General features: G+C 45.7%; 2 protein-coding genes across 3 annotated transcripts in view; one reads left to right on the top strand and one right to left on the bottom strand.

Moving 5' to 3' along the window:
- NUDT17 (nudix hydrolase 17) overlaps positions 1–12,712 on the bottom strand; it is a 36,320-nt gene extending 23,608 nt beyond the window's left edge. The window contains exons 1-3 of the mRNA XM_085847949.1: positions 12,668–12,712; positions 6,300–6,319; positions 2,106–2,226 (exon numbers count right to left, since the gene is read on the bottom strand). Of these exons, the coding sequence (XP_085704075.1) occupies positions 2,106–2,226; positions 6,300–6,319; positions 12,668–12,712 (186 nt within the window). The remainder of the gene's footprint in view (positions 1–2,105; positions 2,227–6,299; positions 6,320–12,667) is intronic.
- Positions 12,713–18,547: 5,835 nt separating this feature from the next.
- Positions 18,548–69,204, top strand: ARL15 (ARF like GTPase 15). 2 transcript variants are annotated; one of them, XM_085845601.1, is made up of 5 exons: positions 18,548–18,748; positions 20,677–20,821; positions 24,099–24,158; positions 24,514–24,722; positions 67,752–69,204. In XM_085845601.1, exons 1-5 carry the CDS (start codon positions 18,695–18,697, stop codon positions 67,941–67,943), a joined length of 660 nt encoding a protein of 219 aa, XP_085701727.1. In that variant the 5' UTR covers positions 18,548–18,694; the 3' UTR covers positions 67,944–69,204. The 2 variants fall into 2 exon arrangements, with proteins under 2 accessions (XP_085701727.1, XP_085701726.1); XM_085845600.1 differs by lacking the exon at positions 18,548–18,748 and adding an exon at positions 19,095–19,362.
- Positions 69,205–72,089: the final 2,885 nt, after the last annotated feature.

Raw genomic sequence — 72,089 nt, 5'->3', positions numbered from 1 at the left:
CTCATTTCTGTTGTTCGTGCTTTGCCTCACCGTGCACCCACCCGCAAACAGGCTCGAATACCAATCGATGTCACGTCGTCATTCCCAGGAACCAGGAACGCCAAGAACCAGTCGGACCGAGCAGGAACAGTCCAACTGTCACGAACCGTCATCAGGGCAGTCCTTGCCGTCCTTTTATAGGTGACCAGTGTGGGCGGAGCCTCAAGCACGACGTCAGCCAAAACCAGCTTGCTTATTGGCGCATTCCTGCACGAGACCTCCAACCGTATATTCTCGCGCTCATTCTCTCCCGACTATCGAACGAGATACAGCTCCCAATTAACACAGGTCTGGCTTACGACTCCATATTCGGGGTGCTGGACGAATGCCAGAAAGTGGCCATTTTCCGGAACAAACGAGCGGAAACACGAATCGCCCACAGAACGTCAACGGGCAATCATATCCTCCCTGTTCAGCCAAACACGAAGAAGAGCCGGTTTACATCCATTGAGTTGCTGAACATGGTGTCGAATGTCAATGGAAAAAGGTGGGTGCCTGAAGTAAATGATCCGAGAGCACAGTCATGTTTGATCGGCAGAACGAATTGTTCGGGAAAAGCTTGCAATGTTATTAATGACTCAAATGTCCTGAAAGTCCAATGTGAAAATGACAACCAAAATAAAATGTGTGAATAAATCATGTATTTCCAAGCCAATGTGTCTTGATGGAAAGGGAATAGAACGAGTATCCGTTGGGCTAACGGCTGTCTTATCGCGTGCATGAACGGTGAATATCACTCATGCAGAAATTAAAACTGACATCAAATCATACGTCATGAACGCGCCAAAAAGAGGAAAAGGTTATCCCCTACGAAAGGAAGGGAATCTGTTCTCTTCCCTTCTCCAAAGCATCAAAGAGTTAGAATCCCACCAGACAAGGGGATGGGTCTATTCTAAACATGCATTTATGGAAATAACTGTCTGAGGACCTGGATGTTGTGTGCATTACTCGGATCCGATTCTGAAATGCATAACGTATACACACACACACACACACACACACACACACACACACACACACACACACACACACACACACACACACACACACACACACACACACACACACACACACACACACACACACACACACACACACACACACACACACACATATATTGTTGCGGTGACGGATACCAAGACACCAGCTTGTCACTTAGGGGGATTAATCCCCTGTTGTCCTCGGTAGAGAAGCCTGGTGTTGGCTTAGTGGTTAGGGTGGCGGCTTGGGATCCCAGGGTCCTGAGTTCAAGCCCCGTTGGCTGCTGAATTAACACCAGGGGGTTGACTCAGCCTGTCATCCATCTGAGGTCGGCGAAGTGAGTACCAGTGTACTGGTCCCGGTGTATGCCCCGGTTAGAATAGGTATACCATATCCCTGTGTGTCGTAAGAGGCGACCAGGGTTGGCGTCAGGAAGGGCATCCGGCCATAAAACATTGCCTCAAGAAAAAGCCTAACCCCTGCCCAGCAGGGAAAAATGGCTGTAAAAACGGTCATTTTTTATTTTTTTGTCCTCGGTAGAGCCGGACCTGGAGCCACCGCTCACAATTAACGTTGTGGTACGGTGGGTTGTTTTAATACCAAGAACGTCACCCAGTCAACCACAAGTTCCAGTGTCCACCGTCTAATTATTCCGTTTAACTAGAGGTCACGTGGTTACCTGAGCGGGGAGCACGCCCTCGGCAAAGCACCAATATTATCTGATTAGATTTTAATGAGGGTGGCCGAGCGTTTTAACCGCTGGTGCGTGCCGACAATTTTTTTGGTTAAATCTGTGGTAATCACCTCCCAGTCTATCTCGGTTCGAACAATGCGAGACCAATAGAAGGAAAGGACAAACACGGACAGGTTGGAAATCGACAAATAATTTATTAATAAATAAAAAAATAAATAAAAAGAACCTTTTATTTGCTGAGGTAAATAAATAATTTCAAAGCAAAATCAATCAAAATGCCAGGAAAGAGACAAAGAACAGATGCTTATCAGGGGTTTACTTACAGCTAAACACAGACAAGGGTACCCAGCAGATCATTTAGGCGGAGGGGAGGGGGGAAAGTCTCGCTCACCAGAAATTCGTCCGTGAAGCGAAAACGTCCTGAAAATGCGTCCGTGCGTGTCACGTCTGTCGCCAGCACCCAGCTTTGCCGTGCACCCTCTCGCGGGGCAGCCTTGAACGCCAGTTGATGTCTGGAGGGCACCAAGAAAGTCCGTCACTGGTTTAGACCCTGGCGCCGCCGGTGATCGACCCATGCCTTACTTGTTGGCGGCACCGCTCACACCCACACACACCACACACACCACACGCTCGCTTGCTGAAGCACTCGGAAGGGCGAATTGTCTCGTCGGCGCTGGTCAGACACCCGCTTCTTGGTCGCTTCTCTAGCCCTTTGCTTTTTCCTCTCTCCTTTCGCTTTTCCTCTCACTTTTTCTCCTCAGAACGTCTCTCTCCTCTCAGAACGTCCCTCTTTCGCTGTTTCCTCACTTTTTTTTTTATCTCAGAACGTCTCTCCTCACAGAACGTCCCTCTCCCCTCAGAATGTCTCTCCTCACAGAACGCCTCTCTTCACAGAACGTCTCCTAATAAAACGCTTCTCCTCACAGAACATGCTTCACGCTTTCTCTCGCTCGTTTTTATATCCCCGGGCTATCTCCACAGAGTGCCGTCCACCCCAAGCTCACCCCGCCCCACTGGGGCACGGTTACCATGACGACCCATGCGCTCTCAAAAAAGGCGGGCGTCGGAACTCACGAAAGAATGCTGCTGAGGAAAAATGAGGGTGGGCTTTAGAGCTCGTGAAAGAAATGTGTGTGAACGTGTCTGTCATAAAGAAAAAAAGCTTCCCATGAGAGAGGGGATCTATCCTTTACCCTTCTCAATGCATCACATTTAAGATCCCATTAGACATGGGGATGGAGCTAATCTGAACATGCATTTAAGGAAATAACTGTCTGAGGACCTGGATGTGTGAATGCATTCATCAGACCGGATTCTGAAATCTGTAACAATATGCACGCACGCACGCACGCACACACACACACACACGTGGGGTATGTTTACATGTAAGCAATAACGAACTGTGCTTCCCTATTGTCTCAGGTTGTTCAGCTGCATTTGTTTTTCTTTCATTTATTTACATTTTCATATACGGATGCATTCCGGTGGTTCTGTGATTTTTCCCAGTGAATCGGCCTCAATGTCCGTTGGCATGAAAAATTTCAGCTTTCTACGTCACTGATATCTTTAATGTCAGTCAGTGGTTAGAATAAGCTTTATATTTGGACGAGCGGGGTATGCTCACACATTGTAAGCAATAACGAACCGTGCGTGCTTCCCTGTTGTCTCGGGTTGCTCACCTGCATGTTTTTTTTCTCATTTGTTTTCATTTATTACTTGGCAAAATTGGTTTTTTTTTTTTGGTAAGTATGTTGATCGCCTCCGTTTGTTTGTGTGTTTGTTTGTCTGTCCGCTCGCCTCCAGCCCAAACCGCTCAACCGATAGTCCTAAAAATTTTAGACATTAATGTCATCAACCCTGCGACGGTTACGCATTGAAGTTTCTTAAAATTCGGTCGAATGAAAAGGTCTACATCGGCTAATAGGCCATGTTGAGCCAAATTTTGTAAAATCCTCAAATTTCATCTGATTGACTTGAAATTTGAAGAGCATTTGCATATCAGTTCACCAAATTCAACCACCTATTAAATTTGAGGTAAACATGGGCCAAAAGGTCAACATAGGCCAAATTTCTAAAATCCTTAATTTTAATCCAACTAACTTGAAATTTGAAGAGCATTTTCATATCAGGTCAATGAATTCAACCACCTATTAATTTTGAGGTAAACATAGGCCAAAAGGTCAACATAGGCCAAATTTCTAAAATCTTCAATTTTAATCCAACTAACTTGAAATTTGAACATGATTTGCGTCTCAGGTCAATGAATTCAACCACCTATTAATTTTGAGGTAAACATCGGCCAAAATGTCGACATGGCCAATTTGGGCCAATTTTGTAAAATCCTTAATTTTCATCCGATTTGACTTGAAATTTGAAGAGCACTTGCATATCGGGTCAGCAAATTCAACCATCTATTAAATTTGAGCTAAGCATAGGTCAAGAGGTCGACAGGCCAAATTTTCTAAATCCTCCCTTTTCATCCGATTTGAGATGAAATTTGAAAAGGATTTACATATCAGGTCCCTGAATTCAACCACCTATTATCTTTGTGGTCACCATTGGTGAAAAGATAAACATAGACCAAAAGGTCAACACAGGCCAAATTTCTAAAATCCTCAATTTTAATCCAATTAACTTGAAATTTGAAGAGCATTTGCATATCAGGTAACCAAATTCAACCACATTAATTTTGAGGTAAACATAGGCCAAAAGGTCAAAATAGGCCACGAGGCCAATTTGGGCCAAATTTTCTAAAATCCTCAATTTTCATCCAATTTACGTGAAACTTGAAGAGCATTTTCATGTCAGGTCGCTGAATTCAACTACCAATTAATTTTAAGGTCAAAAGGTCAACACAGGCCTAAATTCTCAAATTGATAGATCGGGCCAAAAACTAAATATATCACTACATCTCAAAAAGTTGTGGACGAGTTTAATAGGTGATAAAAGAACAAGCGGATTGGATTTTGGTTTGGATCCAGTCCATCAGTGGGATACAAAACGTGAACTGTTCCACCTGGTAGAGGTATGCGCTCTACAGAGTGCCTTTCTATTTTGTGCTGTTTTGCCAAGTTGTCACTCCGAGTGATTTTTTTTTTCATTTATATTTTCATTTATGAATACTTTCTGACGGTTCTATGAGCACGTAAAATTTCAGTTTTCCACATCACCCGGAAGGTACCGTTCTTTAATATTAGTCAGTGAGTCAGTGAATCAGTAAATGAGTTAGTGGTTAGAATGAGCTTTATATATTAGGTGTGTGTGTGTGTGTGTGTGTGTGTGTGTGCACATTAACCTCTCTGGGCTCTACATTGTTAAATGCTCAATTTTATTTTTGCAACAAGGGAAGTTGATCAATGTCATGCTCTACAGTCTACACAAACGTTGGCATTCTTTTTATGTGAAGGCATATTAAACCATCACAACAGCACCTTCACTCAACTTGAGAGTTCGGAGTACACCTTACTCTATGCAGTGTGCAGTCTTGAGAAAAAAAAGACATGGGAAGGGTGTTTTCAACTGGTGCTTTGCGTTTTGCACTAAACAAACAGGTGCCATCATATGTGTCCGAATGCTGAATCTCACAGTTACTCTGCCATCAGGGCATGAGGCATTGTAAATATGTTTCCATGTACCTCTTATGCTCAAGAGTAAAGCTTGACTCAATTTGTCTTGGTGGAACAGACTCCAAAAAAACCCAAAATACCTATCTTGTCTTTTTCACACATTAATCTGGTGATTGGGTGTAGTGGTATCTTACTGGAGCCTCATCTTGAAGCTTGGCAACTGCAACTCCAAACAAGCATTCAGTATTCAACTTTTTCTAAAACTGATGTGTATCACTTGGACCAGGATGCATTGTAAATTCGGTCACTGGTTGTATCATTACAAAGTTGCAGCTGTGTTGCTGATGCAGAGCCCCTGCATATTCAGCCAGAGATCAAAGGTACTGACAAACAATGGTCCACCACTACTTCTTCTTGCGTATGGCAGCTTGGCTGCCGCGTAGTTACCATTCTGTTGGGGCGTGACGATGCCGCTGATGCTGTGCCCCTATACTAGGACACTGGTGCTCATTTCGCCGACCTTCAGAAGGTTGACAGGCCGAGTCAACCCCACCTGGTGTTAATTCAGCAGACAATGTGGCTCAAACTCAGGACCCGAAGATCCCAAACCAGCCACCCTAACTGTTAAGCCAACACCAGGCATATAATGGTCCATATAATGAAAGATACCATGGAATCTTTAATATCCACCAGCCAATGCAAGCAGATGAGTTCCCAGCTTCACGTCCAGCTGAGGGATGTTACATGATTGAAACAACACCCTCTTTGTGAAACACCGATCGGACAGTTTTAGTTTGGTCAGCAGAAATCGGACCCAAACTAGACAGCTCAAAGGCATATCCACTACCTCTGCAGTCTACAATATCCTGTCTTGTAAAATTAAATGGTCTCATTAGATACATGTATGCATAATGTGTTAAAATGTCGAGCAATATAATATCCACACCATTTACAATTACTATTGACACAACACATTGTAAAGTTATCATGATGTCATGGAGCTGGAAAACAATGCTTACCTGAGTGAACTTTGCACACACTGTTGGTGAAAGCTTTCTCACCAAGAACACTGACACTCTTTCCATGGTTAGTCACAATGACCTTACTTTTCTGCCATCAATCATTTTCTGTACAATACCCTGAAATTGCAAATGGGGATATCAATTAGAAAATTGGTAAGGGTATGGATTCATAAAGCACTTCAGAGACCAAACAGAAATCTATGACAAATAATACAAAAGCTTGGCCTGTTGAGCATTCTCGAGTTTGCCTGTTTGACATTGTAATCTGATCCGATGACTCATTCTGAGAACAGAGGTTCAAATCCCAAATGCTATATGTATGTGTCCTTTTTTTTTTTTTTTTCTCTCTCTCTCTCTCTCTCTCTCTCTCTCTCTCTCTCTCTCTCTCTCTCTCTCTCTCTCTCTCTCTCTCTCTCTCTCTCTCTCTCTCTCTCTCTCTCTCTCTCTCTCTCTCTCTCTCTCTCTCTCTCTCTCTCTCTCTCTCTCTCTCTCTCTCTCTCTCTCTCTCTCTCTATACAAGAGTGAGGCTCATGGAAGAGCAAGGTTAAATTGACAGTGGAGTAGCAGGGCAACAACTGGACAAGATCAACATGAGAATAAACGAACAGGAAAGGAAGAGAGAGTGAAGGGGAGAAAATACTAACTGACCAAGTTGGTTATGTTGGGAAGAGATAATGGGAGTAATAAATATCATGGGTCAGGATGGGGGATGACATGAGGTGTTGGTGCACTGCCTGCTTGAAGCCCAGGAGGAAAGCGTGGGAAAGAAGGGCCTATGGAAGGCGGTTCCATAGACGAGAGAAGCGAAGAACAAAGTAGTTGAGGTGTGCAGTCTACTACTACTAATAATGAGTTCCTTACAAGGAACTTTTTTTTTGTTGTATCCATTGTCAAGGCTCGTAGGAGAGCTAACACACAACGCACAGCAAGGGGGGCATGAGACAAGAGGGGCATGGGAAGGACAAAACAGTGAGGAACAGAGACATTAGGAGATCTTTTGATGGGAGAGGGATGGGGTAGGGAACACGGGGTATACAAGATGGACATTACAGGGACTTTCAGGAAGGAAAGCAGGGAATTTTAAGAAGGTGGGTTTGGGGTGGATTAACGGGAGTAGAAAAGATTGAGGATTTAGATGGGGGACGATAAGAGGTGGTGGTGAACAGCTGTTTTGAAGGCCTGGAGGGAAGAATGGAATTGAACAGAGTGAGGGAGTTTATTCCAAAGGCGGGAAAAAAGAGGAATGAAAGAGTGAAGGTGAGCAGTGATTCGTGATTTTGGTAGTTTTACCAGAAGGGGGATGTTGGCAGATCTTGAGCACCCTGCGGAAATATGGTGGGGACAAATTGCAGACAGAGCAGGGGGGACGAGACCGGAGAGGAGACGGGAGAGGACAGAAAGACCACCGATCTGCCTGCGATGAGAGAGTGAGAGGCCCAAAGACTCAGCTTCATTGTGGGAGATACCAATGATCCAAAATGCCTCGGTTTTCACAGCGTGAAGCCGAGAAAGGTGAGAGGCAGGAGCACCAGCCCAGAGGGGAGAGCAGTACTCCATCAGGCTGTGGACGAAAGCTTTGTAAGTGGTCAGGAGCTCAGGTGGGCCGAGGAAGGACTGCGCATGATGGAGGATTCCCGGTCGTCGACTGGCTTTGGAGGCCAGGTTGGAAATGTAGCTTTCCTAGGAATGATCATGGCAGATAGTGAGACCCAGAAGGTTGAAATAAAGGACTTCTTCCAGAGGATTGTTGAGAAAGTAGATGGGGGTGGGGGGGGGGGTTCCAAACGGTCCTTTCGGAGAGACAGTGAGAGTGTGAGATTTGTCAGGATTGAAAGACATGTTCCACGTGTTGGACCAGTTTGTGATTTTACCCAGATCTGCAGAGAGTTCATGAGGCAGTTTGGGTCATAAGGTCATTTGCATGACCTGATGACCTGAACTGCCTAACTTTGATGCAGGTTATTAGGCAGTTTGGCCCATCAAAGCCTGCATCAACCTATGGTTGTGTAATGTCCCTGGTACAAAGTCTCCATATCACTATCTGCCTTGAAGTCCATCAACAAGGTTTATCCATGCCCTATCCTTTTTCAAATGCTGAGCATCAAGCAAGGAAGCAGCACATAACATTTTTACCTCTGCCAAGGAAGGTGGACGGAGGTTATCTTTTCACCCCCTGCTTGTCTGTCTGTAAGCAGGATATCTCAAAAAGTTATGAACGGATTCAGACGAAACGTGGTGGACAGATTGAGTGTGTGAGAAGAACAAATTAATTCCATTTTGGTGAAGATCCAGATCTGGAAATAAGAATCTTTTAGATTTTTTTTAAAAGTGATTCTTCACCATTGAGAGATAAGGCCAAAAACGATATGGAGCACGATATCTCAAAGTTTTGGACGGGTTATGACAAAACTTGGTGGATGAGTTGGGTAGGTGTCAAGAACAAGCTCATTGGATTTTGGTTCAGGTCGAGATGAAGATCCGGCCTATCAGTGGGAGACAAAACGTAAACTGTTCAACCTGGCGGTGGAATGTGCTCTGCCGAGTGCCGGTCGAGTTAGTCTTTGGGATGACTCGGCCAGGGTTCGAACCTCTGATCTCCCAGACTCAGAGTGGACGCTCGAACCATTATGCCACCAAGTCTTGTTGAATCATGCAAAATTACATTGATGTCTCCTAATGTCTTTGCCTTGCTTGTGATTTATGTGGTGTACTTGTGAGCAGTCGTATTCATCCAGATAAATGACAGACTCGTCATTATGAAATGGGTGTTCATGGAGTGTGCAAACACACACACACACACACACACACACACACACACACACACACACACACACACACACACACACACACACACACACACACACACACACACACACACACACACATCAGGTTACTGTCTCTCAATTTTTGTCTGGGAGAGAGGGGAAAGAAACGTCCCCAACATATGGAACAATAACAAAATCAATACTGTAACGTTAGTTAGCGACACAAGTACAATATCTGCGCTCCTCTCAGTCTATCTTGCTGAGCTATTTTGCACTGTGCAGCACCGCTTGGGGGAGTTTCGTTTCATCCATGGGACAGGTGCTCTGGTTTTTCAAATCACAACATCCCACCATGTGCAAGGGTTAGTCCATTTAATAATGAGGGGGTGTTTTGTGATCGTACAATAAATGATAGTGTGGATTTGCTAAACAATATCGATATGTATTAACATTAGGAATTATACATATTTTTCTTGTGATTATTGTTGCGTTTGTATACATTAAAGTATTAAACGTAGTTATTATTCCACTTAACCGGCCTTCTCTACTAACCTCACCCCATAATTTTATAATAGTCCTGTCGAGTTAAACATCAGGGGGAATATATATATATATATATATATATATATATATATATATATATATATATATATATATATATATATATATATATATATATATATGTTAATGGATTCAATATGTCAGTGTTTTGTTTCCTTGAGATAGAGCATTCTCTTTGCACTGTGTTTATCCCACTCACAAGTTGATATTTTTGTCTGCAAAGTGAGACCCACCTTTGGGAGCCCCCTCTTGAAAAATTGTGGACCATGATCGGTCGTGTGGGGGCCCTCCATTGTCTGGGGGACCCGTGCAATTTAATGAGTTGCATGGCCCTAATACCGCCTCTGTACGCGCTCTACCATGTGCCGTTCTTGTCACATATTTAATAACATGTCACCACAATCATCGAGTTTGAAGTTATCTTACTTGGAACGTCCTTATCATTAGTTGTTAATGCATAACTATATACATGATTGCATATGTGATTGACTACCCATGGAAAATAAAATTTGATAACGGTGGTGGCAGCCATATTGAATTGAAGCGAAAAAGTTTTTAAAATCTTCTCTGAAACAGATGAACCACCTCGAGGTGGAGTGGCTCCTTCCACCACCACCCATTACTGCTCTAACTTCACTTCATGTTGGTGACTTCAACAGCAATCACACCTCACAGGGATATACTTCATATGACGAGACAGGTGAACCACTAGTGGCTTGGGCCTTTGCTGATGATCACTATCTCCTTCACGATGCCAAGGAATCAGGCACTTTACATTCACATATATGGAGGAAGGACTACAATCTACAATCTGACCTCTGTTTGGTTTCCAGGGATGGTAATGGACACCCTCTTCACACATCTCGAAAGATCCTTCCATACATTCGACACAGCCAACACGACCAGTATTTATCCACATTGGAATAGAGGTTCCCTTGATAACATCAATTCTAACTAATCTATTTACACTAACCATGGCACAGGACCTGTGATCTGTGGAAGGAAAAAAGTCATTGGTGCAAAACACACAGAGATTGGCACACAAGATGCGCAATTGCAGTCCCCATGGTGTGGCTGCCTGCAGGGCAGTCCTTGCAAACACCTGAAGATGGATGGTCCTGGCACACATGGTTGAGATGGTGACACAGGGGCAATACAAACAAGGGCGAGCAGGCATGGGGTCAAGACAAAGGCAGGCAAATGAAGGCAAGGAAAATGCGGACCAGCAAATACAGCACAAACAGGCCGGCAGATGAAGCTGGCTGGCCTCTGGTCTGGTCCGTGAGGTTCTGGAGGGAGTGCAGTGGTGCCGGCCACTCCGAAAACGGGCTCGGACCTACCCCACTTTTTCCCCCAACCTATCGCCTTTGCCTGTCTCTGTCCATACCCACTCCCTTAGTTTGCAACAACAAAATTTAGACTTCCCCCTTTTTATTTATTTCTATTTTATTATTATTATTATTATAAAAATGTTTTTTTATATTTTCCTTTATAATTGCTTGTCCCAAATCCCCTCACTGTCTTTGGTGGCGGCTAACCTATCCTGTCCATCTACTCCCAACCCCTAAAATCCTTTTTGGAGGGGAATAAGGGAGAGACTAGTGTACTTCCTCAAGGCCCAACAAAGCCTCAGAACAGCCTCCTCATAATTCAGCAATTTTTCCCAAGGTGGGTCCAGCGGCCTACGGAGAGCGAAGGGATGGATGGTGCGAAGAGGTACACTTTTTTTTCTATCCTATTCTTATTAAACTTTAAAATATCCCCAAGGCTTTTCAAAACGCCTGTCACTTTAAACTATCGGTTCAAACAACCACGATTCCCGTCGCCTGTGTTGGTGTTCCCTATAAATTTGGGCCTGGCCTGCAAATTTTCTCTTGTGCCCTTGCGCAATTTCACGGCTGGGCGGCGTGGCTCAACTGGCAGGGACTTCCGTCTGCCGAACTCTAACTACGGCACCCCCGGGCCCTAAGGCTGTCTCCGAGCCTACCTGCTCCCTATGAATGCGGGGGGGGGGGGTGTTCTTCCTGGCATTGCCCTCCTTCCATGCCCACGTGGCATTTTGGTGCTACGGGTCCCTTTCCGAGAGTTGCCCGTGCCCACTGCACTATCCCGGTCCCTTGGACCCTTGGCCTACTCTGGCCGACTAGTCCGGCGCACGGGGTGCCATCTACTCAGTACTCACCTTTCCACAGCCACGCTGCCAGCCGGTCCATGGACTCCTGCACCCTTCAAAAAGGTTTCGAGCCTTCTTCCCACACCAACAACAAAACGACCTCCTTTTGGTAAATTTGACTAACCCACGAACTAACATTACACCGACCCCTTGGGTCCCTTGGGTGAGATTCACTCCTCCCCCCAAATCATTCATCCGCACCATGCATTCCTCATTCACTCCACTCACACACTTGGGCCCGCTGTCCCACATTCACTCATTTTTTTGTTCTCCTCATCTCTTTTTTTTTCAACTCACTTACATCACTCAACACCGCCATTCTGCTAACTAAATTCCCCTAACAAACTCGTGCTCCCCGTCATCCCTCACACTAATGCACGTTCTTTTTAACTCTATGTAGCTAATCTACGTCCCCACTACACATTCCATGTCTGTCCATGTCTCCCAAATCCATTTCTAAATCTAAACTAAATTCCCACTAACTTGTTCCACAGGCCCCATGGAGTATGGCTCATGCCCCCATGAGGCCGGTCTATCGATCGCTAAACCCTTCCCACGAACTAGTGCTCCTTTGCCCGGACAGGATGCTTACCACATCCCGGCCGGGGCCGTGTTCTTGGAGCGAGGCCCTTTTTTTTTCTTGCGCCGCCAGGGCGGCGGTCTGTGACTCGCTCGTTCGTCCCTTCCGTCGGACGATACCTGGGGCCTTGTCATCGCCCCGCTAATTGCAACAAGCGCTCGCTTTTGCGGTGTTCCCCATGTGAACCGCGCACTCGTTACTCGGCTTTCATGCCGTGCGGATGACATCACTCGCACCCGGCCCGCTTCGCGAGGTTCGCTTTGCACACGAAACCCGCGAGGCTTACCGTGCCGCCGCCGGGACTCGCTCCGGGCAGCACGTCGACCTCCATGCACGTGCTCACATGGGGCCACGTGCTTTCCAAATTCACTCCGTAGTCGCCATTTTAGCCATCCACGCGACGGTCTCTTCCAAAACGCGGGACGTTCATGTCTTCTTGAGTCGCGTTCGCCCAGGCCGCTCCGAAAACGAGGAACGGACCTTGGGCGCAACGTTCCGGAGAGCCGACGCGATTTCCGAATTAAACCCGTCCACCATCTGGGTCGGTCCGCGTACCATTTCCACACATGCACTCACGCATGCCTTGTTACTCACACCACTCGCACACCTTGACACGCACTCCGGGACAATCACATCAGGGATTCATGTTACTAGAAGGGGTGCTAGGGTCTCTACCCCCCCCCCCACCAAACTCTGCATGGACCCCTCCGCATCATGCACCCGCTCGACCTCGCTTGGCTTCACTGGACTCACCTGGTCGCAGTCCACTTCGAGGGAGCTTATCCTCTCCCTCTGTTCCTGAGGGAGGCTGTCCTGATGCTCACACCGGGGCACGAAACATTCCCCATGCTCAACCCCATTGCCCCCCTCCTATCTCTACCTGTGTGTGCTCCTCTTAAGTTTAATTCAATTCGTCCCCCTCTTTTGATTCCTGCGTCTCCGTCACCTCGTTTATTATTTCCGTTAATTCCTTGCTGTTCGTCTTTTTTATTTTCTGCGTCTCCATCACCTCCTTTAATTTTTCCGTCGTCCCCTCGTGTCCGAGTTTATTAATTTCCCCCTAATTGCCGTGGCATCGCTCGTCCCCTCGACCTCACCCGTCTCCATCGCGGACCGAACGCATTTTGCACTCCCCCCCATCCCCCGCCCGACTCGGCCGTTTCCCCACGTGCAGGCGCCATTTTCCAATCCATTGTCCGCATCTCCTCTCTCTCCATGCTTGCATCCATTTTGTCTTCCATCCGTTGCGCATTCTTTTGTAAATCCTCATTCATTGCTCGTCTTAGCATCTCCACCAACTGGTTCATGTCAAGTAGCGGAGCCGATCCGCCATGATGGTGTGCGGAATCGGCGGGGGTGGGGGATTTAAAGAGGGGGGGTGTCATACGCCACCACTGCCACTCCCAATATCCCTTCTGGGTTTGGCTGCGGGGAAATATCTTGCATGGGGGTTTCGTCCTGGGCCATCGGTTCCTCTAAACTCACCTGAGCCGGCTCATCTTGGCTCACCATGGTGTGTATGAGAACAATTTAAAATGTTCATAATTTGGAGGGAACGTGGGGGGGGGGGTTTGCTCCGTACACCCCTGATCCGAATCCCGTGAATTTCTCTATGGAGACGGAGGGGCCGAATCGCACTCCTGATCACCAATTTGTTGTAATTGGTGTCCTGCAAATTTTCTATGGAGGTGGAGGTGTTCATACCCCACTCCTGACAACCAATTTGTTGTGGGCCGGGGTTCGGTGGCGATAACGACCACTAGGGGGAGCAGTAGGGTCTTTTCCACCGAACACCCTGGAAGTTCGGTCGTGACTCTCGGATAAGTCCGAAAGGTCATGGGTCCTTTAGCGGACCGTGGTCGCCAATATTTTGACGGTATGGGCTGGGGTCAATAGCCAAATTTCCATATACCTCAGTACCCGCGTCGTCAAATTACCGGGGAAATCACACCCTCGGCCGCTCTGTCTGAACCGAGTCGCAGGTACCGACTCAGATCCGGCGTAACCGAGCAGAGTTACCAGAGCCGCGCTTACATGACAATTACGTGCCAAGAACAGGTCCCAGTGACTACTTATGGCACATGGCCTTCCTAATTCTCAATACGCACCATGCTGGGTCAATGGAAGAAAGCACAGAAAACGAGCTGGTACATTTAACACGGGGGCTTATTAATAATGGGGCAGGGGAGCACACAGAGAGCAGTTATCCGAATATGAAAATGTAATGTACAATGAACACAGAGCACTTAGACAGTTTCTACTTCAAGGACGGCGCCACACACACACACACGCACACACCTAAAAGAACTGGACCCCGTTGGGTCTTTATTTTTATTTGGCCTTTCAGCTCGGAGGGAAAGCGAGCTGAGGGCAGGGGCCCATTCTTGCACCTGTCTGCCTCGTGCGGTCTGGTCGAGCTTGTCCGGTGGCAGGACTCGAACCCGCCGCCAACAACACAGCACCAAGCACCAAGGACCAGGAATGACGCCACGGACGCCAGCCAGCACAGGAACGGACCAGTCGAGACGCCAGCAGGCAAGACGAGGCTGTGTCTGTGTCTGTGTCTGTGTCTGTGTCTGTGTCTGTGTCTGTGTCTGTGTCTGTGTCTGTGTCTGTGTCTGTGTCTGTGTCTGTGTCTGTGTCTGTGTCTGTGTCTGTGTCTGTGTCTGTGTCTGTGTCTGTGTCTGTGTCTGTGTCTGTGTCTGTGTCTCTGTCTCTGTCTACGACGGGGTGAACCTTCTCTTTCCTTCCTTCCTTCTCGACAGCTCACCACTCAATTCTTATCCTTCCCCTCCCCCGCGGGTCGAGGGAAACACTCTGAGGTACTCGCCTCTGGATTGGACGAGGGGTTGTCGGGCGACTCGTGGCCACCGTTGATTGGATGAGCTCACGGTGGGAGGAGGGAACCTCACCCCTGGACGTGACACGCTGCACGTGGACGATGGATGGCGATGGTGCGAAAACGAAGGATGAAGATTTAAAGATATAAAAAACCTGACTATAAAGGTAACTCGAAGCGCACACATGAAATTCCCATTCGACAGAAGGACGGGACCCTGACTATAAACACATACTGTACTTATCAAAATAACTGAACTGCGGGGGCTGCTGACTGTCTGTATGCAAATGGCTTCCAGGTTGGTAACAGTATATTGGTTTAGCCTGATCTCTCAATGATCAATTAATATAATATGGAATAGGCAAAGCCTAGAAGCGAATGTAGAATTCTTCTTACATTCGATGCTGCAATTTCCGGTTACTTCGGCCTGGATTCGGGATCAGTGATCAAATAATGTAAATCACGATTAAAAACTTATTTTTTGATGATGCGGGAGATATCTTTAATACGGAATAGGCAAACCCGAGAAGCGAACGTGGAATTCTTCTTACATTCGCTTCTGACTTTACCGATTACCTCAACATTACCTTCATAACAACGACACCGCCGAGAAGAGGATCTCATGTGAAAAAAAAAAGAAATCCTCAACATTACCTTCACAACGACAACTACACCGCCGAGAACAGGATCTCATCTAAAAAAATTAATATTACCTTAACATTACCTTCACAACAACAACTACACCGCCAAGAACAGGATCTCATCCAAAAAAAATTAATATTACCTTAACATTGCCTTCACAACGACAACTACACCGCCAAGAACAGGATCTCATCCAAAAAAATTAATATTACCTTAACATTACCTTCACAACAACAACTACACCGCCAAGAACAGGATCTTATCCAAAAAAATTAATATTACCTTAACATTACCTTCACAACAACAACTACACCGCCAAGAACAGGATCTCATCCAAAAAAAATTAATATTACCTTAACATTACCTTCACAACAACAACTACACCGCCAAGAACAGGATCTCATCCAAAAAAAATTAATATTACCTTTACATTACCTTCACAACAACAACTACACCGCCAAGAACAGGATCTCATCCAAAAAAATTAATATTACCTTAACATTACCTTCACAACAACAACTACACTTCCTAGAACAGGATCTCATCCAAAAAAAATTAATATTACCTTTACATTACCTTCACAACAACAACTACACCGCCAAGAACAGGATCTCATCCAAAAAAATTAATATTACCTTAACATTACCTTCACAACATCAACTACACCACCAAGAACAGGATCTCATCCAAAAAAAAATTAATATTACCTTAACACTACCTTCACAACAACAACTACACCGCCAAGAACAGGATCTCATCCAAAAAAAATTAATATTACCTTAACATTACCTTCACAACGACAACTACACTGCCTAGAACAGGATCTCATCCAAAAAAAATTAATATTACCTTAACATTACCTTCACAACAACAACTACACCGCCAAGAACAGGATCTCATCCAAAAAAAATTAATATTACCTTAACATTACCTTCACAACAACTACACCGCCAAGAACAGGATCTCATCCAAAAAAAATTAATATTACCTTAACATTACCTTCACAACAACTACACCGCCAAGAACAGGATCTCATCCAAAAAAAATTAATATTACCTTAACATTACCTTCACAACGACAACTACACCGCCAAGAACAGGATCTCATCTAAAAATATATATTACCTCAACATTACCTTCACAACAACAACTACACCGCCTCGAACAGGATCTCATCTAAAAAAAATTAATATTACCTCAACATTATACCTCAACATTACCTTTACAACAACAACTACACTGCCAAGAACAGGATCTCATCTAAAAAAATTAATATTACCTCAACATTACCTTCACAACAACAACTACACCGCCTAGAACAGGATCTCATCTAAAAAAAATTAATATTACCTTTACATTACCTTCACAACAACAACTACACCGCCTAGAACAGGATCTCATCCTAAAAAAAAATACTAGATTGAACGTAGAATTCTTCTTACATTCGCTTCTGACTTGACCTATAACTTGTTCACAACTGTGTACGCAATTTCCGGTTACTTTGGCCTGGATTTGGGATCAGCGATCAAATAACGTAAATCACGATTAAAAATTATTTTTTGATGATGCGGGAGATATCTTTATTAAAATCAATGGAGGAAATATACACCATGTCTGATATTATTTGGGTCTTTCATGTCTCTGACGATGCCTTTATCTCCTGGCATGCATCATTCCCCATGACAAAAACCGGAAGCAAAAAAACCTGAAAAAAACTGAAAGTAAAAGGGTCATAGCCAACCACACGGATTCCAAATTGCCATGGTATTGTGTTGTCGGTGTTTCCTATTCTCTCATGTGCACGCGTTAAGTAATATTCACAAGATAGAAATAAAACCCAATCGTGTTTATATACCGCACAGCGTTAAAAAAAAAAAAAACGGAAGCAAAAGGGTCATAGCCAACGACACGGATTCCAAATTGCCAGTGGTATTGTGTTGTTGTTGTTTCCTATTCTCTCATGTGCACGCGATAAGTATGAAGCTCACTGCGTTCGCTATCAATCAAAACACACACACACACACACACACACACACACACACACACACACACACACACACACACACACACACACACACACACACACACACACACACACACACACACACACACACACACACACACACACACACACACACACACACACTTCCCGCTCCATTACAGATCTAAATCTGCATACATAATGATTGTGGACATACAGGCCGCTGCGGCCGGGATATAATATCTACCTGTTCAGCAGGTGAATCGAAACAGGTAACATGCTCGAAACATTTTGTACACAATCTCCGTCTATGGCGTATCATCCTGATCGATCTACTCAACTCTACAGCGACTTCCACGAGTTCCTACTTCGTTCGTGCCTTCTCATCCTTATTTTCGGACGGCATAAGATATACATTGATATTTGTTTTAAATGTCGATCGAAAATGGGTTCGAAGAACGACGAACCGACTGAGCACCGTCCCGCTTGCAAACAACGTATTTTATCAATACACCGCCTCACGGACCATCTCCAAGTACATCGCAAACGTCACGTAGACATTTTCCAATTCGAGGAACGGTTACGAACAAGTGACGGAGATTCAAACTTACGTTCGTATTGATCACACACACACACACACACACACACACACACACACACACACACACACACACACACACACACACACACACACACACACACACACACACACGTGGTCGGCTGGGGAGGTGGAAGGAGTGATCGGGCGTGGTGAGGACGTGATCTGCTGTGTCGTCGGGAGAGCTTGCGATCTTACCGGCACGGTTACACAAACTCGGGCTGGTGTGGTGGACCGGACGGCGACCGTGGACCATGAGCGAGTGTGCGCGCGTTATTATTTCCTGTTGTCGGATCGCTTTGCATTCGGTGAGAAGTGCTGCGAGCGTCGGTATTTAGATGTGGACGAGTTGTGGGGAGTGTGTATCGTCCACATGGGGGAACGGGGCTGTTGAATGTGTATGGGGGGGAGGGGGGTGTTGGGGACTATGAATTGGGGTGGTGACAGGTGGATCCATCTATTGGGGGGGGGACGTGTTGGGCACTATGAATTGGGGTGGTGACAGGTGGATCCATCTATTGGTCGGGGGGTGTTGGGGACTATGAATTGGGGTGGTGACAGGTGGATCCATCTATTGGGGGGGGGGGGTGTTGGGGACTATGAATTGGGGTGGTGACAGGTGGATCCATCTATTGGTGGGGGGGTGTTGGGGACTATGAATTGGGGTGGTGACAGGTGGATCCATCCATGGAAACCATACTCAGTGCAGAGCGTTGGTGCTGCCTCATATCAGCAGTCTCCTTGGTTATTGGGTACAATCCTGAACGGGTCGCCACTCCGACACAGGATATCAGCAAGCTGGCACTCATTTGGCCAATTCGGAAGGATGACGGGCAGAGTCAACCCCACCTGGAATTTATTCAACAGCCGAGGGATCCTCAGATACCAAGCCCAACTGGTGGATGACGAAGTGCAAATACTGGTATTTGCTATATTTGGGGGTTGGAGATTGTGTGGGGAAGGGAGGGTTGGGGAGTAGGTGTTTGGGAATGTTGGGAGGGCCAGGGGGAAGTGGAGAAAGGAGGTTTAGGGACTATGAGTTTGGGAATGTGGGGATGGTCAGAGGAGGATGGAGAAAGGAGGGTTGGGGAGAAGGAGTTTGGGAATGTTGAGAGGGCCAGAGGGAGGTGGAGAAAGGAGGTTTAGGGAGTAGGAGTTTGGGAATGTGGGGAGGGGAAAGGAGGGTTGGGGGAGTATGAGTTTGGGAATGTGGGGATGGTCAGAGGTGGATGGAGAAAGGAGGGTTGGGGAGTAGGAGTTTGGGAATGTGGAGGTGGAGGGTGGTGCTATTGATGTTGAGAAAAATATATCAATTGCTTTGTTCAGTTTAATATAGTAATTATTGAGGAAAACAAGCTTCTAGAAGTTAAACATTCCAAGAAACAGACAAAGAGCAGATGTGCAGTGATGGTGTTGTAGAATTGGTATCATTTTCAACATCCTTTAAATGTTCATGTAATGGTTTAGGGGTAGCCTGGTGTTGGCTTAGTGGTTTGGGTGGCAGCTTGGGATCCCAGGGTCCTGAGGGGTCATCTCAACAGTTCAGTCACCCACCCTCCATAACCCGATCCACATCGTACCGATGACAACTTTATCCGACCAGATAATCTCATCTCATCGCCATCCCTGTGAATGCCTTCCATCCAGTGCTTAACCAGCGTTGTCATCCCAGCACAGAAGCCTTCCTTCCCTTGGAGGTTTATTAACACGGTGGATGTGGCCATGTTAACCTCTTGAGCCGACACAGAACATCTCCTCCCAAGCTCTGGATTTCGTGTCCATCGTCCGTATCACCGTAAATGTAACACTAATTTGGATTTCTTCACTGCACACCTTCTGCCATGCCCATGTCCTTGGTACAAGGTACCATTATTTTAATTCCTGGATTATAATGTGAGAAACTATATGCAAGATGTCCAGAGAGAGACATCGTTAAACATAGAGACTGTATATATGATGTAATTCCGTGATCACCGTAATCTTTCACTGAAAAATATGCAAGCACTTCTGCAACGCGACGTCCCTCGTACACTTTGAAACGGGCAAAAGCCCAAATGGTATGCATTACTCTTACAGCACACGTGTTTGCCAATATCCAATATGTCGCATTCAAAAAAAACAAACAAACACACTGACCTGGCAACTGACTGACTGAATGGTTTCATTCCTTGAATTTGAGTATTTGCCCACAGTTATAATGATTCTCAGGTATGTTCTTGCACGTGCGTGCCTGCAGTGCTACCAGGTGTTGTGCTGCAAGGACCCTCCTGCAAGCTGCCTGGAGTATGATATTCTGTGCATTGGACTTACCAATGCGGGAAAGAGCACGCTGCTATGCCAGTTACTTGATGAAAACACAAACAAAGTCACTCCGACTTCAGGTAGGGAATACAGATGCCATCATCTTTAACATGGATGGAGAACGTAGGTTGTATGTTGAATGGGTTTTTTTCACCATTGCAAGCATGTGTTAATGACTGTCTTCAACACCACCAATATATCTGACATCATGGACATGAAGCTTCTCGTCGCCGACAGGTTTGGTTGCAATAATGTTGCAGAACAAAACCAAACCAAGCAGATATGCAGTGATGGCCAAATACATTTATTTTGGTTGTACAGTGCTTATCGTCACCCGTTCCCAAAAGGTTGGAGAGCCTATTGCAATCGTTCTGTCTGCATGCAGATCTACTTTCATATAGGTCGTTCAACCTTAGATCTACAGTTATCTATATTCCCTGGTTATGCTGTGGATTGCAAAGTGCTCTGTCTTGTTTCTTTTTCCTTCTTGGGAGGGGACAGATTGAGGCTATGAAGCAGTGGTTCTGAACCTTTTTCGATCGGCGTATCACTTGGTATCAGCATGAGGTGTCACGTACCCCCTCTCAATGGTGACTCAGTCATTTTTAGCTTACCTGGAATTTAAATTCCAGATAAGGTATTGTCATTGCACACTGTCTGTCCGTCCTTCCGTCCGTCTCCTTTTTTGACTTATCTGGCTGAAATTTGGCAGCAACGTTCATCTCCTGACTGATGATAACCGGAATTGCAAAGCTCGGTCCAGTCACACGACTTTAAAGGTCCCATGACACTCAAAAGTACTGAAATTGCATATATATGTCCTATAGGAGTTTTTCATCATGATTTTTGATCTGACAATGTGTTTTTTCACAACACTCGTTATGTAAAATGTAAAATTTAAAAAAAACCTCTTCGGGAACGCCCCTAAAAATTCTGTCAAAATCTACTGAACGACACGTAACCCACATGACGTCATCTCCAGAACAACAAAGGCTGCACGTAAATTACTCGTGTTGGTGGTCTACGTGATTCTATTGGCTTCTTGTGGGTTTCCACATTCGATTGGTCGACTCAATCGCTTCGTTCATTTCTGCTTTAAAAAAAAAAATCAAACATTCGGTTTTGAATAATGGATGACATGGACTTTGATTTGTCTGGTAGCGACAGTGAGTTTGAGAGAAATGAAGGATTTTGTCTGAATCAGATGGAGAATTGTCGGATAACGAGGTCGCGGGAGGTGAATTTCAGGCAGCTGTAAATGAAATACGGCCTTACCAGTTCGAGCCTGAAGCAGGACAAGCAGAGGAAAATGGCGATGAAATTCCCGGCATTCATGATGATCGGGAGGACATCGAAGGAAAACTTGGCAATAACAACTGGTTCGACTAAATCCTATTCGTAATTCAATAATGTAAATTATATTTGCATACTGAGAAATATTAGAAATATTTTAGTGAGGTGACGTGACCAGTGCAGCGGGCATGTTGCTCTGCAGCGAATGAATCACAAGCAAGGCCAGCCCATGTCATCAGCCGTATCTCTCCGCACATAAAACGAAGCAATCTCGCTGTCCGGATACGATGAAAACTTGTGTGCAGAACACACCTTGCGACACAATTGTCTCGAGTAGTACGATAAATCTGACGTTCTGTTGCATTTTTATTTATTTTATTCCTACTGTCGTCATGTAGCACCAGTAGAAAACAATGAAGAAAAGCGAATAATAAAAGAAAGCTACAGCACGTCAGATTTATCGGACTAGTTTGACGGACGACAAATTCATCGGACTAGTCTAGACTCTAGAGTTGACAAGTACCTTGTATTAGCATGCACACAATGTATAAGTCAATGCGAAAGAGTCCCGAGACTATGAGGCCGTGTAATAGGACAGATACATTTGTCTTTCAGAGTTGTGCCAACATACTTTTCCCTGTTCATTTATTACAGCATTTTGGCGAAATGTTAATGAATAGCAAGCCAATGGAAGCAGTACCTTCACATTAGAATAAACCCATGTATGTCGAGTGCAGCCACACCTGGCTTGCATGTATGTGGAATCGTACCTATCCCGGCAGGCTGGTTTCAACGAACAATTCAATAAGCTGCAAAATGTGGGTGCAGGTTTTTCACATTGTTTTATTTTAAAATTATCTCCTTGCACCTTGAAATGATGCAATATTAATCTTTAGTATTTTACTTCTTTGTCCCTGTAAGTTTCTTTTTTAATGGAAAGGTTCAACGGTCACATTTAATATTTTGTGGACATGGTATAGCCCTTTATTGTGCATACATGTATTGGATTTGTACACGACTACGACAAGGTAGTAAAGTGATACATAATTGCCTCGTGATTGTTGTGCATACACGGCTCAGAAGCAGAATTTCTTTTCCTCGAAACAATCACAGGAATTAAGACGATCAGTGAGATAGCAAACACATGTGCACAATGCATTTGTACGTACTTTATACGGCGCGTGATGTCTAATCAATCCACTCTGAGCGAGTCGCGTTCTGGAGATGACGTCAACGGTCACGTGACCTGCGGTTCGCTGAACTCTACTTTTTTGAGGGGCGGGGCATAGCAAGTTGTGAAAAGCACTACAAATGTTCGAAATATTGGTATAGTTATCCCATTGTTGATTTTAAAAAAGAAACATGGGTTATTTCTTCACTCGGAAGGTCAAGTTAATATATAAATAACCAGAAACTTTTGAGTGTCATGGGACTTTTAAGTAGGTCAAAATGGCTGACTTAGTAAATGTCTTCAAAAATCTTCTCCAGACCCACCAGTCAGAATGTTGCCAAATTTTGGTTACAACGTTAGGCCAGGGCCCAGAAAAGCAACAGGTCCAGTGGTCCTACTTTTACACGATACTACATGTACAAACAGATTCTCTTTCGCTGGCTCTAATCAAAATGTATCTCATGTACCCCCTGATGAGGCATCACATACTCCTGGGGGTCCATGGACCCCAGTTCAGAACCACTGCTATAAAGGCAAAGGCACTTGAGATGACAGCTGATTGTCAACATCGTATACATAGCGTTGAACATTAGAAGTACAGCAACCACGACGTTAAAAGGGCTTGATGTGAACCGTTGAACTGTCAGGTTTCCAAAGCGTCGCCCAAACTGAAAGATGAGGATGTGAACTGCAGTTTGCATTTTTATTTTATGGATATTTTTTTCCCCCTGAAGATATTTTTGGGGGGAAACTGAATGAGCATGCGTGAGTGCGCGCTGCCAATTATGCTGTTTTTTTTGACCATGCCATTATATGCTGTTATGGAGGTTAAATATTTTGCTGTATTCCACCTCATTTTTGCATTTCACGTTCTCTCTCTCTCTATCTCTCAGGATTTAACATCAGGGCTGTGCAGTTTGAGAAGGCTATTTTGAATGTAAAAGAACTTGGAGGTAAATTTGCCTTTTATGAAGTTCTCTCATTTCTCGACAATGTGTTTTTGTTGTTGTTGTTGTTGTTGTTTTCCAAAGAAATGGGAAGGATATGAAATTTTATGACTGGTACAGTCATGCTTTGTGCCCTCAAATGATTGCAGCAGAGATCAGTTTTTGGACATTCTCTCTTGCAATGCAACAATTTTACCTCCCCTCCCCCCATACTGGGGAGCAAATCCATAATCTGACAGTTTCAACATGTCTGTATATTGGAATTTTTGTTTTTTAAATTGACGGAAAACGATGGGAAAGGTCACAATGTGGGTAACTGAGTAGCTTGTTTGTGTGTTTATTCATTTATTTATTTATGCAGGTGGTGAAGGTATTCGGAAGTACTGGAGCCGTTATTACCAGGGATCTCAGGGTGTGATCTTCGTGTTGGATAGTGCGTCGAATGAGGAAGACTTGGAGGAGGCACGCTTGGAGCTTCACTGTGCCTTGCAGCACCCTCAACTGTGCACCCTACCCTTCCTTATCTTCGCAAACCACCAGGACAAACTGGATGCCCGCTCAATTCCAGAGGTATTGGTTTTTCCTCCAGTAATCCAAAACAATGTTTGTGCAACAGTATTACGGTAGCGTCCGAACTGAACAAGACGGAATTTCCATAGAAACTATCCGAGACGGTTGGGAAAGGGGTTTGTACATCAAGCCGCTTGCTCTCATGAGTTTTGGGCAAACTTCAAGAGGATATTTTCCATTACACACGCAGTCTTTCAACTGAAACCTTCAAAGAAGCGAATGTTGTCATGAAAAAAAAAAAAAGGAGATGACTGTTTTGTTTCAAGATTGATATCATCAGCGCACACAGTTCTGAGAGATGACCGCACATTTCCAGTTTATCTTTGATATGCTATTTATCCTAAATCTAGCGAAGCCTGGAAGTGGGGTTTACTTTCTGATTGAGCTGTGCAGGAAGCTCAAATGTTCAAATTAGGTAAAGTATGTACACACTCCATACCAGGAGACCTCTCCAGTTTCGTTGGGTGCTAATGGGAATTATCAAAACAGGAATAAGGCTAATGGAGTTCCTTGTGCGTGTATTACTTGCACGACAAGGACATTGGAAGACGCCAGTGTACTTTACCTGAACTACATTAGTATACAATACACTAATCAACACACCACATGGGATTTGAATCTGGGATCCCAGCATCATGAGCATCTGGATGCTCATCTGAGAATGCCAAGCTGGCCAACACAAACAGGAGCAATGAGCATTTGAGAGAACTTGAGTCGATAACTACAATCGTTTCTTCTTATCACTCGTTACTTTAATCCGCAACCTTTTCTTCAACTGGATATTGATTGAAGAAAAGATGAGAGTAGTTCGATTTATAATGTTTTCTGTCGCTCATTGACACTCCCTGTATGTCCTGTCCACTAGAGGGCGTTCAAACCAAGCTGCAAATACGTGTTCGCGTGTTTTTCTTTTCCTGTGCTGCTGTTATCTGTGCAAAGCTTGCACCACATTTGGTCAGTTTTCCATTGCTTTGCTATGATGATGGTAAAAGAGAAAACATGGTCTTACATCAATGTTGCTATGGTGATGCATTGATGTGATGCTGCAATGGTAGTGATAAAACAAGATTATACTTTAACATTGACGGTGGTTCATGGTACGGGAAAGGGATAAATCGGTCATCTATCTCTGAATCTCGACACCGGCTCATTCTTCCATAGCAAGCCTTTTTTTTTTTTTTAAAGGAATCGATGCATTTTCTGGCAGCACCACTTGGCTGCCTCAGCTGACAGGATGGCGTGGAGGTACGTACACTCGGCTCTAAGTTGCCGAGGCTTGAATCTCTGCAGGGTGATTCGTCAATCTGTGTGCCATCCCATGGATGGATGTGAATCAGGCATCCCGTCTGTCAGCATTTGATGGTGGACGTTAAAGATCTCATAGTGTCGTTCACGAAGAGTAGGCGAGCTATCGTTGGCACCATGGCCAAATTCCACCATGGGAGGCCAAGGCAGCGTGAGGGGAGGGGAGGTGAAGGCAGCGTGAGGGGAGGGGAGGTGAAGGCAGCATGAGGGGAGGGGAGGCCAAGGCAGCATGAGGGGAGGGAGGCCAAGACAGCATGAGGGGAGGGGAGGTGAAGGCAGCGTGAGGGGAGGGGAGGCGAAGGCAGCATAAGGGGAGGGAAGGTGAAGGCAGCGAGATGGGATGGGAGAGGAGGCAAAGGCAGCATAAGAGTAGGGGAGGGGAGGTGAAGGCAGCGTGAGGGGAGGGAGGGGATGGAATTGCGCATTGTTAACGTGCGCATTATGCCTGGTGTTGGCTTAATGGTTAGGGTGGTGGGCTTGGGATCCTTGCATCCTGAGTTCAAATCCTCCTCAGTTGTTGAATTAATACCAGGTGAGCTTGACTCTGCTTGTCATCTTTCCGAGGTTGGCAAAATGAGTGCCAGCATGCTAGTATACTGTGTCGGAGTGGTGACCCCTCCAGGATTGTGCCCAAAAGCCAAAGAGACTGCTTAGGCAGCACCAACGCTCTGCACAAAGTATGGTCCCAGCGGATGTATGGAATGTGCGCATTAATGTCCGAGTCTCAATTGTCGCCTTCAAGGAAGAAGTTTTGCCATCCGTCCAGGTTGGCTTTTAACCCCCTGGACACAACAATATATGTATATATATATATATATATATATATATATATATATATATATATATATTTTTTTTTTTTTTTTTTGGGGGGGGGGGTCGGGTGGGAAGACCACCGGAGGTGGGGGGAGTGGGGTGGTGGGGAGGCTATCTCGGGTTCCTACCAGACTTCTCGGAATTGCAGGCCGTCGCACACGGATAATTCCGTGACGTGGCGGGTCACTAACCGACCGTGAACGCCAATATAACTCAACCATGTGACTTAGGGTCCTCTGTCTGGTTAATCCGGTGACCTAAAAATAACCACGTGATCTAATTACCGGGTGACATGCCCTCAGTACACCTTATCCGAACCGGATCACTTTACCGGATCAGATGCAGGCGAGCGACATGGCCAAGGACGTACCGGCTAAAAGGAACGGATTGTTGGGTATAAAGTCCCGGCTAATTTAGGACACAGACCATGCTGGATCAATGAAAGAAAAGACAAAAACGAGCTGGGAACATTTCTGCAAAGGATTTATTCCAAGCAGGTGAAGAAAGATATGTGGCACAGTGAATGTTGTTTATTGTTGTCTGCAGCAGGAATAAGAAGAAATGTGAGTGGTGCGGCAATATGCAAGCAACTTTAAAAAAAGCAGACACAGAGCAGAATTATCCCGATATAATTCTTGTACACTCTTAACTTAAGCGAGGACAGGCGCCAGGGCGCACACACACACACACACACACACACACACACACACACACACACACACACACACACACACACACACACACACCCCGATGAAGAGAAAATGGAGAGGAGATAAGGCTAACGGTCTCTCAATATCTTGCAGCATTGCCAAACCGCACCACCAATACATTTTGGGGGGATGCTCCGCTGGGCGATACCTCCCTGACAGCTGGTGCATCGTCTCTTGCTTCATGGCACTTCGTGCAGCTAGCGTTGGTCCAGAGAATGAGACGTGACTGTCGGGTGTGAAGGGAGGGACTTGGGTGGAGTCAGAAGCCAATGGGTGGAGAGAGACGATGAGGTGGTGAAGAAGACGGAGTCAGCAGGCGAATGGGTAGGTTGTCGATCCCAAGCCAGACAGACCGAGCCAACAGGAACGATTTCTTCTTGAACGACTCAGGAACGATTACTACTACTCTCTGCCACCACCCGACAACCCGTCCTTTTTATAGATCCGGTGGTGCGGGGCATGGCGACGACCTGAAGCAATGTGTCGTCACCCGAATCGGGCACTCTGGTTGAGCCCCGGCCAGCACACGGGCCTTATTTGTATGACTGGATGCGGCTCCCCTTCACTTCCGGCCAGATGGTTCCAAGCTGTGGAATCGTCTCGCTCCGAGCACCGTGACATGAATCGCCTTGCACCGAACCCCGTGCCGTGCTCCTGGCAACCCGCGGTTAGCGCCGGTCAATGTGCCTGCTCCATGGTGCGCCACGTGGCCCGAGCGATCCGGCCGCACAGCATGCCTCTGCCTGGTAGCAGCTGCATTGAGGCAGAGGTGCGGGAGGATGTCTGTTGTCCGCGGGAGACATTTGTGGCCGTCGTGTTGAGCAATGACCGACGGTAAGACGTTATTGTAACCCCATGCGCAGACCCGACGAAAGATGTGTGTTATTCCTGCCCCGTTCTGTACAATGATAAAGTATCACGGGCTGTGCGCGACTCCGCCATTGTACACGTCAGCGCGCGGGTGCGCCCGCCATCAAGCATGCCCCATACAGGGCGCGCGGGTCCGCCATTGTACACGTCAGCGCGCGGGTGCGCCCGCCATCGGGCATGCCCCGTACAGTGCGCGCGGGTCCGCCATTAAGCACGTGGCCAGCACGTGGGTCCGCCCGCCATCGAGCATGCCCCGTACAGTGCGCGCGGGTCCGCCATTGTACACGTCAATGTGCGGGTCCGCCCGCCATCGAGCATGCCCTGTACAGTGCGCATGGGTCCGCCATTGTACACGTCAACGTGCGGGTCCGCCCGCCATCGAGCATGCCCCGTATACTGTGCGCGGGTCCGCCCGCCATCGAGCATGCCCCGTACAGTGCGCGCGGGTCCGCCCGCCATCGAGCATGCCCCGTACAGCGCGCGGGTCCGCCCGCCATCGAGCATGGTGTTCGCGGTTATCAGAGGTGGTGGGATGCACGGTGCCAGCCCTGATCAGTGTCAGGGAATTGAGGGAAGGGATTAGATATAATTATTAGATGGGGATTTGGAAATGGGTTGGAAAGGGTGCGGCCGCGTGCGCTTTGCAAGTTGCCAGCATTTAGGGTGCCGATTCTTCCATCTCGGTACGTGTTCCGTGCAGCGTGGCCGTCGTGTTGGATGCACTTTCTGTCCAGTGGGTGGAAATTACCGCTGCACGTGCGTGTGGCAGGCTGTGATTTCTGCAGAGGGGTGAAAGGCGTAATGCCTGCTTGGCCTTCGCCGAGGACCCATCTCACAGCGAAGGACGCACATGGCTGGGATTTACCTCAGGACTAAGAGTAGAGAGTAGAAAAAAAGAATCGGAAAGAGTGCAGAGATTTAATCAGACCCAACTATGAGATTTACACAACTCACTGTCCTGTTGGTCCCTTCCATGTTGTCTAATGGGACAATGTGAACGTACATTAATGGAATAACGGTCTAGGGACTGCTGTATGATGGTTGCTATTGCTTTGGAGGGATGTGGTTCCCATAACCGCAACAGTGTGTGCGTGTGTGTGTGTTATATATATATATATATATATATATATATATATATATATATATATATATATATATATATATATATATATATATATATATATTGGCAGGGATACCCGTGCTCTGCACAGGAATCCCGTGGATGACAGCGGGTCTGAAGGAGTATATGTCACAGTTAATTGTAAAATTGTAGAGGCTGCCACCATTATTATTTTTTTTCATCACCACTATAATATTATATTTTCCCCGCCATGTTTTATATGCAGAAGACTCGAGTTCAAAAATGTTAAGATTTATTGCCGCATCAGATAAAAAACCATAATGCCTCAACAATGTGAGGCTGGTTTCATGTCATCATTTGCGACTTAATTTATACGTCGGGCATAACCCAGCCTGGCCCAGCGTATTTGATTTATTTACGTCTGTTATCCTGATAAAAAATTATGTTATATTATGTACACGAAGTTACAACGTACCTACGCCCATAACCATTCTATAAGATATCTCCATAGCCCATAACCATTTAATTATAAAATATTATGCACATACGCCATACGCCATCACCATTCTATTTATATCTGTAATATGTATATATACCAACCACCACCATTTTTTTTATTTCCCACCACCATTTTTATTTTTCACCAGCAACATGTATTTCCTTCATCGCACATCCTATTCCCGTTTATGAAATAACTGATGTAGCTCAATAATTTTAGTGGAGTGCTTGAGGATTAGCAATATTTGATGTCTTCCCCTCTGGGGCCAATATGTATAAATAAAAGCCTCCGATGATCCCACACGCAAGAAAGAAATGGTTTAATATTCGCAAGATAGAAATCAAACCCGATCGTGTTTATACACCGCACAACGTTTAATATTCACAACATAGAAATCGAACCCGATCGTGTTTATACACCGCACAGCATTTAATAGCGAACGTAGTGAGCTTCATACTCAACGCGTGCACATGAGAGAATAGTAAACAACAACAACAACACAATACCCTGGCAATTTGGATTCCGTGTCGTCAGCTATGACCCTTTTGCTTCCGGTTTTTGTCATGGTGAACGATGCGTCCCTGGAGATAAAGGCATCGTTGGAGACATGAAAGACCCAAATATCAGACATGGTGTATATTTAATCTACTGATTTTAATAAAGATAACTCCCGCATCATCAAAAAATAATTTTTAATCGTGATTTACATTATTTGATCGCTGATCCCAAATCCAGGCCGAAGTGACGTAAAAACGTTATACAGTAACAATAAAAATGGTTTTTATAACCATGGTTATAACAATAATGAACAAAGAAAATGTGAATAAAATATGACTTACAGATGATTATTACATCATTATACGGTATAATATACATTCGGTCATTTTTGCAAGTGTGTTGAATACATAAGTCATAATTCGGAAACCGGGAAGTAGGAAGTCATTGTCTTCAATTGACTGTAGCATTATTTTTTCATTCTATTGCAAATGGCGTTGGCCCCATGTCAATCGGCTGAACTTGAAAAATTAACGTTACAAAATGAGGTGATGATGTCATAATTCGGAAACCGGAAGTCAGAAGTTCAATTCTTTTACATCGGGACACTCACAGGTACATGTTCTGTCAGCATGTGAAGTTTGGTGAGGATTAGTCCAGTACTTTTGGCGTGCATAGGTCACAGAGAAACACACATACAGATACACAGACACACACTTTCAACTATGTATGTATATATATATATATATATATATATATATATATATATATATATATATATATATATTTATTTGTGCATGCATGTGTATGTACAAATATAATTTTTTGGTGTATATATTGATGTATATATACAAAAAATATATATTTATACATATACATGCATAAATATATATATATATATATATATATATATATATATATATATATATGTATATATATATATATATATGTATATATATATATATGTATATATATATATATATATGTATATATATATATATATATATGTATATATATATATATATATATATATATATATATATATATATATATATATATATATATATATATATATATATATATATATACAAATATATATATATACATATATATATACAAAAAAATTAAATTTATACATATACATGCATGCACATATATATATATATATATATATATATATATATATATATATATCTATATGTATAAAAAAAAAAACGTTTTTACAGCCATTTTCCCTGCTGTGCAGGGGTTAGGCTTTTTCTTGAGGCAATGTTTTTTTTTATGGCCGGATGCCCTTCCTGACGCCAACCCTGGTCGCCTCTTATGACACACAGGGATATGGTACACCTATTCTAACCTGGGCATACACCGGGACCAGTACACTGGTACTCACTTCGCCGACCTCAGATGGATGACAGGCTGAGTCAACCCCCTGGTGTTAATTCAGCAGCCAATGGGGCTTGAACTCAGGATCCTGGGATCCCAAGCCACCACCCCTAACCACTAAGCCAACACCAGGCTATATATCTATATGTATGTGTGTGTGTATATATATATATATATATATATATATATATATATATATATATATATATATATATATATATATATATATATATATATATATATATATACATATATATATATATATATATATATATATATATATATATATACATATATATATATATATATACATACATATATATATATATATATATATACATATATATATATATATATATACATACATATATATATACATATATATATATATATATATATATATATATATATATATATATATATATATATATATATATATATATATATACAGTTGCGGATTCGCGCCCGCCGGCGTGCGAGCGGCCACGTAACTCGAATCGCGGCACGTCGCTCACCGGACGGACAATCCCGTCGTGACCCTCTCGGACTAACGCCGGGAACTAGTTACGGGTGGGCCTTTCGGCCTCACCACGATCGTGCCAATCGGCCCCCCGCGTGGGATAGGGTTGTTCGCCAAATTCGACCTACCTAAGTACCCACACGGAGGGTAGACCGGGCGATCGCACCTTGCCGCAGGTCGACTTCGGACACGGGCCACTTTAAGCGACCCGTTCCGTACTATCGGGATAACCGAGCGGTGTTATCGTCAACCTCGACGGTTCCGATTAATTATCGGGCGTATTTAGCCCACGACCAACCCTCTACGTGAAGTAAGATGGAGATTCAAGTAGAGAAAAGACGAAGCGAAACGGGAGAAACAGTTCAACATAAAGCACATTTATTCCGCGGCAAACGGAAAGCACACATATACAATTATGCACCAAAAGCAAATGTAAAAGTAACACGACAATTCTGCACAAAAAGCAAATGCAAAAGAGACACAATGCAGATCTACTACCGACTACGCGAGCACACGGCAACACTTACACAGTTTTACTTCACAGACGGCGCCGACAACACATATACTCCAAAGCAAAAGAAAAAGGGGCCACCCTAAACGGCAAGGGAGCAGACGGGCCTGGGGCCGAGACCCCGTCTGGTGATGAGCCGCAAAATGGCGGCGGCGCCCCGACTCCGCGGGCCTCGCTGGCACTGCCTGGAATGGGGTGGGAACGGGGCCCCCTTCTCACACTATCTCAGCGCGGGGGGAAACAGGGGGGGGGTTATTGATGCTCGGGGGAAAGAGGATATCTGGCTGGCTTGGGTCCCGCGACGAGCAACTCCACTGCGACCTCGACCGCATTCCCGGCCTCCGCTCTCCGCAGCTCCCCGACTCTGACACGAGCGCAGACCTCCACAAAGCTTCTTGGCTTCTCCAGCCTCTCCGGACCCCGACAGACACTCTCTCGACTGATTTCGCCGCCGCCACAACTCTCCAACTCTTCTCTCTTCTCAACTCCTCAAATTCGCCCCGCGCTCGGCGCTTTATAGTTTGACAGGAGAAATCATATGCAGATTTTTGGATCATGAACGGCTCCGGGGCGGAGCCACGCTCCCCCATTGGATGGAGGAAAAGTGGGCGTGAATCATTCTTGATCCGCGAATCTGCATATAGTGATTATACTCCGACGCGCCTGGAGGCGGGGCCAAATCGCCCCACGCTCGCTGATAGGACAGAACAGAAGTGGGCGTGAATCATTCTTGATCCGATTTCTCGGAAAGGCTGGTGTTTTTGCACCCGCTGCTCGGTGCGCGCCCTGTACGAGTCCAGTATCGGTGCCCACAAGCGGCGCGGGAATGGCGGTGATGCGATGGTTGCGAGGGCGAGTTGTGACGGTAAAGGTCGTGGCTGTTGGTGTTGCTGTTGTTGTGAAGCGGAGTTGCGGTTGGTGGTTGGTGTGTGAAAGCGGTTGTGGAGAAGGTGGATGTTGTGAAGGCGGTTCTGGAGAAGGTGGCTGTGGTTGTCGAGATGCGGTTGGTGGTGGTTGTGGTGGTAGTAATGGCGGTTGGTCCAAAATAAAGATAGTAAAAGAAAAACGGCTATCTAAAAGGGTCGCAGCCCGAATGAATGACATTTATTCCCTCTAAACAACGGGTTTGGGCTAACTAAACATATACTTACAGAGATATCTCACCTACGGGACCTGAATGGTGGTTTGCGAATTTCGTCAACCACAACACTACCCCCTCCCCTTTTTACAGACTCGTCCCGAGTCATCAAATTTTCGTGTGCCATCATGTGTAGTTTTCCCCTCGTACATTTCACCTACGGATCCCTGAGTGCGACATTCATGGTATTCGTGTCCCCAAAATAAATAACCTGAGGGCTGAGTAATTACCTAAACAAACCCACTCACACGGACGACTTAAATAAAATTGCCGGCGCTAAGACAGACATGCCGGGGGCGCACTCATATTTACAGTACATCTTAACCTGAACTTACAAATTTTACACTAAACCATGGCCCAGGATCAATGGTCTCTGCAAAAAGAAAGCAGTTAGCAGGGAGCCAGGCTGCTCGCATGCAGTCTCTGGCTCAAACAATGCAGGAGACAGGAAACGTGGCCGGCTGCTCACACGCAGTCCAAGGCCTTCCCTTTTGAACTGAACGCAGTGAACCACAACGGTGCATGGGCTGCACAAATGCAGTCTCCGTGCCAGCTCAAGTGGCACACGCAATGAACACAACGAATGGATGGATGAATGGATGAATGGATGGACGCAAACACGGTGCACGGGCCGCCACTGCAGGCCCGTGTTGTAGCTGCCAACAGGGCAGTTCTCGCAGCTTGCAAACTGTTGCCTTGATCCTGGCGCACATGGCAATGAACAGGGGGGGGGGGCAAAGCAAAAATTGAACGGGGCTGGTGAACAGGGGCAGTGGGCATGGCATGGCAAAGGTGATGAGGCAAACACAGCCCGCAGAAGAAGGCCGCTGCAGGCAAACACAGCCGGCAGATGAACTGGCCGGCACAGGCCTTGCAGAAAACAGCTGCAGACGATCCGGCCGGTACAGGCCTTGCAGCACAGCAGCTGCAGCCGATCCAGCCGGCACAGGCCTTGCAGCAAAACAACAGCTGCCGATGAAGCTGGCCAGCCTTCGCCTTTCAGTGGAGGTTGGTGGAGGGAGTGTGGTGGTGCTGGCCACTCGGAAGGCGGGCTCGGACCTACTCTACGGTCTCCCTCCCAACCTATCGCCTTTGCCTGTCACTGTCTATACCCACTCCCTTAATTTGTCAAACCCCAATTTAGCCCCAACTTTTTTTTTTTTTTTTTTTTAACTTCCCCACTATAAATCGTCCCCTAACCCCCTGTACTGTCCTTGTTCGGCTAACCTATCCTGTCACCTAGCCTACTCCCAACCCCTACGTTCCCTTCCCGGAGGGGAACAAGGGAGAGCTAGCGTCCTGTGTCGAGGCCCAACGAAGCCTCAAGATGGCCTCCCCAGAGTTCAGCGATCTATAACACAAAGTGGGTCCAGCGGCCCACAACGAGAGCGAGGGGATGGATGGTGCGGAGGGGTACATCTCCTAATCTACCCTAACCATTAACTCTTAAACTACCCCAGGGCTTTCAACAAGCGCCTCTCGCTTAAACTATTGGTTCTAACAACCCAGATTCCCGTCGCCTGTGTTGGTGTCCTCACAATTTCGGGCCTCGCCCCCCAATTTTCTCTCCGTGCCCTCACACGGTCTCATGGCTGGGACGCGTGGCTCCCCTTGGCAGGCACGACCCTCTGCCGAATCTCCAGCTATGGCACCCCCGGGCACTACACTGCCTCCGAGCCTACCAGCTCCCTAAACACCGGGGAGTGCCCCCCATGGCACCTCCCCTGAAACGCACACGTGGCAGGCTGGCTTCCCAGGCCCCTTTCCGAGGGTCACCCGTGCCCACAACACTGCCCACGTGGCTAATGGCGCCCCGGGCCCCCGCACCAAGCAGACGCACCCGTGCCCACTACGCTATCCCGGCCCCCCATGGGCCCTTGGCCTACTACGGCCGAATAGCCTGGTGCCCGGGGTACCCACTCAGCGATACTCACCTTTCGCAGCCACGCTCCCAGCCTGTCAACAGGGCTCCTGCACCCCTCCAAATGGGTTTCGAGCCTACATTCACACCAACAACAAAACGACCTCCATTTTTCAATTTAACTAACCCCCTAACTCACTCTACACTGACCCCGGGGTCCCTTGGGTGGGAGTCACTCCTCCCCCCAATCACTCATCGCACCATGCATTCCCCATTCGCTCCACTCACACAGACCCGCTGGCCTCACTCACTCACCAAGCACATGCTTCCATTTCACTCACCAACTCTTCAACACACTCACCGCTGAACTCTGCCATCCTTCTAACTACCTCCCCTAACTAACTCGTGCTCCCACGTCGTCCCTTAAACTAGTAGCACGTTCCTTTTAACACTACGTAGCTAAACTACGTCCCCTCTACACATTCACAAGTCTGTCACTGTTCTCAAATGTCCCAAAAATTATTTACCCAACCTACATCTGGCTACAATCCCTCTAACTAATCCATTCCACGGGCCCCATGAGGACTTACCCCTGCCCCATGGAGCCGGTCTAGCTAAGCTAACCCTTCCCCCTAACTAGTTTCATCCTGTGCCCAGGTAAGGGGGTCTTCCACCCCTTGCCCGGGAATCCTGTGCACCCGAAAGTGAGGCTTGCTGTTTTTTTTTTTTTTTCTAATTGCGCAGCACCAGCGCGGTAACTCACAGCTCGCGCACTTTGCACCTGCCCGTTACGTCATGCAGCTGCACGTGTACCTCGTCCCTCCTTGGACGGTACCATCCGGCAGGGATACCCCTCCTGCCGGATTCCAACCCCACGTGCAGCCATGACGTCACCGTGCGCATAAAAAAAACACAAGCCCCACGTCTCGAGGGGTTCCCCACGCGAACACATGTGCTTTGCCCGTTGGAGCTTAACACACACGATCGCGTGGAGAACCCGTCCAGTCCAAATCCATTATCCTGCCTAAACTTTGTCCGTCCACGGGATCGGCAAATCCACCGCTGGCGTTTCCGGACCGGGACTTCACTCTCGCAAGCGAGCACGTGGGGGCCTCGTGCGTTGCACAGCACGGACCTCGCGCTCGCTGCTGGGTGAACCCGGCACGTTTCCCGAAACAGCTGCAGCCGCTACTCGGCTTTTGTCCCTCTGTCGCCGTCGTCGTCGCCATTCAACCCACGCACACCTGCGTGTAACGACGCTCACACTCCACTCCATTACATTCGCCCCGGGAGACGCGGCTGCATGTTCACACATGCCCACCGACATCTCCCTCACACACAGCGACCTTGCACACGCTGTCTCTCTCACACTCGGCCGCTCACTCACGCATGCCATTACCCTTGCACACGTGGCTCCACTCACTCGCGGCCTTTCACTCACTCGTGCCATTTCCCTCACACAAACCATACTACTCACACACGCGGGGGCACTCGCTCGCGGTGCCTCATCCACACACGGCGTGCTGGGAATCACGCCCTTCTGCACACTTACCACCACACCACTCACACACGGGGTCGCTTCCACACACGGGGTCTTTGTCACCCACCCGGTCGCTCTCACACACGCCCTTGCACCCGCGCTATGCGTGCGTTGCAGCACGCATTTCGCCACACTCGTGAACACACACCTCGACACCACACACACCGAGACAACCACACTCGGGATTCGTGTCCCCACAAGGGTCTCCGGGGCCTCTATACCCCCCAAGCTCTCTGTGCACCTGTCCACAGCACTCCTCCCCTCGACCTCGCAAAGCACGACCGAACCCACCAGGTCGTGACTTTCCTCAAGGGGGCATACTCCCTCCCCTCGTTCCTGGAGGAGGCCATCCAGCTGCTCGCACCGGGTCTCTACCCAGTCCGCGAGCTCACCCCCATTATCCTTCACTACCTCCGTGTGTGTGTGTGCGTCACTTACCCCGTCTCCATCGTGTAGTCTTCCCTCTATCGTTCCCATCTCCCATGTCTCTGTACATTTATTAGTTTCTGTTGTCCCCTTGTGTCTATTCGTCTCTGCTTCTTTCTGGCGTCTTTCCCTTATCTTTATGTAGGTCAACCTTGCTTTCTCCTTAAGTCGCTCCCGTCCTTCCCTGTTTTTCACTCCTTGCTCTTTCACGATCTCCGCGTACCTCATCCTTGCTTTCCGTCTTAATTGTTCTTTTCTCTCTCTCGCAATTCCTTTCACCTCGTCTCTTGTCTCCCTCGTGCACGTCTCCGTCACCCTAATTAGTTTTTCCCTCTCGGTCACCGTCACGCTTCTCGCCCAACACGTCCCCCGAATTATTTTCTCCTTACCTGCCTCCACCGCGGGCCCGACAGCCGTTGCACTCCCTCCCAGCTCGTTCGCTCCCACACGTGGCGTCGCCATTTTAAGCTCCCTGGTCACTGCCTTCATGCCCGCCTGCAGGCTTCGGCCCATGTTCTGCGTCGCACCCCGCAGTTCTTTCATTTCTTCCTTCATGTTTGTTTCCATTTCGTTCATTTGCTTGTTCATGCTTTTTATTTCGTTTTTCATTTCATGCACATCCGCATTCATCTTTGCCAGCATGGCGAATAGCTGGGCCATGTCGGGTGCGCTTGGGTGAGCCGATTCGGCAAGACTCGGGAGGTTTTGGCGGAGGGGGGGAGGGGAGGTGTCATACACCGCGGCCGCCGCCGCACCTATTTCGGGCTCTGGGTTCAGTTGGGCGAGTTCGTGTTCCTGCACAACCAACATTTCCTGCACGGGGATTTCATCCTGGACCATGGATTCTACACATTCTAAATCCATTTCTAATACCCCCGGCTCCCGCTCGCCTTGAGATGCCATCTTATTTCTCGTAAAGGGTTAATTTAAATCGCTCGTAATTTGGAGGGAATCGGGGGTCGCTCCTCTCACCCCTGGACCGATTCCCGTGAATTTAGCTGGAGATAGGAGAGCCCGTTTTCCCGTTCTCCGATACCAGTGCCGCGAGGAGGGGGATGAGTTTGTGTCCCACGACCTGACACCAGTGTTGCGAATTCGCGCCCGCCGGCGTGCGAGCGGCCACGTAACTCGAATCGCGGCACGTCGCCCACCGGACAGACAATTCCGTCATGACCCTCTCGGACTAACGCCGGGAACTAGTCACGGGTGGGTCTTTCGGCCTCACCACGATCGTGCCAATCGGCCCCCCGCGTGGGATAGGGTTGTTCGCCAAATTCGACCTACCTAAGTACCCACACGGAGGGTAGACCGGGCGATCGCACCTCGCCGCAGGTTGACTTCGGACACGGGCCACTTTAAGCGACCCGTTCCGTACTATCGGGATAACCGAGCGGTGTTATCGTCAACCTCGACGGTTCCGAATAGTTATTGGGCGTATTTAGCCCACGACCAACCCTTTACGTGAAGTAAGATGGAGATTCAATTCAAGAAAAGACGAAGCGAAACGGGAAAAACAGTTCAACATAAGGCACATTTATTCCGCGGCAAACGGAAAGCACACATATACAATTACAACAATTATGCACCAAAAGCAAATGTAAAAGTAACACAACAATTATGCACAAAAAGCAAATGCAACAAAAGAGACACAATGCAGATCTACTACCGACTACGTGAGCACACGGCAACACTTACACAGTTTTACTTTACAGACGGCGCCGACAACACATATACTCCAAAGCAAAAGAAAAAGGGGCCACCCTCAACTACAAGGGGGCAGACGGGCCTGGGGCCGAGACCGCGTCGAGCCTACCCGTCTGGTGATGAGCCGCAAAATGGCGGCGGCGCCCCGACTCCGCGCTCCTCCGCGGGCCTCGCTGGCACTGCCTGGAATGGGGTGGGAACGGGGCCCCCTTCTCGCACTATCTCAGCGCGGGGGGAAACAGGGGGGTTGTTGATGCTCTGGGGAAAGAGGATATCTGGCTTGCTTGGGTCCCGCGACGAGCGACTCCACTGCGACCTCGACCGCGTTCCCGGCCTCCCCTCTCCGCAGCTCCCCGACAGACTCCGAACCCCGTCTTGACTGCTGCTGCTGCCACGCTTCGCCGCCGCCACAACGCGCCCGAGCCCGAAACAGAAACTCTTCTCTCTGCCGCTGCCGCTGCCGCTGCCACACCTCTCCAACTCGCCCGAGCCCGAAACAGAAACTCTCAACTCACTCAATTCGCCCCGCGCTCGGCGCTTTATAGTGCGAAAGGAGAAACCATATGCAGATTTTTGGATCAGGATCGGCTCGGGGGCGGAGCCACGCTCGCCCATTGGACGGAGGAAAAGTGTGCGTGAATCATTCCTGATCCGTGAATTTGCATATATCGATTCAACTCCGACGCGCCTGGAGGCGGGGCCAAATCGCCCCGCGCTTAATGATTGGACGGATCGGAAGTGGGCGTGAATCATTCCTGATCCGACTTCCCCTCGGAAAGGCCGCTCTTTGTACCCGCGGCTCAGTGCGCGCCCTGTACGAGTCCAGGATCGGTGCCCACAAGCGGTGCGGGAATGGCGGCAGAAGGAGAGGCGAAGGTGGTGGAGGGTCTAAAGTGGCGGTCCCTGGCCACGGTGACGCTTGGAATGGCGGTGATGCGATGATTGCGAGAGCGAGTTGTGAAGGTAAAGGTCGTGGCTGTTGGCGTTGTTGTTGTTGTGAAGCGGCGTTGCGGTTGGTGGTTGTTGTGTGATGGCGGTTGAGACGTGGTTGGCTCAAAATAAAGATAGAACAGAAAAACGGCTATCTTAAAGGGTCGCAGCCCGAATGAATGACATTTATTCCCTCTAAACAACGGGTTTGGGATAACTACACATATACTTACAGAGATATCTCACCTATGGGACCTGAATGGTGGTTTGCGAATTTCCTCAACCACAACAATATATACATATATACAAAAAAATTATATTTATCCATTTTCATGCATGCACATATATATGTGCATCCATGTAAATGTATAAATATATACTTTTTTGTATATATATATATATATATATATATATATATATATATATATATATATATATATATATATATATATATATATATATATATATATATATATTGCTGCGGGCCGGGGACCGGTGGCGAGAACGACCACGAGGTGGGGGAAGTTACATTGTTTACATCTCCCACCAGACTCCCGGAATTGTCGGCTGTCGCTCACGGATAATTCCGTGAGGCGGCGGGTTGCTTAACCGACCGTGGACGCAAATATCTCCACCGCGTAGCGTGGGATCTTTTTGTCTCGAACCAATTTACCTAATTAACCACGCGGTGTCGTCTACCGGGGAACCATGCCCTCGGTACGTCTTGCCCTAACCGGATCACTCCACCAACTACCAACTACCTTTCCGGTTCGGATGCAGCCGAGCGTACCCGCCAAGAACGTACTGGCCAGGATGAACCGATTATTGTGGATTAAGACCCGGCTAACCTCAGATCCGAACCATGCTGGACCAATGAAGGAAAAGACGAAAACGAACTGGGAACCTTTCTAATAATAATTTATTTACAATAAAGCGAGGAAAGTTAAGTGGTAGAGGTAACAGGTTTATTGGTGATGTTATGCAGGGGAAGATGAGAGAAAGATGTAGTGCGACAATTTTACAGCAACTTATAAAGCAGACGCAGAGCAGACTTGTCGCGAGAATAATACAAGCAAGATTTACAAGGTTCGAATGACTTATACAGTTCTACTTAATGGATGGCGCTACACACTCAGACACACACTCGGACAAAATAAACCCAGTTGAAGGTAAAGGACTTTTGTAGCCAGGGAGGGAGGGAGTTGAGGTCGCAGTTCTCGGTACCTGAGTTCTGGGGAAAGGGATGCTCCGTGGTGCGGCACCTGACAATGGTCACGCAGCTCGGCCCACAGCCACACGTGTGGAGTTCGTGTGTGTGTGAAATCCAAGGCAGCCAGGATCATTGGGTATCTCCCACGATGAGGCTGAGTCTTTGGGTCTCTCACTCTCAACGAACGACCCCAAAGAACTTCTTGGATCCTCCACAGATCTTTCTTTAAACGATCCTGGTCTGGGACAGGATTTGGGCTTCCAAACGTCTGTTGCAGTTTCGCTTCTTTTTCAGACTCCCAAAGAACTCAAGACTCTAGCACAGAACGAACTGTCTCAGCACTTCACGAACTCTCCGAACTCCAAGCACTCCACCCTGAGCATGGTGTCGTAATTTATCCATCTCCCTCAGCGGGGAGGGGCTTTGGTGAAGCTACCATCACTGTCCGCCTTGATGGGATGGAGCTTCCATGGGTCCGCCCTTTCTGGGCGGGGTTTCGGCCATACCGGGGAGCCTGCCCCCTCCACACGGGCAGACTCGCCAAAAAGGAACTACTGTAAGAGGATTTTTCCTCGGACAGCGAGTCGCCGGTTGGGTGAGTAGTTGAACACGCGGTTGTTCAGCCCATGCGAGAGGAAGGTACTGTGGTTCATAATGGAGGGGATATAAAGATTTATTAATCTAACTAAAAAAACTCGCAACACACCCCTTTGATTTCCCATTAAACACAAGGAAGGGTTCCATCTACACATATACTTATAGTGGGGCAGATAACAGCAATTTTTGAGAGGAATCGTGCAAATGATGATACAAGCATCAAATTTGTCACATTTGTTCTCCAGGGGATTCTAATCAAATCTGCCTGATTGGCCATTTGAAAATCCAAATTTTGAAAAATTTGAAAGAAAAAAAAACTTCAAAAAAGTTAAGATCACGAATCGATGTTGGATGCTGGCTGAGATTGGTGAATGTTTTAGAAACATCATCAAAGACATTCCAAGTCTGCCATGCAGTTTTCTTCCCTTTACCACGGAGGGCAGACACGACGTCACATCCAGTGAATGCATGGAAGTATGAGATCCCTCTAGCTTTCTCAGGCCCTATTGCAGAAACTACCTCATGGACTGGAATCCATCACACCTTGGCTCCTTGGCCAAAGGCAATCAAAATGTTCTCAAGACCTAGTTCCTGTAAGGATGGCAGTACAGATATTGCTATGATTAGTACGTCCGTGTCATTCGCCTTAATGATAATGGACTTGCTACCGTCCGTCGTTGCATCCCTGGCGTGTACAAATATTCGAGTGTCAGTTTCTTCATGACAACATGGAGACACAGCATCCAGTGACTTCCTTGTGTTGCTAATGGCATCTTCTCCTTTTGTGACAATGACTGTGCTTGTCGTCTGTGCTTCACACATCTTTTGTACAAGGAAGTGAAACAGCTCAGTCTTGTTGCCGTCATCTTGAAGAAAGCTTCTCCAGTGACTTGGGGTCTTACTGGTTCCTGTCTCTCTTCTTCTGATTCCTTGCCCGCTTTTCGACCTTGCCCGCTTTTCGACCTTGCCCGCTTTTCGACCTTGCCTCAGACTTCAGACTTGACTTCTTGTACACATCAAACACTACGTCCACCCTCTCGTACCTGGCACCATAGGATTCCACCTTTGGGATGATGTCTTCTTTAGCATAGTCATCAAATATCTTTGAAGTGCGTGGAGGTAGGGCATTGACAAGTGCTGAGCCATCAATGATGACTGCATCTCCCCTTGGTTCTCTGTCTAGGATGTTCACTTGTGCTTCAAGAATTTCAGCCAGCTGTGAATTCAAATTTTTTTGCATTTTTTTTTTTTTCAAATTTTTCAAAATTTGGATTTTCAAATGGCCAATCGGGCAGATTTGATCAGAAAGCCCCGCAGAACAGAAATGCCAAATTTGATGATTGTATCATAATTTGCACAATTTTTCTACTATCTACTACACTATTAACGGAATAACTGACTTCGGGACACCTGTATGTTGTATGCATACACCATATATATATATATATATATATATATATATATATATATATATATATATATATATATATATATATATATATATATATCGGTAGTTCTATCTCTTTATGCTCATCTAGCTTTTGCTTCTTCAGTTATGCACTCGATAAGTGTGTCGGCAATGGGAGTCAAACGATGGGTCAACATTTCCACCATGTAACCTTATGGTCAATTTGTGACGCAATGTGATAAATTGAGGCAACTCGCTCCAGTATTGCTCCATCCTTGGAGCTCTTTAGCTTCACATGGAACCAATATGGAATCTAAGTACAAAGACCAAATGAAAGTTTTCATACGTTTGAAATGATCAGTTGGGGGTTTTAATTTGCATTACGCTCACATTCTACACCTGATGGTCTCCCTACCTAAACACGTGGAAGAGACAATGTTATTGCAAGTCCACAATTCAGCTTTGTTAATTAGATGTTCCATATCGGTAAATTCTGAGTGTTCACATTCATTCCCTGTGCTTCGGCACCGAAATTCTCGGTGTCCTATTAACATTGTGATACAACCTCCTCTGAACCCTAAGAGATGACAGGCGAACCTCCATTTCTCCCAGTCGGAATGTCGGGATACCCGGCCAGGCTAATTTTATACATTGAGACAGACTGTTCTAATTGTGAATCGCAATGCAGACTGCATAGTGACACATTCAGAGCGCACCCATATTTGTCAATGTCACACTGGAGATGTCTGCTTTTGAACTTGTGATGCTTACAGTTGAATTGCCTTCGTGAGCTTCCTTTGGTTCCTGCAACATATGTTATGCTTTGATATTTGGCGCGTCATTCTTGGTTTCTTTGTTAATGAACTGGCAGAATGCTTCAGGATTTTTTTAATTTTTATTTTAAATACATGGTCTAGGCTTGTGGAAGAGATGGACATATAACAGAACAGGACACAACATAACAAAGGGAATGGTAGGAGAAAGGGGAATGCCAATAGCAAGGTAGGGAGAGAAGGTAGACAGAGACAGACAAACAAGGGATGCAGGTAACAATGAAGGGTAGGGGAGAATACAAGGGGTGGACAAGATGGATACATAAGCAAAATTTTGGGAGAGGTGCACGTGGTTTAACTGGTACAGAAAAGATCATGGCTTTGGATCGGGGATGACCTAAGATGGTGGTGAACAGCTGTCTATAAGACCTGAAGGGAATAATGAAATTGAAGAGTGTGGAAGGTGGTTCCACAGGTGGGAAAAGAGAGGAATAAATGAGTGGAGGTGAGCAGTGATTCTGGATTTTGGCATTTTCTTCCTCGCCTCCCAAAGCGCACAAACTTCACGATCCAGCCGAACAAGGGGGGGAGAGAGAGAGAGAGAGGGGGGAGGGGGAGAGAGAGAGGGGAGGGGAGAGAGAGAGAGAGAAAGGGGGAGAGAGAGAAAGGGGGAGAGAGAGAGAGAGAAAGGGGGAGAGAGAGAGAGAGAAGGGGGGAGAGAGAGAGAGAGAGAGAGGGGGCGAGAGAGAGGGGAGGGGAGAGAGAGAGGGGGCGAGAGAGAGGGGAGGGGGAGAGAGAGAGAGGAGGGGGAGAGAGAGAGAGGAGGGGGAGAGAGAGAGAGGGAGGGGGAGAGAGAGAGAGAGAGAGGGGAGAGAGAGAGAGAGAGAGGGAGGGGGGAGAGAGAGAGAGGGGAGGGGGAGAGAGAGAGAGGGGAGGGGGAGAGAGAGAGAGGAGGGGGGAGAGAGAGAGAGGGGAGGGGGGAGAGAAAGAGAAGGGGAGAGAGAGAGAGAGAGAGAGAGAGAGAGAGAGAGAGAGAGAGAGAGAGAGAGAGAGAGAGAGAGAGAGAGAGAGAGAGAGAGAGAGAGAGAGCGAGAGGAGAGAGAGAGAGAGAGCGAGAGGAGAGGGAGAGAGCGAGAGGGGAGGGGGAGGGCGAGGGGAGAGAGAGAGAGAGGGGAGGGGGGAGAGAGAGAGAAGGGGGAGAGAGAGAGAGAGGGGAGGGGAGAGGGGAGAGAGCAGAGGGGGAGAGAGAGAGAGAGAGAGAGAGAGAGAGAGAGAGAGAGAGAGAGAGAGAGAGAGAGAGAGAGAGAGAGAGAGAGAGAGAGAGAGAGAGAGAGAGAGAGAGAAAAGGGGGGGGGGGGGGGGAGAGAGAGGAGAGAGAGAGGGGGGGAGGGAGAGGAAGAGAGGGAGATCGCAAAGAGTTGTCAGGATTGAAAGACATACCCTTTTTCCAAGTGTTTAACCAGTTTTTGATTTTGTCAAGGTCTGAGGAGAGGGAAGAGGCTGCAACCTATCTGTCTGGGGGATGAGGTATGTCATGGCAGAGAGCGGAGTCATCAGCAAAGGGTTAAAGAAGATTTTCAAGTTTGTCAGTGAAATCATTCATGAAGGTTAGGACTAGGATTACACTGCCTTGGGATACTTCCACCTCGACAGGGGGAGGAGAAGAAAAGGTTCTGTGGAAAGCCACATGTTGGCTACGAGAGTGGAGGAAGGCAGTAATCCAAGGGTGGAGTGAGCCTTGGATTCCACAGGCAGACAGTTTTTTTTTTAGAGAAAGGCAGAATGCCAGACTGTATTGAAAGCTCAAGATATGGCCAGAGAGACAGTCTGGTCTCATGACTGATATTGAGGGCCTCCAATAATTGTTGGGAGAGTAGAGAGGTTGTGTACTCATCTTTTAACTCTCTTGTCTGGGTTTGATGCACAACTATGAACTTGTTTCATTGCTTTCTTGCTTGACGTTTAACAGTCAAAAGGACTATAACGGCACTCGATAGAGTGCACACTTTTGCCAAGCTGAGCAGTATACGTTTTGTACCCCACTGATTGGCCGGATCTGGATCCGGACCTTAACCAAAATCTAATCAATTTGGCCTTGGCAAACACCCAACCTGTCCAAGTTTCATCTGAATCTGTCCATAACTTTTTGAGATATCTTGCTCTGGTTTTTGGCCTAATCTCTCAATGGCGAATAATCACTTAAAAAAAAATGAAATTGTAGTATCTGGATCTGGAGCTGGATCTTCACCAAAACTTCATCAATTCATCTTTGTCAGTTGTCACTGACAGCTATGTGATACACCCCCCAACTTGTCCACCAAATTTTGTCCAAATCTGAGCATAACTTTTTGAGATATCCTGCTCACAAATAAACAAACAGGTGAAAATGTAACCTCCATCCAACTTCTTTGGCAGAGGTAATAAGAGCAAGGACAATCTCCATAGGATGGTCTCCATGGGGAGGAGGAAATTCCTCCTTATGAAATTCCCTTCTGAGTGTGGTTAGAAAGGCAGCACAATTGTTGTGACGTTCCTGGTACCGAGAGTGCCCCGAGAAATGGCGGCACTTCCCCCAAGCTCATTGGCTATGTTTGTCTCATCTAACAGTCCTGTGTTGTGTCTTGTATATTTATCTGCATGTCCATGTGTGTGACGTACAGTATTTGTGTGTGCGGCAGCTCCACGACAAACCTTAGATCCTGCAAAAAAAAAAATATATATATATATATATTTACTGGCATCTTGGTGCTTCACTTGGTGTTTCATTAATGAGTGTGCCATCTTTTTGGATGTATGTTAAGGTGAACCCCTCTGCCAGCATCGGTTGCCCAGGACGTTTTTGTTTAACCCTATTCATTCTCTAATGGTATTACTGCATTACATTTGTGGTGAGAATCTTGTTGTTCCATTCGAGTCCTCAAGGTGGCACCCTATGACTCCTTAGTTCGAGTTTCATGCCTACTTAGTGCCTCCTGTGACCTTTCGTAGCAAACCTCGTCGTGTGCTTGATCTCAGATATATATATATATATATATATATATATATATATATATATATATATATATATATATATATATATATTATATTCAGTAAGGGGAATTGGGTGGTGCTGCCTGTATAATCAAAGGTTTTTGTTGTTGTTGTTGAGCTCATGTGTACCTGATTGCATTGATGGTAAGCAAAGTATGGACTGGAATCACTTTTAGGCTAAACCAGGCAAGGCAGACAAATCACTCCTTCTCTTGGATCATTCCTGAGCCAGCTGGGTTTTGATTGACAATATAATGGTGACATAATCCTCCTGGGTCAAGCTCGCGTTCATGAGGCATAGAGTGCAACTGCTTATAATACGGCTGCCTTCAGCTGTACGCCTCCATTGTCGTCACCATTTGGTCACCATCGATCCATAATTTGCTTGTTTCTTTAAAACCTACACTAACAAGGCAGGACCAATATGAATGGTACTTCTTTAGCTTGCATAACTCCCATAACTGTTTGCCCTTTTCGTAATTGACTTGGGATAACGAGAGAAGAGAAGATCACTCGAGAAAAAATTTGAGAAGTAGAGTACCCGCCCTATGGGCGATCTTGTTCCAAACATGCAACACGTTCTTCTGACGCATACCTTTATTTGGGTGGTGTATAGGTAACTAAAAGCTCTGTTTCGGCAAAAAAAAAACCCGGGTTACATGCTTGAAGCAAAAACATACCTCTGGATTATAATTCAAAACACCTCACTGCACTGGAAAATGTGGGGACAGGAATACTGAATGCACTGTAAATGGGGGAGACTTGTAATACCCTCCCCCACCTGAGGGAGGTGCTATGCGATACACCTTTACATAGAGAATTTGCATTCCCTTCCCCCCAAGACCACCGGCAAAGATAAAAACACCCCTTTACATTAATTGGGTTCATGCTGATCTTATGTAGCAAGTATGGATGTAATCGACCTAAAACTGTAGAAGTAGTAGTGCAACAACAAACGAACAAACACCAGTCCTCAAATTATAGTAAGGATAGGGGAAGAAAGGGGGAAGTAATTCTGAATTTAACGTTGCATCGTTATTCACTTTTGACATTGTTTTTAAAAAATGGGGACAGGAACAACGTCGGCATGATAGGCCGAATGGCCTTCTCATGCACCAAAGTTCCCTGTGTTTTTTTGTGTAACATTGTTAAGAACAGGAAGAAAAGGGGATGGGAGCACAGAGTTGGGGATGAGGGTGACTGGTGTTGGAAGAGGGATATTGAGATGTTGGGAAGGTTGGGGTGGGTTGGGGGGGGGTTGAGTACTTGGGGTTTTGGCAGTTACATCTCGATGTAATTTAAGTTGGGAAAACTGTGAGATTAAGATTGTTACGTGTCACCACATGGTGAGTGGTGCTGTGTTGACTCGGTCGGGTTTAAGCTAGTTTCTCCCAGTCTGTGATTGCCACCTGTGACCTTTTCCTACGTTTTTGCATTCATGGGGCCGGGTATAAAAAGACTACGTTTTTACAATGCCACGCCCCCAGGCTGAGGATTGGTCGGTGTGACGTAAGAGCGAGCATGAGAGTGGAGACGGTGGTCAGAACATAGAGGATCTCTCTCTCTTGCCTCTCCTCGGCTTGGTCGAGAAGGCTGTGCGATTCTCGTTGTTCATGCTGTGTGAATTTGTTCGCATGCTGGAGCAAGATGCTAGCCATTGACTGTTCGGCTGGGTCGTGAAGTTTGTGCGCTTTGGGAGGCGAGGAAGAGAAGAAGAGGAGCCCGACTCTCAGGTCGAACTGGGCAGTATCCTTTGTTGGAGAATCAAAGGAAGGCCATGCCATTTGCTGTGAGCGGGCCTGGTACTGAGAGAGGAGCGGTGTCAGCAATTTCGATCCTGAGAAGGAATTTTAACGACGGCTGGTGGGCCTGCACAAATTGTCTCACGGATGTGGCCACGGAGAGTGTCTTCGGGCCATCTGGTGCATTTTCCGTGCAGAGTGCGACTCCACACCATTTTGTGCATTTCCCACGCAGTGGCTTCGCAGCTTGAGGATCGCCAGGGTCGAAAAGGTCGTTTCTGGACACAAAGCTGAGTGCCGGCATAAAGGGAGGAATTTATTTTATTTTATCTTTCCCCTTGTCTGTTTTTGTGACTGAGTGGAGACGTCTCAACTTCGGATTTAGTTTTACCTCACGTTTTATTACAAATCTTTGATTTATGTTCATTAAACCGTTATTTGTTGAATTTGCTTGTGTTTGTCTATTGGTTGTGGATTCGAGAAGAAACCCATGTGTTAGTGAATGCCTCTGGTAAACGCCTTCGCTGCCTCCTGTTCCTCGTGTGCCATAATCTCCAAGAGTCTCGGCTGTTCGCCTCCGAGTGAAAATCGTTCGGCTAACCGGCCGTGAACACGACAATATTTAGCATCAAAATTGGTGATCTGCCACATCCGAATGCTCCATGAAACCTTTCTATCTGCTTGTTCTTAGACCTTCCTCTTGATGTAAGCTTGCCATCCTCGTTAAGTCGATGTACACTCAGATTTTAAATTTTGCATGCCTTCAAGAGTGGTACACACACCAACTGTTGCACAGAGCCAGGAAGTTCGACATTAAGTTCATGTCAGTAATGTGCCATTTTTAGCTCGCCTGTTCGAAAAACAGAGAGCTATAGCGATACCCCGGCGTGAGCGTGAGTGTCAGCGTGAGCGTGAAGATGTTAAATATTTTGTATTACGGAAAAACTCCTCGCCGGATTTCGACAAAACTTGGTGGGGGGGGGGGTAGGTATGGTCCAAGGACCATGCCAGTAGATTTTGGACTTGGTCCCCCCCCCCCAAAAAAATGTTCGAGAAATTTTTTTTTGGCATTTCTACATGTTTTAAGTGATTTCCAACCCCCCCCCCCCAAAAAAAAATAATTAGAGAAAATTTTTTTTTTTGCATTTCTACATGTTTTAAGTGATTTTCACCCCCCACCCACAAAAAAAATTGTTCGAGAAAATTTTTTTTTTTTTGCATTTCTACATGTTTTAAGTGATTTCCCACCCCCACCCCCCAAAAAAAGTTAGAGAAAAATTTTTTTTTGCATTTCTACATGTTTTCAGTGATTTCCAACCCCCACCCCCCTAAAAAATTGTTAGAGAAAAAAAAATTTTTTTTTTTGCATTTCTACGTGTTTTAAGTGATTTCCAACCCCCCCCAAAAAATTGTTAGAGGAAAAAAAATTGTTTTTTTGCATTTCTACATGTTTTAAGTGATTTCCAACCTTCCCCCCAAAAAAATTTAGAGAAAAAAAATTGTTTTTTTGCATTTCTACATGTTTTAAGTGATTTCCAACCCCCACCTCCCAAAAAAAAATGTTAGAGAAAATTTTTTTTTTGTATTTCTACATGTTTTAAGTGATTTCCAACCCCAACCCCTCCCCCTGAAAAAAATTGTTAGAGAAAAAAAGTTTTTGCAACTTTTTTTTCAACAAAATTTCGATTTGTTTTTTTTTGCATTTCTACATGTTTTAAGTGATTTCCAACCCCCCCCCCCCCAAAAAAAAATGTTTGAGAAAAGAACTATAACTGTCAGCGCTGTTGACATCATATTTAATGAATAAGATATAAGGTTCACTTGAGTGACCCAGCAGTATTGGCGGTGGAGGTTGTGCACTCTCCCGAGTGCTTCCCCTCAAGTTTCCTTTCTAATGTTTTTATCTACCACACTATTTTTTATACGCCCGATATATATATATATATATATATATATATATATATATATATATATATATATATATATATATATATATATATATATATATATATATATATATATATATATATATCTCGGGGAGTATTATGTGATACCGGTTGTCCGTCCGTCTGTCTGTCCGTCCGTTCCTGTCCGCACTCTAACTCCCAAAGTTTTCAACTTTCACGTTTAATATTTGATACATAGGTACAGACTGTGGAGCCGTTGTGTCACGACATACCTTCGTCATCTAAAGTGGTTGCCATGGCAACCGGGATGCTGTTTTCCATCCGTTCCTGTCCGCACTCTAACTCCCAAAGTTTTCAACTTTCACGTTTCATATTTGGTACATAGGTACAGACTGTGGAGACGGTGTGTCCGTAACATACGTTCATCATCTAAAGTGGTTGCCATGGCAACCAGGATGCTGTTTCCGTCCGTTCCTGTCCGCACTCTAACTCCCAACACTACATATTACTTTTTCTTTTAGATGCATTTCTCATGGCAAGGCAAGTACCATAAAATTCAGACAATTGGGCGCATCGTTATATAAGCCGCATCCCCTAAATTTTAAAAAATCTGGAATTTAAACACACATAAGCCGCACTGGTTTACAAGCCGCAAATGTTGCACAAAAAAACCAAGCGCAAAAACGTCCGAAAATTAGCCACAAAAAGTGATCGATCTTGCTTTGAGTAATCTGAACAGTAGAAACACCCTGACCATCCATGCCATTGGCATTTCCTTCCTCTGAAAGCCTTTGTGGACTTTTTGCAGCGAGAAAGTTCGCCCCTCTGTGAGTTTTGAATTCCTCGTGTCGACCTCTTGTTTCTTCATACCGTACTCTTACCAAATCAATATCTCTCTAAATATATTCTGAGGTCGCAAACTCATCACTGAAGAAAGCAGGGAAACGCACGAACAGCCGCAGCGATCAGACAAGACACTTGGAGTGTGGATTGAACTTTTTCTAGCTCAGCTGTGGTTTACCTCGCTCATTCTACGTTTTTCAAGTTTCGGTTAACAATGCAAGGTAATAAACGTAAATATAAATACCATATAGATAAATAACGACGTCGATCCAAGTAAGAAGAATAACCTCTCTGTGATGAGTCAGGAAAATTAATTGACTTTCTGCAGGAAGAGGATTTTTACAGTGAGTTTTTAATTCACGAAGAGTCAAAACCAGTTTTGAAACCTAATGTGAATCTAAACATAGACTGGAGACTGACGACAACAACTTGATTTGGCCTGAACACGTCATCGGGAAAACCCGCAACATCATAAGATTTTGTCATGTTCATGTTTTCATTTTTTTTCCTTTCTGTTTTTATCCACCACACTATTTTTTACTGATTACAATATACAAATTCATATATTGCTTTAAAATTATTTGGATCAGACTTCACTGCAATGCTTTAAAAAAATATTATTAGACTAGTCTTTTAAAAACGATAAATGTATAAACAGGTGAGCATAAGGTGGCTTTGACACCAACTCTGGTTTTTTCAGTCTTTTCCCAACTCGTTTCAATAAAAATATATAATAATAACATTTGCTGGCTATTCGGTCAAATAGTAACGTGGTTTCTTTCTCCACTGGTTGGTGTGGGTTTGATTTCCATGGCTTCTCACTCTTGCCACCCTGCACTTGGAAAGGTGAGTGCCAACTCTGAACACCTCTGGACAGGAGTTGAGGGAGGCCTTAATCATCTGAGGCCTAATCCTGTGAGGGAGGCCTTAATCCTCTGAGGCCTAATCCTGTGAAGGAGGCCTTAATCCTCTGAGGCCTAATCCTGTGAGGGAAGCCTTAATCTTGTGAGGCCTAATCCTGTGAGGGAAGCCTTAATCCTGTGAGGGAGGCCTTAATCCTCTGAGGCCTAATCCTGTGAGGGAGGCCTTAATCCTCTGAGGCCTAATCCTGTGAGGGAAGCCTTAATCCTGTGAGGGAGGCCTTAATCCTCTGAGGCCTAATCCTGTGAGGGAGGCCTTAATCCTCTGAGGCCTAATCCTGTGAGGGAGGCCTTAATCCTCTGAGGCCTAATCCTGTGAAGGAGGCCTTAATCCTCTGAGGCCTAATCCTGTGAGGGAAGCCTTAATCTTGTGAGGCCTAATCCTGTGAGGGAAGCCTTAATCCTGTGAGGGAGGCCTTAATCCTCTGAGGCCTAATCCTGTGAGGGATGCCTTAATCTTTGGAGGCCTAATCCTGTGAGGGAGGCCTTAATCCTCTGCCTTATCCTGTGAGGGAAGCCTTAATCCTCTGAGGCCTAATCCTGTGAGGGAAGCCTTAATCCTCCGAGGACCCAATCCTTCATCTGAAACTGAAGTAGGTTGGTTTATTGGATTCGCTAGATATCCCTTAATGTCGGGTTTTGTGTGTGTGTGTGTGTGTGTGTGTGTGTGTGTGTGTGTGTGTGTGTGTGTGTGTGTGTGTGTGTGTGTGTGTTTGTGTTTGTGTGTGTGTCTGCAACGCGAGGCTCCACAGCACAAACCAGCAAACCAATTTCGATGAAATTTGGCAAACAGGTGACATATGAGCTGGGAATGTGCGCGTTTGAGTTTCGTTGCTAAGCAACCACCCGTTGCTATGCAGCTGCCGAAAAACTGCACGTTCACTATTTTCAATACTTGTCCTTCAGTTTTGAATGTGGAGAAACGAGACTTCGGAATTAAACACTTCGAGATATTTAGAAAATTTTACTTGAGCCGATTTTTGATTTAGGTTTTATTTTTCAAATGGTCGTCCTTCAAAAATAGGGTGTCTATTTACCGTCATTTAATGTGTGTATACAGTGTTTGTAAGGAACTACACCGTCGTTCCACCTTCGATCTCTCCTCGATCTAAACGTTATTGACCAAAGTGAAAAGGATCCAAAATAAATGGAATCGCCGGCATTTCTGTCTTTGTGGATTTCTAATAATATGGTATAAATCAAGTTATGTGGAATTTGAAAAACATCTTTAAAAAAAAATTTCTACACCCCCGTTATGTTATCGTCCGCTACACCGCCAGGTTCATCAAAAACAACTGACCAGGAAGTCCTCTCGCGCTACGGTCTGGTTCGTATTTCCTGGAATATCTGTTGTTCTATTTATGGTTATTTTCTCTCTCTCTCTCTCTCTCTCTCTCTCTCTCTCTCTCTCTCTCTCTCTCTCTCTCTCTCTCTCTCTCTCTCTCCCTCCCTCCCTCCCTCCCTCCCTCCCTCCCTCCCTCCGTCCGTTACGTTTTGTTTCGTGTTGTTCTGACGTCCACTCTGTTTGCTGTCACCTGAGGTAATGTCAACAAAAATAATGACATTTTATTTTTTATTTTTACTTAATTCGTCCCTAATTTACTCGAGCCGATTTTTGATTTGGGTTTTATTTTTTCAAATGCTAGTCCTTCAAAAATAGGGTGTCTATTTACCGTCATTTTTATAAGGAGTGCCAGTTGGCAAAATACGCCATAGGAAAAATCTTGCCAGGTAGAGGAACAATTGTATGTGAACCAATACGTCTTGGCAATGAATCTTCGTCGGTGGATCGGTCAGAATGAAAAGCATCGTATCCAGCGCTTCGATCCCAGCGGATCCCTCGTTTCCTACCGGCTTGTTAATTTTATTTTTTATTTATATTTAAGATTGCTCACAGAGTGATTGTTTAATGTTTAATAAAAAGATACAGCTGCTCTGCACTACTTTATGTTAAGGGGGTCATATATTGATGATGTACACTTCTATGATGGAATTTTTGACCATCCCACTCTCCTCCCCTCTGTTATGCATTGGAACTTCGATTACCCATTGTATCTTTGTCTCCGTGATTTGATGTCACACTACAGGATCATTCGATTGGCTGGTGTTGGCTTAGTGGTTTGGGTGGCTGGCTTGGGATATTAGAGTCCTGAGTTTCAGCCCCTGACTGCTGTTGAATTAACACCAGGTGGGGTTAACTCAGACTGTCATCCTTCTGAGATCGGCAAAATGAGTTCCAGTGTACTGGTAATGTTGGCGGCACAGTGTACATCAGCGGCACATGATGCTACCTGCAGCCTTGTGCTGCATACAAAGGAGGATCATTTGCTGCAAGAGTTAAAGCTGAGGACAGATAAAGTTTTGCAACGTGAGTGGCAGAATTTTCACACATAAATTTGATAATTTCTCTATTTTAGTTGCTTTACAATTGGATCAGATCGAGAAAATTATGAGTCCGGAGGGGGGAGGGATTGGCGTGAGGGGTGCTGAACATATTGAAGGTGGGATAAATACATTCAGATGGTAATTTGCCAAATTCCAGAAAATCCCACCCAAATTCCATCCTCCACATGATTAATGACCAATTTTGTGATGACGCAAACGGTTTAGCTCAGAAACGGAGTACAAACAATCATTTTATGTTTGTTGTTGTTGTTGGTGTTCATTCCTTCAGGAAGCCAACAAAGTGAATCCGAGTGGGTGATTCTGTTTTCACAAACTGCAACTGAGTGGCTTTGCCCATTTATCATTGATGTTTATCATCCCGGCTGCAACTTGAAGTTCTTTTTAACTCATAATAGGAACTGAAACGGGGTGGATGTGTGACAGGCACCCCCTGTTGCTCAAGATCTCTGCAGGAAGTGCTAGTGTGGCACAGGGCGTCATGGTGACCATTCCAGTTAAGAGGTGCTTGATGTATATAATGTAATTCACTATCTATATAACTATTATTTAAAACTATTAACTTGAGTGTTGCTCGCTAATCTGATGTCTCAGTGCCCATTTAGTTGTTATATCATTAAGCAAAATTTGCTCCGTCATCTCAGTGAATCGGCCAGCTCTGCAGGATTTCTTACAGGGCACGGCTTTACTTTTTGAACACACTCGGAGCTTTCTTGCTTCCCGGTCAAGTAAGATTTTTTTCAACAACAGAGGAAACGAGATAGGTTGGGAATTCTGTTAAAATAAGTGTTTGAAAAATATACAGACAAAACCTTTTGATGATTAACGTGTACAATGTACAACCTCGGACACCTATTATGGATATTGCAGAACTTTACCAAATAGCGAAAGGCGTATTAAACACGTGCAATGTGAAATAAACGCAAAGACTTGAATGTATCACGAGAGTTGGGGAGGTGTGATTGATGCAGATCATACCTCCTGTTAATGCACTCACTCTCCATTTTATTTAGTTCATAGTTCGGCTGGATACTCCTTGGCAGGGTGTTCTTCTACCTCCCTTGCCCGTTCGACCACATTGGAAGTCTTTCGATAATCAACCAATACCCAGAATGGTGGGAAACCTGAGCTGGAAGGTGCTTCTTAGGGCACTGAGTTCCGCTGCAACATTTCACCAAATTTCCTCTTGGATGTTTCTGTAATGTGATGGAAACTGTCTTTTATGTATACACTATACAGTGTATGCAATTCCCTTGACTTCAATGATTTATTTTTTTTTGTCTTGGAAGAAATCTGTCACTTCGTTCCTGGCTTCATTTCTCATCAACACGTTTTGTTGTTGGACATCCTCAAGGGTGTAGTGCTGCCGGAGCGCCGTTCCAGCACCTCCCTCCATCCGAGGCAGAGCTTAGCCCCGCAACAGTTTAAAAATAAAACAAAAACACCCAAGTTCACTATTGGTTGAGTGATTGTGCTTTGCTTGCTTTCATGGACAAATAATCGGGGTCAAAGCTTGTCTTGATACGTCAATACGGTCAAAACGATATGTCAATATGTTGAGCACTTTGTCTCGGGAGCGATATTGTAACAATAATGTTCAGGCTTACAGGCAACACAGACCTGCCGAATTGCCGAATAAAGCAAGACGAACTTTTCAACCATTTTATATCCAGATTTAGTGAATTATCTTGTATTACAAAAAGTATTTACACCCTGAAAGACACGAAGACATGGAAAACTTTGGATGCCTACCATTAGTTGATGTCTGGGTGAATCCATCACGCGGCTGTTCTCATGAAGAATGGTGTATGAGCAAATAAGTGAGTGTGCGTACTGTTACGGACCAGTCCATTCTCTTTCTAAGATCCATCAATGGCACAGACTCGTGTTGGCAAAGCAGATGAGCATGGTGTTTTCCATGTTAACATCATGCCTATCCACTGTGCCATCTCCTTCAATATTCTCGGATGTTTATCTGGCCCAAAAACTTTGTCTTCTTTTGTCAACTCAAAGAAAGACACCAATTAATGTGAAAGGCAACAACTAAAGAACTAATACCGCAAGACGGGGCGCTGATTTAACGTCTATGTGAGGGACGGCACACACATTGATGGGATCACCCTGCATGTGAAACACCAGGATGACAGTTTATAGCTGGGTCGGGATACAAACTAAGGCTTGACGGCTTTGAGTCGAGTGTGTATACCTCGAGGCCATCCTGTCTGCCCTTACCGCATGGTTAAAAATAAAAACAAAATTTAAACTTCTTTATTTTGTAAATGACATAGCTTTGGCGAAAAATGGTATTTACACACTAACTGATCTGACCATTCTGACCATGACAGTTCCCTTGTCTTCTGACCATTTTGACCATTACAGTCAGGTCAGGTTAGATCTGTGACCTGCTACAGGTATCATGTAAACGTGTACTAACCTGTTCCATGGTCGGGTTGTCGGCGACTAAACCGTCTCCCCCACCAGGTTTTTTTGGTGAGGAGGGTGTTTGGATATGGACACTCAGCAGGATTAAAAACAAAACCTGCCAAAGGGCGGAGGAGCTCCTTGTGAGCCAACGGCCATCCATATCTAGTGCCCAACTGTGTCTGCGGACATCCTCCTGCAGTTGGGTTACTTCTTATTAGGAGGTTGGTGGCAGGATTTGCACTCCGGCCACCGTAAAACCCTTCATTCCGCAAAACGCAAAAACGCAAAAAAATCTGAAAACCCACTCCGTGGGAGTACCTCCTGTGCAGCTTCCCTTCGCAGGGCAGCTCACCGGATGACGGGATTGGGGCAAAGCCTTCGGGACCCCCAATCTTTGATGATAGGAGGGAAACCACGGGGTAACATCCCTGGGTCAGATTGCGGGAGAGTGTGTCGGAGTGGTGCTGAGGTGTCGTCCACCAGACGGCGGTCTCCTTGGGTTAACCTGAGGCGGTCCCTTCGGGTGGGTGCCTGGAATGTCCTATCCCTAAGAGAGGATGATCACCTGTCTCTGTTATCATCTGAGCTCAAGCGTTTGGACATCGGGATTGCAGCTCTCTCTGAGGTTCGGAGACCGGATTGCGGCGAGATAATGGTGGGTGGTTACACCTACTATTGGTCTGGTCGCTCTGATGGTTACCATACCCAAGGAGTTGCTGTAGCTGTGTCCAATAAGCTGACCCCAATGATAATTGAGGTAACACCGGTCAACAAGCGTATTATGAGATTAAGGATTCGTCACTCCTTAGGTGTCATTTCCCTGGTCTCTGTTTATGCTCCGACTGAGGCGAGTGATCTCACCGTGAAGGATGCATTCTACGCCACGCTCGAGTCTGTGGTTGATCAGTGCCCCAGACGAGATACACTTCTAGTCTTGGGGGATTTCAATGCATCGACTGGAACTGATAGGGATGGTTATGAGGTGTGTGTTGGTCCCCATGGGTCAGGAACTATGAACCAGAATAGCACTAAGTTCCTTGACTTTGCAAGAAGTCATGGACTTAGGGTGGCTGGTTCATGGTTTCAGCGCCCACAAGCTCATTGCTGGACTTGGTATTCCAACGCTGGCGGTGTGGCAAAGGAGATTGACCATGTCCTCATTGACGGTCGTTGGAGGATGATCCAGAACTGCAGGGTCTACCGGAGTGCTCAGTTCCTCAATACTGACCACAGGCTTGTTGTAGCAACTCTAAAGCTGCACCTTAAATCCTGGAGAATGGTACCATCCCAGCCTAGGCTGGATGTTGGCAAGCTCAGGGATGAGAGTGCAGCTGAGGAGTTTGCGAACAGGCTGAGTGGACACTTGGGGGGTCTGGGTGCTTTGGGGGGTCCTGAAGAGTTGTGGAGCGCCTTCAAGACCACCGTCCTTGATGTTGCCGGTGGATGTCTTGGAACTCACCGCAGGGCAAAGAAGAATTTTGTCTCTCAAGGGACACTGGATACCATTGACCAGAGTCGCAGGGCCAGGCTGAATGGCAGAGCTGAGCTGTTCAGGGAGCTGAGGCGTAAAACTGTACGTGCACTGAGGGTGGACAAGGAGGCCTATGTGCGAGGGATCTGTGAGGGGGTAGAGCATCACCTGGTGATTCTCGTCCCGCTTACAGGGGAATTCGGGCATTACGTTCATCCAAGCCCATCCCTCGGAGCACTGCAGTTCGAGCAGAGAGTGGTAGGCTCTTGACAGAGGAGTCTGAAGTGAAGGCCCGCTGGGCCGGTTACTTTGAGCGGTTGTACCAGGCTGATCCCCCAGCTGTCGAGTTGAACGTCAAGGGTGTTACAATCCCTGTTGCTGACCCTCGAATCAACTGTGGTCCACCTTCCCTTGTGGAAACACAGGCTGCGGTGAACCAGTTGAAACAGGGCAAAGCTCCAGGGATCTGTGGCATCCATGCCGAACTTCTCAACGCTGGTGGAAATGCTGCACTCGTGTCGTTGCATGCAGTTTTGTGCTCTGCCTGGAACACAGGCATCATCCCAACTGACTGGAAGAGGGGCCTTGTTGTCCCTCTCTGGAAAGGGAAGGGTGATCGCCACGACTGCAACAACTACCGAGGGGTGACGCTGCTCTCAGTGCCGGGCAAGGTCTTTGCTCGGATATAATTCTTGATAGGGTTCGCCACCATCTGCTTGAGCACCAGCATCCAGAGCAGTCAGGCTTTACACCAAAGAGGTCAACGATTGACCGTATCCTTGCCCTTCGTGTCCTCACCGAACGCAGACGAGAGTTTCGGCAGGGGCTGCTTGCAGCCTATGTTGATCTCTGTAAAGCGTTCGATTCAGTGAATCGGGATGTCCTCTGGAGGATTATTGGTCTTCGTGGGGTGCCACCAAAACTGATCGATCTGATGTCTGAACTCTACTCTGGTACTGAGAGTGCTGTGAAGTGTGGTGGTGCCATCTCTGACTTATTTCCAGTTGTTACTGGAGTTCGTCAGGGATGTGTACTTGCCCCCACACTTTTCAGCACTTGTATGGACTGGATTTTAGGGAGGATGTCGGAGAGATCAAGTTGCGGTGCATCGTTTGGGAATGTCAAGATCTTGGACCTTGATTTTGCAGATGATGCAGTCATCTTTGCGGAGACTTTAGACATCCTTTTGGGGGCCCTCGAAGTGCTGAATGAGGAGTCGGAGCCGCTGGGATTATGGGTTTCTTGGGTCAAACTAAGATCCAGGCTTTCGGTGACATATTGGATGCTAGACGTCTGGGTCGAGCCTGGGGAGTCATGGATTCACTGGATCATGGGGTGTGGCGCTGCCGGTACCTGTGCGGGAGGACGAAAGTCCGAGTCTTCAGGTCCTTGGTACTTCCAGTCTTGCTCTATGGATGCGAGACTTGGACTCTGACCAAGGATCTGAGACGGAGACTTAATTCCTTTGGTACCAGGTCTCTTCGGAGAATCCTTGGCTATCGCTGGTCGGATTTTGTGTCCAACGAGCGGTTGCTGAGAGAGACTCGGATGAGGTTTGTTACCTGCATAGTCCGTGAGCGTCAGTTGCGGCTGTATGGACATGTGGCTCATTTTCCTAACGCTGATCCTGCTCACCAGATTCTCTCAGCGAGGGAGTCTCATGAGTGGAGGAGGCCAGTGGGCCAACCACGTGCCTCGTGATTGCAGCAGGTTGACCATCATCTCAAGGAGATGGGGATGGGCCTGGCATCTGCCTGGGGGATGGCCAGACTGAGGCCCCTTGAGTACCGGCAGAAAGTGGACGCAGCGACGCGCTGTTCTGGCACATGCTCCCGTACCTGACCTGATTGCTTGAGAAATGTAGGAGATAGATTTTGAAAATCGTCATTTTCGCATTTTTTGCCAACTTTGAAGTCACGTGACACGAAAACGAAAGTGAATATCGAAAATCCGGCCCGTCCAAAATTTAGATATCGTCCCATAGATTCATATGCTACAATCAAATTCAAGATCGCTTGAGAAATGGCGGAGGAGATAGAATTTGAAAATCGTCATTTTCGCAACTTCAAAGGTCTCGTGACCTTGACCTTCGGTGACCTTGAAAGTCATGCCATCGTGTACGTCTCATCGACCTCTATCAGGATCACTAATGACCAGATCTCCTGCTTCAACTTCATTGTGAACGGACGGACGGATGGATCGTCACCTAAAAGAGATGACATAAAAAACCAAAAGAACCCACATCAAAAAATCAAATAATTCTGGCTGCCAGACCATGCGTCCGATCAGGTTGAAATTCAAAATCTTTATTCCCCATCACTACTCGATCGTAAATGTGAAGTTTCATGTCGATTAAGCGTTTCCAGAGAAAACATTATTTAATATTTTTCTTCAATCCAGTATGGCTGCTAAACCGTGTGACCTATCGATTATTCCTTGACAAACTTCAACATCCATGGCTTGGGGAACATTCGTGTGAAGTTTTCCCTTGATCTGTCCAGTGGTTTTTATAGGTTTTGTTTTTTATAGGTTGTTTAGGTCCAGAAGAAGATTTTTATAGGTTTTCGGGTAAATCCAAAATGGCTACCCAACCATGTGACCTATGATGTTATGTGTGTGAACCTTTTGTTCCTCATGGATAGGGGTCATACATGTAAAGTTTCGCCTCTGTTCAGCCACTTCAGAGAAGATTTTTGAAGGTTGAAAAAAAAATTATTAAACAATATGGCAACTGAATCACATGACTGATGACATCATCAATTTTTTTCTGTTGCCCATTTTATCCTGAGATGACCCTCCAAAATTTTCATACTGATCAAATGTGGCATTCTACATATGCAATTATGACGTCATAACAAAGGCACCTATGACGTCATAAAAAAATCACACATTCCCCATGAGGAGTACTTGCTGTGTGCCAAATTTCTATTTTTATCCTTGGTGTGGTTTCAGAGATACAGAGGTCTAAAGTTTTTCCAACATGGCTGCCACCAACACCAGTTGACCTATGACGTCATAATTATCATTAAAACATTCTACATGAGCAGTCACACCGAAGGTGAAAATTTCATCTCGATCTGACAAGTGGTTGTGGAGAAAAACACAAAAGTTCTGTGCGGACAAACAAACAAACGGACCCAAACACAATATCCTCTTCTTCGGCGAGGCTAACTATCTTTGGGGGAGAGAAGAATTTGTTCAACATTTGTTTCAAGAAACTGGTGAGTTTTTTTTTTTTAATCTCGACTGGGAGAATCTTTGGATCCATCCGCTCAAGTGGGATTCCCTTCAATTTGGCCATTTGTGAAGCAAATTGCTTCAGCATAGTGAGCCCCCGTCAACAGACCCAGTCGACGCGACGATATCTTATCTCCCGATGTTTTCTGAGAGAAGAGCAAATGAAGAGTGGGTGAGCGATTTCTTGAGATTTATTGCACAATATGCAGCGGATGAAATATAAATTGGATTGATCGATTCAGTTGTTTAAACTTGCTTTCGATATGACACTAAAATAAGACTGCAAGGTGCTGAGCATAAATGTTCCTTCACCAAAGCAAATAAGTGACTTGAACCTGCGCTTTCAACCCAACCCCCCGAAGATAGCCACCCGTTGCCGTAAGTACTTGACTGTCATGGAAGCTTGTTGGATTAATTGCAAAGCAACATGTCCAAGGTGTAATTTTTATAAGCCTGAGGGTGCAAGTTTGATTCAATGGAGTTCAGACATTGCTTTTAAGTCTGCTTACGACTGATTAGGGTCATGGAAAATGACTGACTTTTCACCTCGGTTAACTTTCTTACTTTTCATCAATTGCGAGTATCAAATGGGAAGTAAAATTTCATGCTTAAGTTTCTGTAATTTGAAGATTATTCAGAATTCAACACTTGCTTCCAAAATCTATACCTCTATTGATGCAAAAGAGCAGTGGAGAGGGAGAAATTTTGGTTGGGGGGGGGGGGGATTTTGAGGTGAATTGAGAGGGAATAGGAGTAAGGGGGGAGGTTTGCATTGAACACATGATCACAGAGGGGGTGGTTTGAAAAGTTCCACTGTTATTGTATGTAAATAGAACGGCACTTGGTGGAGCACATACCTCCTCCAGACTGAACACTTTACGTTTTGTATCCCACTGATAGGCCAGATTTCCAACAGACCTAAACCAAAATATAATCAGCTTGTTCTTGTCACCTTCCCAACTCGTCATACCAGGTTTTGTTATAGTCTGTCCACAACTTTATGAAATATCATGATATATATGTTGGTTTTAGCCCCATCACTCAATGGTGAAGAGTCGCTTTAAAAATTCTCAAATCCGGATCCAGATCTTCACCAAAATCTAATCATGTCATCCTTGTCACACACCCAACATCTCCATCAAATTTCTCCGAATCCATCCACAACTTCTTGAAATAACCTGTTCACAGACAGACAGACAGACAGACAAATGGGTAAAAAAATATAACCTCCGTCCACCAATGGTGTCAGGGCTACGAAGTGGATGTCCTCTTTACCAGATAACAGATTTTGCAATGTTGGGCATAAACCTGCATGACCCAGACTGTATCCTTATTGCCTGGGATGATTTGTTGCTAATCAGTTTGCCAAGGCAAGTTGACCTGGGTCACATTGAATTGCCTTTTTTTATTGTAGACTGGAAGCATTCCTCGAGTAACTTTTGACTGATGGTGTTGAAATCCCTGGAATCAGGTCACTATTCTGTGTTGGCACAGGAGTATACTGGAGTGTTGGAAAGTGCTTACGTTGTTTTGTCTCGTGTCAGCTGTTCCTTATGTCGTGTTGATAAAGTAATAAAGAACTAGAATGGCACTTGGTCGAGTGCATACCTCCGCCAGGCTCAACATTTTCCGTTTTGTATCCCACTGATAGGCTGGATCTGGATCTCGATCCGGACCTGAACCAAAATCTAATCCACTTGTTCTTGTCACCGACCCAACTCAACCACTTAGTTTGGTCGTAACACGTCCAGAACTTTTTGAAATATCGTGCTACATATCATTTTTGGCTACATCTCTCAATGGCGAAGAATCTCGTTGAAAAATCTTATCTGGATCTGGATTTGGATCTTCACCAAAATGGAATTGATGCATCTGTCACACACCTAACCTACCCACCAAGTTTCATCTGAATCCGTCCATAATCTTTTTTGAGACATCGAGTTATACTTTATATTGTTTTTAGCCTGATTAAACAATGATGAAGAATCACTTTTTAAAATTACTGGTCTTCACAAAAATTGAATCAATTCTTCCTTGTCACACACCCAACCTGTCGACCAAGTTTCGTCCAAATCTGTCCATAACTTTTTGAGATATCATGCTTTACAGTGTATCAAAGCAAGATGTTAACGGATATTTTCAATAGTTCCCTGGAGTCAGGACAGGTACTGGAGGATTGGAGAGTGGAGTAGCAAATGTCACACCATTATTTTAAAAAAGATCCAGAGGAAAATTGGGAAACTGTAGACCTGGTAGTTTGACTTCAGTTGTGGGGACAGTGTTGGAGACATTAATTAGGGACCAGATGAGGAACCAGATAAAATAAATACAGACTAAATAAAGGTAGTCAGCATGGGTTTACCAAAGGTAGTTCCTGTTTAACAAATCTTTTAGAGTTCCATGAAGCAGTGTCTGATTGGGTGGATGAGGGAAAGGCAGTGGACATAGTATATCTAGACTTGAAGAAGGTATACGAGGTGTGTTCAAAAAGTATCCAACCTTAATTTTTCGAGCGTAAACAAATGAAGCTAGGGAGGCGTGGTTTGGTGCACGTATGTGGGCGATCCTAATCCGTATGCGTCGAATTTTCGTTTTTGACAAAATGACGGAAAAACTTAAACAACGCTACTGCATCAAATTTTGTGTAGAGCTTGGCGATTCCCAAGTGGAAACGATCCGCAAGATTCAACAGGCCTTCGGGAACGAAGCAATGGGCACCACACAGATAAAAGAGTGGTACAACCGCTTCAAATATGGTCGCTCGCACATCATTGGAAAGTGAAGCACGTTCTGGTAGACCCTCAACATCCCGAAATGAGATCGTCATTGACCAAGTGAGGACCCTGCTAATGCAGGATCGTCGAATCACGATCAGAGAACTTGCAGACGAGGCGGGCGTCAGCATTGGATCCGTTCATTCCATTGTGACTGAGGATTTGGGCTTAAGGAGAATCTCAGCGAAGTTCGTGCCAAAGCTGCTAACGATCGAGCAGAAGCAACTCCATTTGGAGATCGCACAGGACATGCTGGAGACTGTGAACAGCGATCACAACTTCTTCAACACAGTGATCACTGACGATGACACCACAGTGATCTGTCATTTTGTCAAAAACGAAAATCCGACTGCGCTCACTTTCACTTCCTCACTCATCGGCGGTCTGTTGGCGACCGACAGCTTCTGCAGGCGGGAAAATATTCACGCATACGGATTAGGATCGCCTACATACGTGCACCAAACCACGCCTATGAGCTTCATTTGTTTACGCACGAAAAATTAAGGTTGGATTCTTTTTGAACACACCTCGTATGATAAAGTACCACATCGGAGGTTGTTAGCCAAAGTGAGGGCTTGTGGAGTGGCTGATCAGGTAGCTAATTGGATTGCAAACTGGCTTAGTAATAGGAGCAAACTGGCTTAGTAATAGGAGCAAACTGACTTAGTAATAGGAGCAAACTGGCTTAGTGGTGGGAAGCAAAGAGTGGCTGAGTGGGAGGATGTCTTGCTGGGAGGATGTAAGTAGCGGGGTACCTCAGGGATCAGTACTCGTTCCATTACTATTCATTATTTACATGGTTAGTGGGGTGAAGAGTAGACTTTCCTAATTTGCAGATGACACAGGGCTTGGAGGTAAGGTGGATAGCAGAGGGTGTGGTGATCAGACACAGGAAAGTATTGATACTTGTATAGATTGGGCAAAAGACTGGCAGATGGAATTTAATCTGAGCAAGTGTAAGGTGTTGGAGAATGGAAAGAACAATGAAAATAGAGATTACAGGATGCAAGGGTTAAATTTGGAGCGTGTCACACAGGTGAAGGATCTGGGGGTGGTAATAGATACCGGAGGTAAGGAGGCAGCACAGTGTCAGGCAGCTATAGATAAAGCAAACAGGGTTTTAGGCTGTATTCGGAGGGGGGTCATTTATAAATCAAAAGAGGTGGTGTTAACATCGTACAGGAATTTAGTGAGGGCCACATCTAGAATATTGTGTGCAGTTTTGGTCACCACAATTCAGGAAGGGCATAGATGCCATAGAGATGGTTCAGCGCAGGGCTACTAGATTGATTCCGGGCCGAGCTAGACTCAGCTATGAGGAGCGGCTGAAGGAGACAGGGCTTTATTCACTGGAAAGGAGGCGGTTACGAGGAGATATGATGGAGATGCTTCAGATAATGGAAGGTATAAACATAATAAGTGCAGAAGAATTATTCAGCAAAGTCGACAGTGATAGGACCAGGGGCCATAGCCTGAGAGTGAGGAAGAGAAGAGTTAAGGTGTGTGTGTGTGTGTGTGTGTGTGTGTGTGTGTGTGTGTGTGTGTGTGTGTGTGTGTGTGTGTGTGTGTGTGTGTGTGTGTGTGTGTGTGTGTGTGTGTGTGTGTGTGTGTGTGTGTGTGTGTCCTGTACTATATTACACATTTTGCTTTGCTTCCTGCGGTAATGGAGAGGTTGAATACGTTCTCCTGTTGGAATTTCGGTTAACCATTCCCAGGCTCACATTTTGCGTGCATGTTTATTAAGTAACAAAAATGTTTTTCTTGAGAGTGTAGCAAATGCCGCAGCGAGTTTTCCGGGCAACCGTGTGCATGGTGTGCGAGGTAGAGTGGTTTGATGTGGAGCCAGCTTTAAAATAGCTAAGCCAAAACTTTGTGGGGTGGATCTCTACCAAGGACAGGCCAGGTCAAAACAAGCCCTGCCTTCCACAGTTTGAGACCCACACAGTACTGCGGATAATGAAAGGGAAAACGTTTTGATGTCACGGTGAAATATGTGGGTTTCGTACCAAAATGCCGAAGAGAAATTTCCATCTTTTTCTTTCTTCGCCATGTGGATAATTTTCTGCAGGAATTGAATAAAGAGATGCTAATGAAAAGCTTATTGTGAACACTGTAGAGGAATAGCTTTGCTGCTCTAATTCAAGACTCCAATTGCTTTTTTCAGCACTTTGGTGAGATAGCAAAAGTAAATTGCTAACGGCAAGCATTGATGAAGCCAAACAAACTTTGACACCTGCAAAATCCCAACGGCAAACCTCTGGAGCACTGGAGTGTTGGGAAATATCCTACAGCCGAGGTGTTGTGGACTAGTAACACATGACTGCATAGTATCACATTTGAAAGCATTTTGCATTCATCCAGCAGGTGGTCAGATGACATCTGCCTCAAGAGTATGACCCGAGTAAGAGGTTATTTGATCTTTGTGGACATTAGCATGAGCTTTTAACCTCTGAATCCAAAATTATTTCCTCTACTGATGTGTTTTCTGTCTTTGGTTGTAGGTGAGGAAGTTCCTTGAGCTTGAGCCTCTTGCTTTGGGAAAGCAATGGGTGCTCCAGGGCTGCTCCTTTGAAGACCAGCCATCTATTCACAATGGTGTCACTCAATTCTTGGAACTGCTTGAGGAGGAGCAGCAGCACAGCGCAGTGCTACACAAGACGACCATGAGCGTAACTGCCCAGTCGCGAAAGTGAACCTGGAATAGCACTTTGACGTCATCGTTCCAAGGGTGGGTGGCAGAACGAACACCTGTGCAAGCTTTTCTTGCCAATAGATCCTTACTACCATCTCTGGATTACTGACAGAGATACATCTACCGATTGTTCACTAGCATGGAATTGTGGGTGAGAAAAAGAAGACTGGTTTTGCCTCCAAGAATGTTGGTAAAAATGTTGCCTCCATTGATGAGTAGTTACGGCAGTTTAATTCCCTTCTCTCTTCCACAATGTCCATTATTTTCCTGTGCACTCAAAGCTCGTTTGCTTCTCAAGTGTGAGACCCTTTCACGGTCTACTTGGTTTTGTCGCCTGACTTGACGCATGTTACGAGAGTTTTCTCACTTCTTAAATTCGAGCGATGTGTGCTAGTGATTATTTTTCTTTTCTTGCCCTTGTCAAGCTCGCTTCTCTATGTTGGATCCTATTCTGAAATCATGAACATTTGCTTGCTCATAACTTTGATTGGTGGAGGGATGAGGTTGCCTGAGGTTTAGCGAAGTCATGCTGCGTGGCATCGGTCAAACTACCTTCCACGGTATCTGTAAAACACTCCAAGGAATTAAATATATATATATATATATATTTTTTCTTGACATTCACAGACTTACTTTTGTTACAAGCATCGTCTTTTATGTATAAGCTATGAAACGAGACACTATTTGCAGTACAACGCAGTAAGGTCGCACCTTTAAGTGACCTAACGTAACCACTAATGTAAACTTATTTATAAATTACATGTTGGTTACTTATCACCCAAGTAAAGGAGGCATGTCACAAAGACAAAATTGCATTGTTTTTCATGAAAATCAATTTCCATTTAAGTGACTCAAAACGAGCATCCATATGCTCAGTGCTTTTAGAACTCGTCAGACACCTGATGGTCTGTATTTTGAAGTGTGTTTGTATGTGTTGTTTCCTCCTCCTCCTCCTCCTCCTCCTCCTACTTGTCTTTTTCCTTTTCTTTCATCTTTTCCCATTTTTACATGGGGTCGCCACGATGGATGGTTGATCACCCTTTCCCATCTGTCAATTTCCCATTCTTCTTCCAATCCCACAATTTCTAAATCTCTCACCACCGCATCCTTCCTTCTGCTTCTTCCTGGCAATCCCATCTCCATCACTTTCCTCACCACATACTCTTTCCCTCTCCTTTTGTTTTTTTTTTTACATTTTTCATCATGAAAGCTTTTCACTATGAAATAATTACTGTGTAAATAATCGACCTATCTTTCCAGAAGTGATGCATATGCCCATAAAAGTAAAGGCACATTGTATAAGGTTCTGAAAGGTATAGCTGCTCTTGATAAATAAATAAATAAATGTTTGATGGATTCACGGGTAGATTACACATTCGAAGCCAGCAACTTGTGTTTAGCATGTGTGAAATTTTTATTTATTAAACAGAGCACCATGGGAAGGCAAGGTTTTGTATTCATCCATTGAAGACTGAACATTCGGTATTTTGTCGCATAAGTGCAAAACACAAGTTGATTTGATTGCAGGACTACCAATCTCATCACGTTTTCCCATTACACCCAGCGCATTATGCATAAAGGAAGATGACGCCTCGTCGTCGCGTCTGCATCTGTAAAAGCAAAAACAAAAACTTGAGAGGTGGATGATCGTTCTTTCAGGATCGTATTGCCGCTGCGAGGTTTATGGCAGGAATGCTTGGAGAGTAGAATTATTATTGTCTCAAATGAAGTCGTGCCTCAACAGCTTGAAAGTTTACAATGGGTGGGTCAGATGTCTGTGGGTTACGATTCTGTCAGTGGCTGGTACCGCAAAGGCAGTGCCAGAGCCCACGTTATTGACCGCCATTTTCATTGAAGCATTTATCCACGTTTGTGGGATTTTCTAGGTATTAAAAACATAAGGTAACAGCTCCACGTAAAGGCATTTCTTCTTGATGAGTCGGACTTCTGAGAAGAATGCGATGAAGAGAAATCTGACCAAGCCCTTGCATGCAGTCGGCGTGCATTTCTGGCAAAGCCTCGTTGAAATCTTTGCAGCAGAGTAGCACCACAAGTGGAATTTTTGCACGTTTGTCTATATTGTGCTCTTAAATGAGTAGGACGACTGTTGCCGGTTTTGCACTTTAACCTTTATGAGGGTAGCTACAACTAACAATCGAAGGATGAGCAAAAACATTCCAACTGGGTTTGGATTACGATTTTATGTCGCATGCCTCTTCGTTCCTTCCAATGTAGTTTAGATATATCTGAGAAATACACACTTTTTGGCCTTATTGTGACACTCCTCCCTGAGTTTACATTTTATACTCTTACAAGTGAAGTTCGTGTTTTGTTTTGCTTTCTCCATCTTAAGAGCTGTGATGTGAAACCCTGTCGGTGCCAACATGGTGAGTTTGGAATGCACCGAGATGATTTTTCAGTGTTGAAACGTCAGCCTTGTACCCAGGGATTATTCGTAGGAACTAGCAGATACCTGCGGAAACTCCGCATAATGTATAATGTGACTTTAAGTCCTCAACTTCTCCCTCCCCCAACCAACCACAAGTCCTCAACCCCCCCCCCCACACTTTTTCAAAGCTTAAACCCCCCAATCCCAACTCTCTGTCCTTCCACATTATTATGCCATGATCAACTTTCCGACTCCTACCTCTTCCTGCTTTACTACCTTCCCAACTTCTCCTTTCACTCCATTCACCCCATTCACAATATCGGTAACAGCGAGATATGTCTCGCGAGAACAGTTATCCAAACTAGTTTCAGGTCGCCGTTCACAGTTTCGTGACATATGTCCCACGGAAATTCCGTGATTATGAGTGATTACAGCCACCGTGAAAGCAAACTCGACCCGTTACAGCCACCGTGAAAGCAAACTCGACCGGACCCTCTTTTTACAGATAAGAGAGTCTCGGAGATTTTATTGGCCTCTCTCCACGGGGAGGGGCCCTTGGTGAAAACGCACCTCACTGTCCGCCTCTGATTGGACAGGGTCAATCATGTGATTGTGAGTAGCTGAATTGTGTTAATAAATGATCCTAAATTAATTGTCTTCGTTGTGGTGTACATTTAATTTGCGATCTCGCAAGATGACGGAATCCCGTGATATGTGAGGGAGAGACAGACACAAGCATATTACGATGTAGAATTTTTAATTGCAAACCCATATAGACATGGCACCATTTCAGACAAAGAACGTTTAATTGAAATGGATATTTTTGTGCTTCATATGACGTGTGGAGAAACATGATCCATGTAATAAGCACTGAAGGTGGACACAAAATGTTTTAAATTTACGCCTCAGGTTTATGATATCCTCCTTGGCTATATATTGTTACGGATCTGGAAACCATTTGCATTCAACATACAGATGTCCCAAAAGTCAGTTATGTCGTTAAGTATGTGTGTCGTCAGATCCCCTTCCTTTTGTCTAGTGGGAGAATCAAAGGCGTGCGTTGCGATTTCTTTTAGTTAGGTTATTACATCTAATAAACCATCCCATCTGCATGACCCCTTCGGCCCATCACGCTCCATCACCACCCGCTGGCTGCTCGTACCTTGACTTGTCGAGAGGAGATCTCCTGGTTCCAGTTCTCGGCTTCCACGAACGTTGTAACTCTTGTACGATGACCTTTGCGGCGCTGACACTGTTACTCGTCGAGAGCGAAGCCACCTGGAGGAGTAACTGGGGTCTCCTGGCAGGGGCCGGGCCCCGCCCCGGAAAGGTGGGCCGGAGGACCCTGTCCAATCTAGGCGGACAGTGAGGTGCGTTTTCACCAAGGGCCCCTCTCCATGGAGAGAGGCCAATAAAATCTCCGAGATTCTCTGTAAAAAGAGGGTCCGGTCGAGTTTGCTTTCACGGTGGCTGTAACGGGTCGTGTTTGCTTTCACAGTGGCTGGAACGGGTCGAGTTTGCTTTCACAGTGGCTGTAAGCAGTCAGTTTTGTTTCACGGTGGCTGCTACGAGGAGTTTTGAGGAAGGACAGAGCGACCGTGACTTCCCTCCGTGGACCCCGATTGTTCATCACCCGAGCTCCGCCACGAACCACGAGTCCCTACATGCGACTGGGGACCGAACCAACAACCTTTGTCAGGTGCCGCATCGCGGAGCATGCCCTTCCTCCAACGGTCAGGTACACCACCGAACTCTGAC

This window comes from Eptatretus burgeri, chromosome 11, assembly GCF_056783735.1.
Source record: "Eptatretus burgeri isolate ZD-2024b chromosome 11, Ebu_testis_v1, whole genome shotgun sequence".
Lineage (NCBI taxonomy): Eukaryota > Metazoa > Chordata > Myxini > Myxiniformes > Myxinidae > Eptatretus > Eptatretus burgeri.
This window is presented reverse-complemented; position numbering and strand designations above follow the sequence as displayed.

What these genes read in the sequence shown, in the direction of transcription:
- ARL15 (XM_085845600.1), top strand. Translation starts at nt 19,096, where the DNA reads ATGAATTGGGGTGGTGACAGGTGGATCCATCCATGGAAACCATACTCA. An exon ending in GAATGTAAAAGAACTTGGAG is followed by an intron (nt 24,159 to 24,513) that starts GTAAATTTGCCT and finishes TTATTTATGCAG; the next exon opens with GTGGTGAAGGTATTCGGAAG. An exon ending in ATGCCCGCTCAATTCCAGAG is followed by an intron (nt 24,723 to 67,751) that starts GTATTGGTTTTT and finishes CTTTGGTTGTAG; the next exon opens with GTGAGGAAGTTCCTTGAGCT.